Source organism: Heloderma suspectum, chromosome 3 (assembly GCF_057233095.1).
Source record: "Heloderma suspectum isolate Gila_16-S chromosome 3, 16-S_ref, whole genome shotgun sequence".
Lineage (NCBI taxonomy): Eukaryota > Metazoa > Chordata > Lepidosauria > Squamata > Helodermatidae > Heloderma > Heloderma suspectum.
The window spans coordinates 42,685,278-42,741,060 of NC_139460.1; the positions used below are offsets into that span (position 1 = coordinate 42,685,278).

At 45.6% G+C, this 55,783-nt stretch overlaps 1 protein-coding gene across 1 annotated transcript; it reads right to left on the reverse strand.

The window, feature by feature from the left end:
• Positions 1-1,944: 1,944 nt before the first annotated feature.
• Positions 1,945-34,626, reverse strand: UPK1B (uroplakin 1B). Its single transcript, XM_084841667.1, has 8 exons — positions 34,574-34,626; positions 21,058-21,145; positions 19,666-19,866; positions 12,966-13,040; positions 12,262-12,384; positions 8,653-8,832; positions 6,995-7,078; positions 1,945-3,640 (listed from the first exon to the last, which is right to left on the reverse strand). The coding sequence occupies exons 2-8, from the start codon at positions 21,124-21,126 to the stop codon at positions 3,590-3,592; spliced, it is 783 nt and encodes a 260-aa protein (XP_084697793.1). The 5' UTR covers positions 21,127-21,145; positions 34,574-34,626; the 3' UTR covers positions 1,945-3,589.
• Between the last annotated feature and the right edge of the window lie 21,157 nt (positions 34,627-55,783).

The following is a 55,783-nucleotide window of genomic DNA, read 5'->3' on the forward strand; positions in this document are numbered from 1 at the left end:
TTCCTGGAGGAGAAGGCTATCGGCCACTAGTTCTGATAGCAATATGCAGCCTCCAGCATCAGAGGCAGTATGCCTATGTACACCAGTTGTTGGGGAACAGGGGTGGGAGGGAGCTATTGCACTCATGGCCTCCTTGTGGGTTTCCCGTGGGCAGCTGTGTGAATAGAATGTGGGACTAGATGGACCCTTGGTCTGATCCAGCATGGCTCTTCTTTTTATGTTCTTAGGTGCCCATGAGCAGGATCGAAGTGATCACAGGCCTGCACTACATCAATTGAAATCTACATAGGTTTTATAAGAAAACATCCATATGCAGAAGTTAGTAAGAATCCAGTATCCTGCTCACTGATCCTTTATGGAAAATATGGATGAGCAACCCACGAGTGCTCCCATGGTGGAAAACATGACATCAGAACCAAGAGCTTAATGAGCACATCAGCTTGCCTGTGCCTGAAAGAACCAAGGGACGAGGGCTGATTGCTTACAAATGCGGCCCAGAAGCCACAGCTTGCCTCCATAGAGGGTTGCAGCAGTCTGATTCAGTGGTCTGAAACTTTGGCGGGTTTAAGTGCTGGCCATTTGTCTCTAAAACTGTCAAGGGCATCGTGAGCTTACATACAAAGGAGGAGCTTTGCAGATCTCTAGCTAAGCCTCTGTTGGCTGGGGAATGCTGGGCATTGTAGGACTTCTTTCTGTCTAAAGATGCATAGGATGGCACCCTTCATCTACTAGCTCCTACCTTTTACTGTATCTGCCACTCCAATATTGACCTACTTTGCACTAGAATCCTCCGTAACACAGCACACAGAGAGAAGAGGAAGCTTGTATGGCAATAAAAGGCTGGAATGAGAACTCCAAGAGCAGGAAAACTGGACTGAGCAGTACAGAACTCCTGGTAAGCCTGTCTGGTAGCATTTCGCCATCCGTCCATTCTTCAGCTATGTACGCAGAAAGGTAACCATTACAAACAGTAATTCTTGTTTCTCTGCTCTCTTTGGGGAAAGGGTGATGACTCTGCTTTTTAAAAAGCAGCGGTACTAAGCCTAGTAAATTACTTCCAGGAAGTAACCAATTGCCCCCACTTTAGATTAAGATGATTGGCAGTCCAATCCTAAACATTTATGCTCTTCTGTTTGCAATGCCAAAATAATACCCTCCACATAGATTTCAGTTAGAAACAGACCAAATGTTAGCAGGACACTGTGGGCAACACACACATTACAGAATAGACCCCACACAGAGGTCAGAATGGGAACTGATCCATGATTTTCATACTATGCAGACATGGCTGTTAGGAGGTAGCTAGAGGTTTTTCACTCCATGCTAAAATGGTAGCAAAGTAGTTCTTCAGCTGTGGTCCATGTCTAGTATTTTGGGTTGAGCACATGCCTTATATGTAGAAGGTCCCGGGTTCAATTCCTGGCATCTCCAATTACAAGATCAGATAGCAGTTGGTGGGAAAGACCTCTGCCTAAGACTCTGAAAAGCCACCCCCAGTTTGATTAGATGACCTTTTGTTCTCTTCCAGTTTGGTAATCTATATAGCCAAATGATTCTTCATTCCTGGAATGATCTGGGTGAAACATTTCAAAAAAACAAAAACAAAACCTGATCACTGCTATGGTACCAAATTCCACAGTGTCATGAAAGATATTCCAATAAAAAATGGAACTGTTGCAAAGTTGTCCAGATAACCTCCTAGTCAGAACCCCAGCAACATTACCACGGAGGACTAATAGCAAAATCCAGTTATGCAGAACCACCAGCCCATACTTAGCAGTTTAGTCAAAGACCACACCACCTGTTTAACTGGTTGAAGAAGTCTAGTACAGCCTTTTCCTCAGCAGTTAAGAAAACAGCTCATGATGTTGCTCAGAGATGAGAAGGCGGGGTTAAGAAAAAAGGGTTCATACATACCAAGGGAAAGTTATGAAGAGAGAGAGAGAAAGAAAAGAGGGGCTCTTTATTAAAAACGAAAATATCTTCCCAGTGTTTCCAGCAGTAGACTAGAGGTGCCCTCTAAACAGCCAAATCCTTGTTAAATCCCAAGTAATATAAATAGCTCCTTAGGTTTTCATGTACCACATGAGTCTTGCCCTAGACATAATATTCCATTTATAGTTAATGAATCTGCAAGTCAAATTTCTAGTAAGTGGGCAGGGTTGTGTCTTGATATATCAACTTTATCATGCTATACAAGGGATTGGGTTCTGGAGCTAGAGAATCCCACTGTGGAAGGATACTATTACTTTCACCATAAAAACTGAAGTCACGGATGTTTCTTTGGCATTATCTAGCCAGTTTGTCCTTGAAGGTTCCCCTCCAACTTAAAAACTTTTATTCATTCCAGTCCTTCAGCTTTAGAAAACCAGAAGTGCAACTAGACACTAGAATATACGATCAAAATTCTTGGGTCACATCTGAGACAACGCTCCAGTTGTCCTAAAGATTCACTTTTTAAACTCCACTTTATTATTATTAAAGACTTGAAGAAAAACAAAATATACAGGTACTCTGAAACAGAGCAGTGGTAAGTTCTTAGAGCTTAACATGTGGGAAAAACGGTTTTCATCTTAAAACACTTCTGTACAAGGAACACAACAGCACAAAAAAGGCACACAATTTGATGTATGGGCCAGTTTAAAAATATTCTTTGTATAACCAGTTGGCTAGCTGCCCTCATGTTCAATCAGCCTCCCGTCATGGGAGTTGTAGCCCAGCTTTGGATGGCACCAGGTAGGAAAAGGATGCATTACATTAAGGAGCATGAGCTTCTAGTGAATTCTAGTAACAGGATATATTTAAGTCACGAGGAGAAGAAAATGTTGAACATGACCATTCATTTAATAGATTTGCAAATACAGTTCTTCTATTGCTAAAAAACAGATCTCTCCTAAGCAGGTGATTTAGAAATATTACCATGGGCTGGCCAGACAAAGTACCACAGGAAAAGGTGTGTATTGTGTGTGCATACCAGTGACAAGGTGAAACAGGTAGCTATGCATACAGTGTCACACATGTAGTTCACTGATCACTGCAGCAAACAGACTAACCCAATTTAATATTCAAAGCCAAATTCAGTTCCTAGACAACGTTGTTTCTGGTCTTATGCATGTAAGCAGATGACTGGTCCATTAAAATAGTTCAGATATTGCAATGGAAATAAGAGCCGACACATGCTCACAAAGCAGAGGGAAATGATAATTTCAGTAATACTTGATGGAGTGTTACATCTTGAAACATACTTGCTCCAGACAAGTGACTTCAAATTGGTTGATGTATTTGGAGCCATTTCCTTCTCTATTACTACCTCTGGGCACAGCATATTCATCCAATGGTGTTTAACACACCAGCGTTTTCAGATCACAGAGCAGACTAAGGGAACAACATATTTCTCCCCTTGCAGGTATTATACCTGCTATGTTTGAGATGAGTGGAGGGAGAAAAGAGCACTGTGCAGATGAGAAGGAAGGATTAAGGAGAGATTTTCAGAACTTCGAGACAGGAAAATATTTTACACAGACATCACATTACCAAAATAAAAATAAAAATGACTCCAACAAGGGCAGGTTGACAGGACACTGCTTCTTTAATATTCAATTCTGCTCCAGTAGAACATGGTACAAAGAAGGACCCACGTCTGAAAGGGGAAAAAAGAGAAAGAGTTCAAAAATCTGTCATTGCTGCATCTTGCCCAGGTTTTCCACCTCAAAACTCCACCAACCAGAAGGGTAGCTTGACAGGTCACTGCTACAAACAACATAATTACCAGAGTGCAATTAACTCTGGGAGGTTTATACTAGGCTCAGCTCAAAGAGTCTCCATTTCCTACATGATGTTTTGCCATCATGGAGAAATACAAGTGAATGCCATTTTGCTAGAATTAAAAACTTATACAGATTTAACAACCAACCAAAACCAGGAAAATGTTCACAACCAGACTAAATTCACCACGGCTCACAAGTCTTTCTTCCAAAATCAAGGTGGATTTCAAAAAACCAGTTAACCTTAAATTTATCCCTCCATTATTTCCTTTTTAAAGTACTGTTTGTCTCTAAGGAGACAATTATTTGCTCCCTGGACCAGTTACTTGCAATTAGGAGAATTAGGCAGGTTCTGTCTAGTCTGCACCAAAAATAATCAGATTGAACTGGTTCTGAACACCCTCCAGATGTTTATGCAACATTATCTGGGTCCTGGACTGGTCCTATTGTGGGAGCAAGCCTCTCTTGAAGCCCACCTTCCCAAAATTTACCCAGATGTAGCAATAACCACAGGGAGAACTCACAGCAGGTTCCACAGTAAGACTTTCATTAGGTCTATAAGAACATCAGAAGAGCTGTGCTGGATCAGACCAAAGGTCCATGTAGTCCAGCATTCTGTTCACACAGTGTCTAAACAGCTGCCCACAGGAAACCCACAAGCAGAACATGAGTGCAACAGCACCCTCCTGCCCATGTTCCTCAGCAACTGGCTACATAGGCATACTGCCTCTGATACTGGAGGTAACATACAGCCATCAGGACCTGTAGCCATTGAAAGCCTTCTCCTCCAGGAATCTGTGCGAGTCTGTCCACTGTACAAGTAGATGTGAAAGCATCCAGGACCTTGAGACACCTAAGAAAATGCTGTTCCCATGGTTCTCAACATCCCATGGCAGCATCTAGAGCTGTTCCCATGGTTCTCAACATCCCATGGCATCATCTAGATAAAAAGTTAAGGGCCACCTTCCCTTGGAGGTGTCAAGGGCCACATTCCCTTGGAGGCTAATTGGTTGGGGTCACATGCCAGCAGTGGGTAGGACCACCAATCCTTTCTCTTTCTGCCACCCCATTTTCTCTCTCCCCCTCTTCCTCCCTCCCCAACAGGCTGGAGTGATACACTGACCTTATCAGAGGTGTGAACTGATCAGTTACAGAGGGCTTTTGAAATTAGCCCAAAGGCTGCAGGTTGCCCACCCCTAGCCAAGGGCCAAATGGAGCCCTACAGTGGTGCCCACCACGACCCCCCCCCATCTTATGGTACATTTGGGGAAGGGAAGGAGTGTTGGAGAGGGATTTGGTCCCCTTTTTAAACCTATCTGTGCCATCTGTTCAACGTGGCATCTGAGCCCATTCATTTTCAGCCCCCACCATATCTCTGCTTAGGTTACTTAGCAATTCAGTTCTGTAGTATATATGGACTCCTCAGAGTCAATAGCAGTTATCTCCACCACAAGAAGCATAACAGCAGCATATCAACAACCTTTTTCCAACAGTTAGGTCATCTTCCCAAAGGCCAAAACAAAAATGGGCCAGGGAATGTATATCAGATGAGATGCCCGCCCATCATCCCTTTCCTTCTAGAGCGAGGGTGGGGAGAAGAGAGTGTGGTGGGAGAAGGGAAGTGGAGGCAGAGTGCTTCCCTCTCTGTGCTTTGCCTTCCCACCATCAATTGTTCACAGTTCCCTACCCTGCAATGTAGTTGAGAGAGAAAGAGAGAGAGAGAGAGAGAGAGAGAGAGAATATCAAACTTGCCATGAAGTTTGGGGTTCAGTTTCCTGCCCAGCCCTGGCCTCCCCAATCCAATTGGCTCTCTGGAACACTTCAAGGTCTGTCATTTAGGTGATGTGTATATGCCATGTTTGTCTACATGCCTTTGATTAGTCGATAACCAGTCTTCCTGCTTTTATTCACATTCTTTTTGTTGTCTCCCTAGAGGTCATTTTGCATTTACACTGGTGCTTGTTGTACTGGTTTAGGCACTGTGCAGGCATTGCAAGTGTCCTGGAAGGACTGTCCAAACAAACTGAGTATTGCAAACAAGTTTCCCCAGATGCAAAAGGCTTATCTGACCTTAGCTGGCTCAAAAAACTAAGCTTATAAGACTGGTCCCAGAATGCTTGAGGAAAGAGTGTAGGTGTTCTTCTAGCAGCTATTCTCAACCAATCGGGCTATATTATTTGCCTAGGTTTTGCTAATATCCATGCAACATGAGTTATACACCACCAGTGTACAGAGTTATATAAGCAAAAAATTGGTCTCACCCAGAAGTAGCTTACAATCCAAACTTTAAAAAGTGGGAGGGGAAAAGGCAGGATTAACAAGAGATGAATGCACATAAAATACTGTTATAAGTACATTGCCTTTGTTTCAGTAGGAAATGAGGCTAAAGGGTTAACTTGCCTTCTCTGAGCTGTTGTGTCTGTGCAGGGCGGGGGTGGGGTGGGGTGGGGAATTATTCTGGTAATAGTCATTTATATAGAGCCAGCATGGTGTAGTGGCAGGAGGGTTGGACTGGGAGTCGGGAAATCCAGGTTCTAGTCCCCACTTGGCCATGGAAGCTCACTGGGTGACTTTGGGCCAGCCACAGACTCTCAGCCCTGCCCACCTCACAGGGTTGTTGTTGTGAGGATAAAATGGAGAGGAGGAGGATTATGTACACTGCCTTGGGTTCCTTAAGGAGGAAAAAAGGCAGGATATAAATGTAATAATAAATAATATAGATTAAGGTAGAATAGAGTCAAATAGCTAAACTAGAAACTGCAAGTCTAGTAACAAGGGAACATCATCATCTTTATGTACTTCAAACGTTGCCTTCAAAATAGTATGTAAGTGTAAACCCTTCACAGATTGTCACATCATCATGATCAGTATTACAACAAATATTTAGCTCCAAGCAGTTTAAACTTCCTTAAGAGGCTCTAAAGAAATGAAATATGAATATACAAAGACTTTGAAGCAAAAGGCAAACCCAGAAGCTAAAGCTTACTTAGCAAAAATAATCTGATGCTTGTCATATCAGTGCAGGAAGCTGCGGCTTTGAAAACATCCAAATGTCAAGAAACTTTATTTTTGAAAGGGAAAAAAGAGAGAAAGACTCATAAACAAACCATAGCCCCTGATTCTGTTCCATTCTAAACCAGAAGAATCCCAATCGGAAGGGGACAAACTAAAGCCCCCGAACCCCACCAGAAATCCAACATGTAAAAAATTAAGTCTTAATAGATACTCACAGTCCAGCAGAGAATGGCAAACCCAAACCAGGCAACACCCCAAGCATGTCTGTTCATTGGGCCAGCAATGGTTTCATAGCAGCCCTGAAGAATCAGAAAACAGGCGTAAGAATAAGAAAACAGGCAACCGGGTAACATAGTTCAAGACATCTCAAGCCTTCATTTGACTTTAAAGAGTTTGCCTGGTGACTCCCAAGTTAGTTAACCACTTCAAATATCCAGCCTTCTGGACTGGAACAAGAACTCAGGCAACCTAAAATCTGCAAAATGCTTTCAGCACCCACCTTGTCACTCACAACAACATAATGTATAGCCATCTGCACAGCATATCCCAGCTTCTGTATATACCAGGATGATCATCAAGGTTGAAGTGATGCAACTACCTATGCTGGACAGAAGCCTGTCTTTGATTCTTTCTTCAACCAGGAGAATGACTTGGTCACAAAATCAGAATCCGCTGATGTGGCAAGTTACCTGCTAGCCCCCAAACACCTGGCACTCAAGTGCTACTTCTCAAATATAAAGGGAGAAGTGAGACCTGTAACAAAATATTGCAGTGTGGTGTGCTCCAGTTCAAAGTTCAGACAGCCAACTATGTCTTCTGTCACCATACTCTATTCTATCCTCCTGATTTTCCATCTCCTTGCCCCCCAAACACTCAGCATTCTGTGGCCACTTGCATGTTTAGTCCTCATTGTTTTGGGCTCCCCTTCCCTTAGCCTTCCCCCCCAGATATATTGTACTTCTACAAACTTTGGGATTCCCCCAAACCTGCTATGGCACTTCCCTCTTGACAATGACTGGTTCACACATCATGATAAGCCACCATGGGTTCATAAACCTGCGGGGCTTTGCAGCGTGCAACGGCTGCCATTTTGAATCTGCAAGCCACAGTGCATGTGCACCATGGTTTGTCATGTCGGGTGAACCCGGGTAGTGTGGGTTATCTTGTTTAACCCTCAGATAACCCTAGAACAACCTTGCATAACCCACTCTGCCTGGGTTCACATGACACAACAAGCCGTGGCATGCCCATCGTGGCTTGTATATTCAAAATGGCAGCCAGCACACATTGCAAAGCCCCACGGGTTAATTAACCCATGGTGGCTTGTCATGATGTGCGAACAGGCTCAAAAAGTCTTGTGGCACTTTAAAAGGCTAACAAATTAGTTATGGCATGATCAGATGCAATCTGAGGAAGGGGAGTCTAGTCAACAAAAGATTATGCCATAATCAATTTGTTAGTCTTCAAGGTGCCACAAAACTGTGCGGGGGGTTGTTTTTTTTTAAACTCCACTAGTCTCAAATTTTTAAAAAAATTAATGAAGCAACATGGTTCTGATGATATCTTAGATCACATTGACTAGCACCCATGAAGAAGCCACCTGCCACTCTTCTCAGTTCCCTTTGTTGAGCTGGAATCACAGAAATTAATATTATGTTTCTGAACAATCTTTGTGTGGAGCACCATTTGTCTTTGAAGGAAAACCTAGTGGGGGAGCAGGAAGAGAAAGAGACAAGCAACCATTCCTGAGCTCAGGGCCTCAGCCTTTGACAACACTGTTAGGTTTCAGCAGGCCACTGAAACACTCCAGAGAGGAAGAATTTAGATAAGCATTTTAATTACTGCAAAAACAAGATCAAGAAGAAATTCTTACTGTGTTGTGGTAAAAGCCAGACACCCCCAATTTGCAACCATCCGAGTTAATTGGTATTCCTAGGGTATCCATGACACAGCACTGATTTGGCCAGGGAAAATCTGCATCGTTGTTCACGGTCCTAAAAATGGAGGTATACATCTGCCAGTCTGTTGGGCCATTCACACCACAGCATTTATCCTGAGTTTAGAAGGGGGAGAGGTTGTTTGTTAGGATTACAATGATTAAGCAGCTACTTGGTCATTTAACAAACTGGAAATTTGTTGTGAAGGAAAGAAATGTGATCCAATGTGGGACAGGCTTGCATGCAGTTATAGCTGGCATCTCCCATGTTCTACAAATAGTGAAACTACTAGAATATTGCTGGAATGGAGTAGTACTAGACAGAATGTGGAGATCACTTCAATGGGTGCTTTATATTAAGGTTGCCCCTGATAGGTGAATTTACAGGAAGTTACCACTTGGAATCATATTGCTGGAAACAAAATAAGTGTAATAGCCTGTTGCACTCAAGAAGCTTCCCAAGTCTTGGATCAAACCAAAACCATTCAAAATCCCATTTATTTCAGTGGGACTCACATGGAAGGTGATGGTTAAGGGAAGAGTGATAAACTGATGACCTAAACCAGGAGAAGCAACCTTATGCCCTCCAGATGTTTGGAGTACAACGCCAAGGCCACTGTCCTAGGGATGTCAGAGAATTCCGTGACGGATCTCGGTGAGGCCGAATGCCAGTGCATTCGGCCCCCCGAAATCCGTCGCGGAATGAAGCCCACGCCCCCCCAACCCACGAAAGGTGCGCAGGACGAAGTCCCCACCGCCCCCATCCATGAAAGGTGCGAGAAACGGAGCACTTACCTACTCCTGTCCGCGCTGCTTTGCGAATGGCGGCTGTCCTGTAGCCGCCATTCGCTTCCTCCTCTCAATAGCTGCAATAGGCTACGTAAATACTTACGTAGCCTATCACGGCTAACGCAGGGACGCCATTTGCGTCCCTGCGGAGGCTGTGATAGGCTACATAAATACTGCAGGGGGAAAAACCCCAGCAAACGCAAATGGCGGCAGCTACCGCCATTTGTGTACGCTGGGGTATTTCCCCCCCCTGCCGTGATAGGCTACATAAATACTTACGTAGCCTATCACGGCAGGGGGGGGAAACCCCAGCGTATGCAAATGGCGGTGGCTACCGCCATTTGCGTATGCTGGGGTTTTTCTCTCTGCCATGGTAGGCTAGGTAAATATTTACGTAGCCTATCACGGCTCAATACAGGGACACAAATGGCAGCAGCTACGACAGCCGCCATTTGCATCCCTGTAGGGCTGCCCAGCGGCCGGATGTCTGGCTGCAGGTGGCCGGTCAAGGATTCTGGGGTGAGGGACGGAGCGCCTCCCCCCCACCGCGGATGCCCCTGCGCGGAGCCAGGTAAGGGATTCGTACATCCCTACACTGTCCATGCTGGCTGGTAGGGATGTACGAAAGTTCCGCCACGGATCTCAGGGAGGCCGAATGCCAGCTCATTCGGCCCCCCAAAATTGGTGGCGGAACGGCCCGCCCCACCGCCCCCCCCCGGGACGGGACTTACCTGGGGCAAATCTTCCTGGCAGCGGCGGCTCCGGCGGTGGTTCGGCGGCGGCAGCCGGTCTTCCGACCTCCTGCCGCTGCCATTTCCAAGTTAAAAAACAACAACAACGCGATAGGCTACGTAAAGATTTACATAGCCTATCACGGCTAAATTTTAAAAAAACACCGTGATAGGCTACGTAAATGTTTATGTAGCCTATCACGGCTGATTAAAACAAAAACAAAAAAACGCGCGTACGCAAATGGCGGCGCCCATGGGCGCCGCCATTTGCGTTCCTTATTTTGGCACGTCTTAGCCTACGTAAACATTTATGTAGACTAAGACAGTGAAAATAAGGGGAATGCAAATAGCATAGTTCTCCTTATTTTCGCTGTCTTAGTCTACGTAAATGTTTACATAGACTAAGATGTGCCAAAATAAGGAACGCAAATGGCGGCGCCCATGGGCGCTGCCATTTGCGTACACGTGTTTGTTTTTGTTTTTTTTTAATTAGCCGTGATAGGCTACGTAAACATTTACGTAGCCTATCACAGCTGACTGCAGGGACACAAACGGTGGCGGCTACGGCTGCCGCCATTTGCATCCCTGCTAGCCAGCGGCCAGATGTCCGGCTGCTGGCGGAGCCGGCCGGCGGCTCCACAGAATCGCTGCGGAGCACAGCCGGCCGGCCAGGATTCCGGGGGGGGGGAGGAACGAAGCGCCTCCCCCCCCGGTGAGGATTCCGGGGGGAGGGACGGAATGCCTTCCCCCCAACCATCAGCATAATCCCCGAAAGGTAAGTGATTTTTGTACATCCCTACTGGCTGGGTCTTATGAGACCTGTAGTCCAAAACATCTGAAGGGCACCAGGTTGCCTACCCTTGACCTAGGTTATCCCCAACTATTCTATCAGGTTTATCTCATACGTGTATGGAAAGCCTTTGCTAGATCACATAGCTCTAAGCAAACTTCGAATCTTGCACAGCTCTAAGCAAAAGGATAAGTAGGGACAGCAATTCAAGATCTCAAGGAGACTTAATTAGAGGTGGAATTTCATGTTGCCTACTCCAAGCCATTTACAGCCCAATTCTAATCCTCTGAATGTTTATGTCCAAGCAAATTCCTGTGAGTTCAGTTGGGTTACGTGTGCTAATATTGCAGCTTCAGACTACTGCAGCTACTGCTGCTCTAAACAATGTCATGATCATTTCATATTACTACTGTACCAATGTTCATGTATATATCTGAACAGAGTCAGAGTATATACAAACATTACTCACCTAACATAAGGGTAAAAGCCATCACTATAAAGACGATGAATGTAAGCATGGAAGTGAAGATATTTGAGAGTCGACAGTATTGAAAGATGTGGCTATGCTGCCCATTCTCAAAAAAGGGGGCTATGTCAAACCTCTTTCAGCCCAAATTCAATTTCAGATAAGCTGGGGGCTGCATTCCAGTGGTGGTAGTGGTGGGTTGAGGGTAAAAGGTGGTGGGGCAAAGGACAAAAAGGAGCAGGGCAAAATACCAGCATATTTTAGCTTAAAGCTCTTACAGCCAGTAATTTAAGCCTTAGGAGAGGCAATACAACCTTTTAGGAAGGGGGGAAAAAACTGTGCAAATGCCAGGAAACCACCAAATGATTGGCGGTTGGGAGAAAGGGGGTGGGGCCAGTGGAAGGAGGCATGGCCATCTAGGGAACCCCAGCAGGCTGGACTGAGACCCCAAACAGGCCTGAGGTTAAACACCTGAGATTTTTTTAAGTGGATGCCACAGCAGGCAACATAGAAGTAGGGATAAACAATTCACTAAACAGTCGACCAAAAGCCTTTCAAGGAGCCAAGACTTTTTGCAATTAAGTAGTCAAGAGCAATTTATTATTTAAATTCACCTAAAACAAGTTCCAGAAGGAACTTGTTCATTTCAAAGAGGAGACAGTGTACATGAAAGAGCACTATGGAATCTTGAAATATATAGTAAAGCAGTCTCAGTGCCAGAGAGAATTAGGGTCACTCCATAGCCCCACGCTAAATACAATCATAATTACCTGCAACATGAGACGATTCCATGTCCTAGAGACACCAGCAATCTTCCAGTTGTCGTCACTGTTTACTGGTTCTGGATCCTGGTATTTTTCCAGCATTTGTTTCAAGAAGAGATTGGGCGTGAGCTGCGTGGGAGTGAGAGAGAGGAGAAGAAATACAAGCGTTAAGCAGATTCCTTTCTGGAGAAGACTCTAGATAGGACAGAAGCCTACATTCCTGACACCATCCCGCACATGTTGATATGGTGTTTAAAATTAGTTATAGCTACATTCTTCCATCCAGTACAAAGTGGTAAATAATTTACACAAAACCCCATCAATACCCCTAGCCAAAGTTTGGCAGGAGACTACTTCATGGGGAAAGTACAAAGAAAATTGTGACTGGCTGGCCTTTCATGGCTTCTTCTGAGCAAGGGACTGCCCAACCCTTTGTTTGCAAGTGACCAACATCCTAAAGTGATAACTCCAAGTTTCTTTGGTCTACAAAACCTATTGATTCCCTTGTTGACTGGCAAGAAGCTTTCCTTTTGATTGGGATATAACAAAAAATCCAAACCCTGCAAATATCCCAGTCAGCCATCATCTTCATTTCTGATTAAAGCCTTGAGCCCTTTTCAGATCTGTGTCTTATATCCTTTCAACAGCAAAGCTGAAGCTGAGAACATGTGAGCGAAAAGACCAAGCAACAAGAATGACAGACTACTTACAAAGTCTCGATGCACGGCTGCTGTGATGCTAGAGGCAACTTCAAAGGCAAAGACAATCATCATCAGGATGATATACTAAAACAAAACAAAAGACACAGGCAGACTTAGCTCTCAGATTTGGATCCACAAGAAAAACAGAAACAAGTGACTCCTGAACAGTGGTCCAGCTAGGTAATTTTAGACCTGGATGTAATGGCCTTATGGAGGGATGCCCTTTAGATGCCCCTGTGTGTTAGTTTAATTATAAAGCAGACAACTAACATTGCTCTTCTCTTCACCTTGACATTCAAAGCTTTAAAACTCTTTCTACATTCCCGATATGTTATAGCAAAAAACCCGAACAGTTTGCCAACTCTGATTTTTTTTTTAAATGCCCCAAGCATGTGCAATTTTGCATTTTAAATTTACTTAAATCACAACACCATCATGACTACAGGAATAAAATGGAGCTGGCTTCTGCTACCCTGATGTACATAGGAATAGGCACCATTTTGTTATAGAAAAGGATAACATATCTTAAAAGTAAAACTAAAATGAGCATCTGTAGCCATGTACACCCCCAGCTGCCCCCTCCCTGAATAGAAAATGTTTTAAAAATAAGAAAGGATGCGGTGGCAAGCAGTGTCAACCATAGAGGTGCTCCAGCATGCCCATGCTGGTCCAGGTGCTAATGCCAGGCTGTTTGCCATTGAGCCCATCACCTGCCACTCTCTGGGTGGTCATTTGAGGATTTCTTGGCCTACGGGACCCTGGAGTTTGGTCCCGAGACCCAACCATAGCTGATAGCTGACTGCCTCAGTTCTCACAGAGCTACCTATGGTTGGAATAGCAGCATAATGGTAAAGCTCCCCATTACAAGCTTCTCTGTACAAGGCTCTTAATCCACTATATCTACTTTGGTTTCGTCTCAGAATTGAGATCCAAGCTCTACACAAACAGCTTTTCCTTTCCTCCATTTCTGCTACATAACCTCTAGGTGGCACTGTGCTGTAGAAGAATAACGCAATTACACAAGTAGGAAAATACATGTTCTTTTGCTTTCATAAATAATACTCCATTTATCCCGCTCTACCCCCCCCCCCCAAGTGCTCTTTAAAAACAGAAGTGAAACTGGAGGGTCACAACGTCATCTAAAGAACCAGTAAACAACCATGAGTAAGGAATGACGAGTACACAGTAAACGCTGCATGTAGAAAAGCTCCACATCTCCACTGCCTCCCAGCAGTCCAGTTACTGTTATCTCTTACTATAGACATCTTTTTAAAATTAATCTTTTATTGTGAATTTTTACAAAACAAAACAAACTGAAAACATTACAAAACCTAAAAAACAGAATGAAATAAAAATACAACAGCATGTTCAAAATCCTCAGTTCTGAACATTACACTATTCGGGGGGGGGGGGCGGGGCGGTCCTGCTGCTTTTACTGCCTCGGAATCTCCTTCGCTATTGGAAATACTTATTGAAGCTGATCAGATATATCAACCTATGATTCATGTTTATAAACATTTATTATCAATGAATAAATATGACACAAGTGTTTTACAGCAGGAATGGAACAGGGAATTGGAACGTCCTATTTTGCTTGATCAGTGGACTGCTGTTTTGGTGTCTGTATCGGACATTTCAATGGATCTTCGGTTACGCCTCATTCAGCAAGAGCTCTTGCTCCGGTTCTATTGGACGCCACAACGTCTTGTCAAATTCGGCTAATTGTTGGAGGTGTAATGCAGTCAATGCTTCTTTTATTCATATGTTTTGGAAATGCCCAATGGCTGCCTCCTTTTGGGAGGAAGTTATTGTACGGATAAGTTTTGTATTGGAAAGCTCTTTAATATTTACTGATGTAAATGTTCTTTTAAATTACTTAGCTGCTTCTTGGAACGTAACACATGGTTCAGCATAAATGGATTTTTCACACCCTTTTGGTTGCCAAAAGACTGATACTATGATATTGGAAGGATAAAAGCTCACTGCCTATAACACAATGGACTGAAGACTTAACAACACTAGCAACATTTGAAAGAGTGTTATATAGGCGTAACTTGCAAATGGACATATGCAGATATTTGGTCTGCTTACTATATACATCTTTCCTTAGTAATTCAATGTGTCTGATTAATAATACTCCTCAAAATGAAGAGGGTTCCAGACAACCCAACTACAACAAGTAACCATTTGACCACTGAGCTGTCTGCACAGCATCTTTTGCCTCACCATTCCCTTGAGGGTAGTATGAGCTGGCAATAATGTGTTCAGTACCATACTTCATCTGGAACTGCTTCAAGTCTGCAACTGTGAACTGAGGAGCATTGTGTGTCACAAGCTGTTTGGGAATTCTAAAGTGTACAAATGTGTTAACATGTCTATAAACACTCTTGACATGTACTCATCAAGTATAGTATTTCTACGTATCTCAGGAAATAGTCAACCAGCACCAAGTAATACCTAGGGGTGTATGGATTCCCCACCGTCTGTTCCGGTGGGGAATCCAGGGGCGGGGGAGGCAATCCGTTCCTCCCCCCCGGAATCCCTCAGAGCAGCTCTGCTCTGCGAGGATTCCGGAGGGGGGGCGGCTTGGGGGCCGCTTACCTTCCCTCCTGCCAGCCAGAGCCGTCTGCCTCCTCCCTGTCCCTGCCAATTGCCATGTCTTTTCTTTAAAAAAAAAAAAAGGCGATTGGCAGGTTGTGCCCATATACTTAGATGCAAATAGATTCATGAATCTTGCATCCAAGTCTGTGTGTCCATAGGCTTATTCGCAAGATTCACGGCTCTATTTTGCGTATAAGGCTATGGGCACATCCTGCTGATAGCCTTTTTTTTAAAAAAAAGAAAAGACATGGCAATCGGCAGGGACAGGGAGGAGGCGAATGGCTCTGGCTGGCAAGAAGCAGCCGAGTGCCGTTCTGCCTCCAGTCCTCCTGGAGCGTCCAGTTGTCCTGATCTGCGGTGGATTCCTGAGGCTGGATTCCAAAGAATCCGGCCTCATTTGCGGATTTATCTGATATCCCTAGTAATATCGTCCCATATATTCACATAGATTAGGTACTAGCCTCTTCTGGCCTATCTGGCAAATGTGTTATGATCCATGGCTTTTTGTGTTGTGTAGAAAAATTGAAAAATTCACAAGTGAAAAATTCACAAGTGAGCACTTTATGGTTTATGTCTTTTCTGATTTATTCATTTGTTTATTTTTAGGAGTCCAACATCTCCAAATACCCCCTCAACATGTTCAGAGGCAGGCAACCTGGCAACCTCCTTAGGCTTTAGATTACAACTCCCATCAGCCGCAGCCAGCATGGCCAATGGTAAGGGGTTATGGGAATTGTAGTCCAAAGCCTCTGTAAGGCACCAGGTTGCCTACCCCTGCTCTATTTTCTCTTACATCTTGGCACTTATACTGCAGGTGGTTATCAGCTTTTGATCCTCTAATCGCATAATCACCTTGACCCTTGTACAATTTTTCTACAGAGAATTGTGCCATACAGGTCAAATACCTCCAGGGCTGTTTAAAGTGGTGTCAGGGTCAGCAGGTTTCAGCATAGGAGGTGGATCAAGGTGAGAAGAGAACATGTTCATCCTGATATTACTGTCACATCAGTACCTGCATCAATTTGAAAGCCTATGGGCTTGCCACCGATGTATCATGGGAATCAATAGATCCCAGAAAAAGTAGATCTTGAACTGCCATCAGTTACTTCTCTTAGGGCTCAATCCTATAGAGATAGGCGGCCGCCTCTGAACTCAGAGGTGACTGCCTATCCAAAGCAGGGAAGGAGAAGCATGGAGGGGGGATCATTCCCTCCGTGCTTCTCCTGCCCAGCTTTTTCTGCTAGACAGCTGATTGCGGCTGTCTAGCCTCAGGAGCACGGAGCGGGGAAGGAGGCTGCTGTACGACACATTGGATGTGTTGTACAGGCAGCTACGCTATCCCCACCCCGAAACGTCCCCAGCCACATCCCTTTCCAGCCCCTCCACGCTCCTCTTGTGAGTGCGGAGGACGGGGCTGTTCCACACTTCCTCCGAGGCAGCGTGGAAATGGGGGGAGGCTGGTTTTCTGGGAACCTCCAAGGTCGGTTCCCAGAAAACAGCCTATCCTATGGCTGTCTAGCCGCTGTCTAGCAACCATAGGATTCTCCCTCCCAGTCTTAATACAGCAGACTGTTGCAAAGTGCTCCTTTGGCAGGGCAGCCCCACTTCGGCTGTGGTCTCTCTGACATCTTGTACATCTAAACTGAGAAATGCTTGAATTTGTCTGGGTTTTCCAGGGGGTTTCTGAGTATTACTGTCTATAGATCTCTCCTGTTAGGATTCTGTTTACTGGCAATCTCCTCCAGGGATCTTCCTGGTAGTTTCTCATCTCTGTTCGGAATTTTCACCATGTCAGAATGATCTGCCATTTCATTACAGTTAAATCTCTCTGCATTTGCAGTCCGAGAGTCCTCTGTCCAGGATATCCATCACTACTCTGTCTCTGATATGTTCTTCCTTTTTATACCACCCCCTCCAAATCACAGTTTTCTGTCATCTCATACCAGGCTCTCAAAGTCCACTGACTCCTCAGGTTTTGAGCTCTCTGGTGGAGACAGGCCCCCTCAGAAACTACATTACATTTAGGAATAAAAGGCTCGTCAGAGCTAGCCAGCTCTTCCGTGTAATCATTCTTATAAGTCTCCTCATAAGATTTGGTCAGCTCCCCTTTCCATAGCAAAGAACCTGCACTTCTCCAGTCTCCTTGCTGAACTTCACTGCTATGCAGAAATGAGCAAATCTTTCCTTCCAGTCTGGCCAGTCTGTCAAAGCTGAAACTTTCTGTGGCTGAAAACTCTGCTACAGAAAGCAATTCTTGTAAGGTTTAAGGCTTAGACTTCTGACACTATGTCAAGCTGTTTCAGAGAGGAGGCCAGATCAAATGTGTGTCTAGGAGAACCATCACCTTATTGCTAAGAATATTCTAGAACAGCAGCATAGCTGACAGCAACAGCACCACCTATGGTCGGAATAGCAGCATAACAGTTGAGCTCTCTCCATCATGACCTTTCTATAGCGCTACATCTGCAATGGTTCAATCACACCTGCAAGTCATCCTGTAATATAGCAGCAGTATTAAGTGATAACCATATATGCTTAAACAAGCCGTTCAATAACGCCCCCTTCCCCAAACATTTGTGGTAAACATTGGCAGAAGAATTCTATGATTTGTGGATCTCTTATACATGTCTGGCTTTGTATACTAAAATTTGAGAAAAATATCTTGCTAGAAATAAACCTCTCTTTCAGCTTTGGAGCAGGAAGTTGTAATAGTGTATTCCATGCTGTGGAAATCATTCCCACCCTGTACCCTGGTCTTCAAGAAAAACATCATTAAAAAAAGAAGCACTTCCTTATAAACACCCCATTCTTTGTGGGTAGTAGTAGCTAAAACCTCATTTAAAGGGAAGATGGTTCTTTATAGACTACACTACATTTTTAATCACAGTGAACTAGAAGATTTCCTCCCTCAAGCTAAAGACATGTGGTTATAATTCCTTCAGTGACATTCTTGTCTTACAACTGAATTTTGTGGGATGACAATGGAAAGATAGAGCACTATATATATATAGATATATAGATATATTTCGAATAAAATATTTCTCACTTTTTTTGCCAAACCTTTCACAATGATTGACAGCACACATATCTGTAACTGAAAAACAGTCCCTATTCTTTTGTGTTAGGACTGCAATAAGTTTCATTTGTTCAGAAAGTGCCAAGACTCACAGTTATTCTAGTTTCTGGAACTCTGCAAACATAGTAATTCCTTGACAGCCTAGTCATTGCTGCCTCCCACACAGTTATCACTGTTAAGGCCACTCCTTTGGGCAAAAAGCCAGGAATACACCAACACAGAGTTGGCTGGCAGATTCTGTAGATCATGAGAACACTGTACACTCTTAGGAGTGGGAGTGGGGAGGCTGTATTGCACATAGGAAGGTGCGTAATGCAGCTTCCACGTTCTCCTTCCCTCCCCACCACGGGACTGCCTCTTTTTCTCCATCTCCATGCTCCATTTATGAGCATGGAGATGTAGCCAGCGCAGAGAAAGCCATGCCAACTCCAAGGGGAAGGTGAAGGGGGCGGGGAGCATAGTTTCTGGGAACTGAAGTCAGAGCCCTGCCTCCGACCTCTGTTCCCAGAAACCGAAAAATCCTAATGCCCTCTAGACAGTGTCTAGTGGCCATAGGATTGCTCCTTTAGTTGCTATCTAACTTACCATTAGCGATGTCAGAGAAATCTGTTTGGGGGTGGAGTTCAATGAGTTGTCCTAGGTTCAACCCCCCAGACTTCGTTTCTGTTCTCACTGTGGCGCCCGACTTGATCTGCAATGAGTCAGGCCAGTTCACAGATTTTCTGGGTATTTTGCATGTTGTTTTCACAGGTTCTGCAATTTGCACACATTTCTGAGCAATCTGCACAAATTTGGCCAGAATTTGTGCAAATCACTCGGAAATTTGTGTGAATTGCTCAAAATTTTGTGCAAATTGCTCAGAAATTTGTGTAAATTACAGAATCCTCAAAAACAAATGTGCAAAAAAAGTTCCTGAAGTTCAGGGGAAAGCTTGCAGCTCAGCTTGCAGTCACAAATCCAGTCATACACACCACAGAACTTCATCAAGTCAAAAAAGAACCAGATTTCCCAGCAACAGACATCCCTACTTACCACCAGCAGCATTGTCCTGTTTGACTTCATGACACCAACAATACCAAGGACAGACAGACAAAAGAAACAGAAGCCAGTGAAGATCCCAATCCAGGCTGCGCCATAGATATCATCGTTATCGGTGGCTTCCAGCAATGGGTACAGTGAGTGCTGATCCGACACAAAGAATATGCACTCTGCCATGAGTGCAAGGCCGCAACACTAAGAACCAGAGAGACACATGACAGTCATCCCAAGCAATATCTAGGAATTTTGCTTGACCTTAAGGGCATTTCTACATGAGGCTTTTATCCCACACCTTTACTAGGGTTCCTGCTTCTAGATTCTTTACTGGATTAAGATCAGCTCCTTTACATTTTTTTTTTTTTTTTAGCATTTTTACCTTTCTCTGGCTTTCTATATGTTTCATTAAACAACTACCAGATGGTGCTGTAGTATAGTGCAACTGCGCAATTACACAAGACTCATATTCTGCCATTTCTAAATAATACCAGACTTTCCTTGTTAGGACCCCCCCCCCCCGCCCGCACTAATGGTTGCAAAGCACGGGAGAGGCCCTGGAGGATAACGACATCCTGTAAAGGACCTGTAAACTACTGTGAGTGAGCAATCACAAGTGCACAATAAAAGCCTAATGTAGAAAGGCTCCAAGACAAAAGCCGGAGCCCATACTGCATTTGTACTCACTCTTCTTCTATCTATTAAGGGTACTCTACATCAAATAATGCTTGTACAAATTTGTGACTGGATGCACCACAGATAACATTCCCTGACCTACTAGGAAATTACTTGTCCAAGTTAGTGCTCCATCCTTGTGTTTCTTTAAGCGAATGTTATATCTCATTAAACAGGTACTAGCCTCTTGCAATGCCCATTGCTTGTATTTGGATTAAGGGTCACATGATGCCTCTTATCCCAGCTATTCTTCCTCCATCCCATCCACCCCTTTTTAGAACAAGAAGTGCTGATTTTTTACATATCTATTCAGCACAGACATCTTGCTATTTTTCGGTTACTTTTTGGAGAGTGAAATGGGGGAGTTATTTCTCAGACACAATGGAGGCTCTTTCAGAATTTTATACCACCCCACCTGCATCCCCCGCAAAGTTAAAAATGTTAATTTTAAAAACACACACACATCCCAAATTGCATCTGTAATCCAGAGAGGAAGCAGTACATAGGTACTCCAAAGAGCGTATCTGGGGACCATGAAGCTGGATTGGTATATTCATCCACAGATTATACCAACTCCCAGTACACTTGAGGATACGTGTGATGACGGGATAATCTCGAGAGGCATGCATACCAAAATCAAGCCACCGAAAAGCACTGCTCAATGGAGCAAGGTCCTGAAGTAGCCATCCCTATGTTTCACAGTTCAAGTTTACTTACCCCCATGACAACATTCCCCAGGATTAGCAAGCCTTGGAAACATCGCACACCAGTATCACCTTTTGCCATCTTCAACTTGTCACACAACCTAGAAGAGAGTTACCAATTTTATCAGTACTGTAGTTTCTCTCAAGAGTACCAGGTCTCCATGCTGCCCTCTCACCTCTGCCATTGAAAGCAAGGATCAAGCACACCCAAACTTCTACCATATTTCAAGCTTGAGAGAGAGAAGCTCCAGAAATTACATCAGAACAAGCTATTTACACACACACACACACACACACACACACACACAGCATTTCTGTAAGCAGGGCTGTGCATTCTTTTGATTCCTGCCTATGGAAGATGGAAATGTTGTGTCATAGATAGTGCATGTATATACATTTGCAGAATCACTTTGAAAGGAGACCCAGAAATAAAAAGCTGGTAAAAGGTTAAAGCAAAGAGCTGGTAAAAGGTTAAAGCAGAGCAAATAGGAGTGTGCCCTTTATTGAGACCAAATGCTGCTAAAACATTATCTAGTATGACAAGCATATCTTCAGGTTAAACATACACATGGGCTCAACCAAAGCTGATATCAGTGTAAATCAAGACTAGGAGTAGAAAGTTTCATGAATCGTAAGAGCGTCCTTGATCATCCAAATGGCCTGCCACTGGAAAAGGAGAATAAAGTAGGCTGGGCAACTTGTGGCCCTTCTAGAAACCCCATCATCTCTTAATATGGGCTTTCTTGGCTAGGGCTGATGCAAGTTGTAGACCAAAATATCTGGAGGGCCACAAGTTGCCCACCCCTGGCATAAAACATCTGGCAGTATCAGGAGTTGGAATCACTAGAATGCCTTATAAATGTTATTGGAGCACCACAGAAAGCACTTATCAACGGGTTAATGCCACAGCACTCCTATAACATCTGCCTCCCATGCCACAGCCACCTCCCATGCCAGTTCCATGGGAAAGATACATGTGGTCCACATTCCCCATGCAGCGGTGGGCCTTTAAACATTATACTAGTGCTATGGGCTGAACACACAGACAACCACCTCCTACAGTGCTAGCATAATGCTTAAAATGACATTCAGTTCTTCCATTTCTCTGCCATTACCTTACGTCAGCCATGGCAAGTAATGGGGGTTCTTCCAAGACAGCCAAACTGAACAGGTCAAGTTGTTCCAAATGGGGACTGAGGACTCAATTTTAACTGAGGGACACTTAACATTTTCACGCGAATACAGCCATGACTCACCTACAAGGGTATATTTGTTTTGTAGGGGGGAATTAGCAACGCAAGGATTTGTTCCCCCAACTCCAGATCAGTACATGAGATCTCATCATAAGTGTGAACCTACACACACGTTAGTGTAACATGAAAAACTATCTTCATTTCTTACAGTGCCATTTGATTTTTGATATAGTTTGGGAATATATTATATACAGCTTCAATCCACAGTTGACACATTCACCTTCCCTCGGAATCCAGTTCCAAGATCACAAGGATCACTCACGTGTGCATCACACCACTGCTTTGAGGTCTACAGCTGTGGCATGTGTGAAGTTTTTCATCAGTTCTCACGCCCACCTCTGATCTGTGAGGCTCCTTCTACCTTGGGCTATGGCTTCTGCTGCATGGTTGAAAATGTCACCTTCCATTTCACAATGGATCGCCTGCAGCCAGCCTGACTCAACCTTTCTAGTGAGAAAGTCACACCCATGCCAGAAATCAGAACTATCCTGCAGCATCTGTGACAGAACAGGCACAAGGAGATAACATGAAGAGCCAGTTGCAGCTAGAACATGGGAGACCAGGAGACCAACATTCCAGTGGCATTTCTGAAAGTTCTGAGCCTCTCTGCCCTGCATTCCAGTCCCAGGAATTCTCTTCGGAATTCACACACCCTCTTCACAGGACTCACACTTGCACACATGGGCAAGAATAGTAGGCAGTAGAGGCTGGTGGCTCCGAGATCAGTGGTGCAGTCCACTCCAGGTTTCAGTCAGAACCGATCAGAATGCTAAAGGAGCTATCCAAGGTGCTTCCACACCTTGGACAGCTCCTTTAGAGTTCTGACTGTTTCTGACTGAAAGCTGGAGCAGATTCACCACCCCACTGATATAGGGACCGCTAGCTTCCACTGAAAGTAGGTGTACAAGACTCATAGATTTAATAAGCCCAAGACCCCCCCCCCCAGTTTCTGCTTTAATTCAGGCAGTTCCTCCACTGCTTTAGCCAGGACACACCAGGTTCTTCTACGAACTGGAATGATGCAGCGTGGGCCATGTCATGCCAGCATCATTTAGGGCAGCAGTGCTGAACCGCTTTCAGCCTGAGGGCTAAATTGAGTTTTGGGGAAGCTCTTGGGGGACACTTTCCAGTGGTGGGTTGGGCCAAAGAAAAAAGGGGGCAGGCAAAGGCAGAAGGGGTGGGAGCAAAAATATACGAAATACACCCGCATGAACTGTGGTGATGGAGGAAAATTCTGAGAGTGCCTTGGACTGCAAGAAGATCAAACCAGTCCATACTCCAGGAAATAACGCCAGACTGCTCACTTGAGGGAAGGATATTAAAGGCAAAACTGAAGTACTTTGGCCACATCATGAGAAGACAGGACACCCTGGAGAAGATGCTGATGCGAGGGAAAGTGGAAGGCAAAAGGAAGAGGGGCCGACCAAGGGCAAGGTGGATGGATGATATTCTGGAGGTGACGGGCTCGACCTTGGGGGAGCTGGGGGTGGCGACGGCCGACAGGAAGCTCAGGCGTGGGCTGGTCCATGAAGTCACGAAGAGTCGGAAGCGACTGAGCGAATAAACAACAACAAATTTCAACTGCCAGTAATTGAGCTTTAGGGGAGCTTTATTACTGAGCTTTATTACTGCCAGTAATTGAGCTTTAGGGGAGGCATTTCAACCTTTTAGAATGGGTAAAATACAAAAGCTAGGAAACCACCGAATAACTGGAGGTCAAGGGAAAGGAGTAGGGCCAGGGGAAGGAATAGTGGCCGCCTCAGAGGGCCAGACTTGGACCCCAGGCAGCTCAGGTTGGCCTGCGGGCCTGAGATTCAATGCCCCTGACCTTGGGGTTGCCACATTTTTCATGGCCAGAACCTCCCCACCTTTAACAGCTGAGCCCTGAGGCACAGGCCAAAACCAACAGGTGAAGCTTTTCCAGGGCAGATAGGAACGGGAAAAGCGGCCACTGTCCATTTCTGCCCATCTTGCTACTGTTAGATATGGAGCCTCTTACCATTAAGACAAATGGCAGCCCTGATGTCCCTTCTTGCAGCTCCCACCCACAGTGTGAACATCATCTTGCCTATTAAAAAGCTTGGCCCAACGTGGATGACACCAGAGAGGCACAGTGGGCTCGCAGATTTGTGTTAATGCAGACATGGCCTACTAAGATGGGGAGTGGGACAGGAGGAGCTTTGACAGCTCATTTCAGTGGTTTTAGCATAACAGCATCTAAACCGGTTTTTGACAAAGTATGTTAAGGCAGTCATTTTAGAAAGCCAGTTGAAGTTGGTTTCATGTCTACCAACAAAGCTCTCTCCTCCTTTTTAAAGAAGAGTGGACAAGGTATCCTAGTTTACAGAGAGCAGTCCTCCATTTTAGAGAGCTGGCAGAGGACGGTCCTCTATTTGAAGGTGCCCTCCGTTTGATGGGCTGTCTGGTCCAACTCTGGTTTAAAGTCAAAGAGCCATAAGGCGGGAGATCAGGGAAGGGCCTTGAAGTTGCCCATCCATACTTAACACCTGGACAGCAGACTGAGCTGCAGGCACAGAGGTCACCTGGTCAGTCTTCTCCACTGTGGTGAGATGTCCTGGATTTCTATTTAAATTATAGTTCTTATTTCTAAATTTGTGCCTATACATATAAATTTGCGTATGCAAATTGGTGTCTTCTTTGTTGGCAATGCGTGAGTGGCTGCCCTAACTCTGAAAAAACTTTTCCCCTGATAGGATTTATGCCATGGTCATGCAGCTGAAAAAATATCTATTACCAGCCCCATACCCTCAAACATCATTTCTCCCTGCTCCTCTATATGGACAGGGCACCTATTCTATAGTGAAGACTGCATCTGAGATTTTAAGTCTAATATGTTGTCGTCATCTCTTGCCTAAGAGAGAAGCTTCTCTTTGGTGCCACAATGTACAAACCGCTTGTGCTGTTCATGCCTGTACTTAAACTAGATCAATCTTACTGGCATCAATTGAACACCACTGGTTTAAACTCACTAGCATAACATTCGTGGATTAGAGCCCTAGATTATAGGCATTCCTAAATTAGGAGCACAATAACAGGAGTCTAGTCCCTTGTGTCTCCAAAACCAAATAGACTCATCCTAGCTCTTGCAGGGAACAGTGCTACTTCAGCCCCAAAATGTTTGTTAGGTAGATAGGTAAACAAATAGGTAAAGTTCTGTAGCAGTCCCTTTTCAACAGCCTTTCGGGAGTTTGGACTGAAAACTTGCAGTTGCACATGTTGAATGGAGAAGAGATGTTCTGCAGATCAAAAAGAGGCCATTTCAGGTCAGATTAGTCCTGGCCATAATTTGGTTGTTAGAATCCAGCCATTTGTTTGCCACCAACAAAAGCTTTGGAAGTCACCATCAAGCTGTGGGAGAGACCTTTTGAGGTGCGGAAGATGACGAAATATTGGGCATAAACACATTTTACTGCACAGCAAATTTAACTCCTGCATTTGCTTCTAGGAAGCCAAGGACCTGTGTGGCTAAAGGTAATTCATGAGACTGAATCTAATCTCTATGGAGGAAAAGTGCAGCCTATCATGGAGACAAACTAGGGCTTGATTAGCATTTGTGTGCAGGGTGGCTCCAGCTCCTTGTGTTCTTAGCTTACGTCTTTGGTCTTCAATAGGTGGGTCAGACCCTATAAGCAGGCTACACCAAAGGCACCACTGACTTGTTTATTTTTGAAAGAGAAGGAGAAAGGCCAAGTGAGAGAGAAAAGAACAGAGGATCATAGAATAGTAGGGTTGGAATGGGCCTACAAGACCATCGAGTCCAACCCCCTCCTCAATGCAGGAATCCAAGTCAAATGTCAAAGCATCCCTGACAGATGGCTGTCCAGCTTCATCTTGAATGCCTCCAGTGTGGGAGAGGTCATTGGTTCCATTGTCGTATTGCTCTAAGTCAGGAAGTTTTTCTTGATGTTCAGCTGGAATCTGGCTTCCTGTAACTTGACCCCATTATTCCATGTCCTGCACTCTGGGATGATGGAGAAGAGATCCTGGCCTTCCTCTCTGTGACAATCTTTCAAGTACTTGAAGAGAGCTATCATATCTCCCCTCAGTCTTTTCTTCTCGAGGCTAAACATGCCCTGTTCCTTCAGTCTCTCTTCATAGGGCTTTGTTTCCAGTCCCCTGATAATCTTTGTTGTCCTCCTCTGAACCCTCTCCAGTTTGTCTGCATCCTTCTTAAAGTGTGGTTCCCAGAAATAGACACAATACTCAAGATGAGGCCTAACCAGTGCTGAGTAGAGGGTAACTAGCACTCCACATGATTTGGAAGCTGTACTTCTATTAATGCAGCCCAAAATAGCATTTGTGAGGGGAGAGGCAGGCATATCCAGTAAAACGAAAATTGAAAGTGCGTTAGCTTGGGTTAAAGGCAGGCCTCAGGCTGGGTTCACTACCACAAGAGATAGTGCTGGCCACCAATTTGAATGGCTTTAAAGGGGGGTGGGTTAGACAAATTCCTGGAGGATAAGGCTATCAACGACCACTAGTCGTTGATAGCCTATATGCTACCTCCTATATGCTATATGCATCATCCTATATGATGCCTATATGCTACCTCCAGTATCAGAGGCAGTATGCCTATGTACACCAGTTGCTGGGGAACAGGGGTGGGAGGGTGCTGCTGCATTCATGTCCTGCTTGTGGGTTTCCTGTGGGCACTTGGTTGGCCACTGTGTGAACAGAATGCTGGATTAGGTGAAACCCTTGGTCTGATCCAGCATGGCTCTTATGTTTTTATGCTTAAAGGTTGGGTTAAATGCTGATCCCAGATCTGAATTGCTACTTGAATGTTTGTGTGACAAGAAACCAACACATTTTCTAGAACTTGAGTATATAGGGTTCAAGAAAATTAACCTCCCCCACCCCCCAAATAGAAGAAGACAAGACTGACCAACCATTCCTTTCATCACAGGAAAGAAAATGGAGGTCAACTAGGAATTTCCTGTCTGCAGTTCCATTCCCCCCATGCCAGGTCAAATGTAAAGTGGGAAAAAATGTTGTAAAGCTGGTTCTACAGCTCTGAAGCCACTTCCCCTGGTATGAGTTATAATATCGCACAGTTACTACATACCTAAATTGATACTGCTCAGAAACCATAACAAATACAAAATGTCATATTTCAGTGGTCTGAAAAATACCAGGTATAGAGACAGAAATAGTGTAAAAGTAATGTAATGGCAACTGTGTCGTGTGCCACGTGAGTGAGTCAGACATTACAGGAACGGGAAACAGCTCTAGTGTACTTTGGTCCCAAGTGGTCGCCTATACTGACAAACAACGTTAGTGCTAACGGTATCCATACTGGAACACAAAATGTTGTGAAGCAAAACTGGGAAATGGCATCATCTTTCCCTACCTGTTTAAAATCCAACTCTATCCCTGAAATAGGGAATATTTCTATATGGCCTACAAGAAGCCTAGCCAAGGCATAAGATAGTGTACTGGCATTGGAGAAGATTTTATATTTGAGAGCCATTCATATCATCATGCTAGTCTAACATCTTTGGTAGCGGTAACAAGTTATGTCTTTGCTCATAACCGAACAGGCTTAAAGGGATTGAATGGGAGCTGCAGTTTGGCTGTAACAATACCTCCTTCCCAGTCATGGACAATTGGGGCCCAGTTTCTTTGCTGTGGAAGGAAACAGGTTTGCTTTTAATAGCTACAAAACAATGAGAAATTCAACTGGTAACAGCTTTTCTTGTCATGGAGTTCATGGATGGCAAAAGCATGCTTTCCTGAGCTTCCCTCATCATCATATGGGTCAGTCAGAAGCCTTGGTCAGGAGAAGTGAGGCAACAAAAAATGTTTTGAAAAGGATTTCCAGAGGGGGAGCCATGTTAGTCTGTCAAAAAACAACAGAGCTTTATGGCACCTTGGGGAGAAATCTTATGCGCCCTAGACAGCAGCCGGGGGTGGGGGTGGAGGCAATAGGATACTTTGGATTCCCAGATCCGAGGTCAGAGAGACTGCTCTAACCTCGAAGCCAAGAATCTGCGCTCCCTGCCCTCTCCCCATTGCAGCCGGCACAAAACAAACTGTGCCAGCTGCCTGTCCAAGGTTGGAAAAGCAACCTCAGAGAGGGGGTGAAGGGGGTGTTCCGGTGGGCGGGGAAGAGGCTGGAGAGGACAGGATACAAGCTATCCTGAGGCCTCCCCTACCTCCTTCCCTCCCTCTCTGAAATGCACCAGTTAGACAGGCAACCCCCATCCCCATCTAGCTAAAATGCAGAGCAGGAGGAGCAGGGAGGCAAAGACTGCCTCTACAATACCGCATTTGGATGATCTGAGTTTGGAGGCTTATGATCATCAAGGGCGAAAGTCATAGGATTGTGCCCTTAAAGGCGAAAACAAATGTTCTGCATTCTTTACAGTACACAATTTTGGGGGCTTTGGGAGCCAATTTCAACCTCCCAGGAGCTGCACCCCCACTGCTGTGCTCTGCCAAAATTCGGCAGTGGCAGCAAAACAAGGTCTTAAAGTTGCATTTGGCCTTTAAAGCAAGATTTGGCCTTTTTTAGGCCACTGTTGTGGTTTGCCGATGAAATTCAGCAGCAAACCACCAATTGTTTTGCAACTGCTGTGAATTCAGCAGCAGCGGGGGCTGCCTGAGGCCCACGGGGCATATAGAGTCATGGAATCATAGAATGGTAGGGTTGGAAGGGGCCTATAAGATCATCGAGTCCAACCCCCTGTTCAATGCAGGAATCCAAGTCAAAGCATCCTTGACAGATTGCTGTCCAGCTTCACCCTGAATGCCTCCAGTATAGGAGAGCCCACCACCTCCCTAGGTAATTGGTTCCATTGTCATATTGCTCTAGTAGTTAGGAAGCTTTTCCTATAAGGGCAAAGGGTATTATTTTTTTAAGTCATGCTACATATGTTAATCAGCTCACCACTGCAGTAATGCCTGTACTATCACCCAGCGTTTTGTGATTGACAACCGTTAAGGTAATCATCACTGTCTGTACTTTTTGCATTTCAGTTCCTGCTGACAACACCATTTATATCTCTCCGCCCCCCCCCACCCCCTAGCCTGTGTATAAACATCTGTCAATTTGAAGTTAAACCTTCATACATCTCATGAAGTGGACAGTGTCCATGAAAGCTTATGCCAGAATAAATCTGTTAAATCTTTAAGGTGCCACAAGACTCTGTTGTTTTTAAAAAGGTGCTTTCTCATGAGTTACGGTTGGGCAGGGAAAGAAAGTCTTCTATGCTGGCTAAAATTGGTACTGGGTTGCATTTCAAAACCACAACTTTACAGAGGCTCCAGGAGAATTGTTGCTGATCCTAAGCATGTTTACTCAGAAGTTGCACTGAAGAATAGGGACTTGCAGCAAAATATTAAACCCAGATTGGATCTCAGTCTTTAATTTTAAAATGCTTGATTTTGTATATCCTTCCCCCTAAACAAGTGACGTCTACACAGTTACCCTTAAGACTCTTGGGATCAGACAATATTTACCTTCATGCCACAGAAGCCGAAAATGTCCCTGCTCAGACCTGTTCATTAGCAAGTTGAACAGGCTTCTTCTTTCCCTTCCCCCTGAAGCAATCGCTCAGACTTAATCTCATATTCACATACGTATTTATTGTCCCCCCAAAACACAGGACACGCTTGCAGGGCCAGAGTTCTCATCTGCTCTTGGCTATTTGCCCAGCGTTGACTTAGAATGCAAAAGAAATCCATACACACATTATGCAAGTAATTGATATGAAATAAACGGTAAAATGAAGGTACAACAAAACACCATGTGAACAGCGTAGCCACAGACCATATATTTTTTGTAAATTTTGGACAGGTAGTTGTTGTTTTTCCCTGCAGCAAGCAAACACAACAAAGAATCCTGTGGCATCTTGATAGCTTAAATATACTGGCTGCGTTCACATGTCAAAATAAGCCAAAATTACTAGTTTCATAAGCCAGGATGTGAACAAGCAGTGTGCCCTTGGGTGCAGTTCCTTTCCTGACACTTTGACCCTCCCCACACGTGAATAGCAAAACAAGCTGAGATTCGGCACTTAAACATAGCTTCCTGTGGTGGGTGAATCAGGAACCATCATTATCTGCTTGCAAACAAGCCAGGATTAGAAGCCAGCTTTGAGCCAGCATTTAAAACTGATGTATGAATCTTGATTTGTTTGTGGACACTTAACCATAGCTCCCAGTTCACATGTCACACAAAGGAACGATTAAATGCTGAATCTCTGCTTTTTAACTCAGAGTTACATACTGTTCATACACATCACCGCTTATTAAGCTAGGATTTTTGGCTTCACGTAATGTATTTGGGTCCAGCTGTCATGGACCAAACCCCATAAAATTTGCATAATTTCACAGTATTGTGTGAAGCCCAAAGTCTAGTGAAATATACTTGCCTTTCAAAGTGACACAGGAGGCTCTTTCTTTCTTTCTTTCTTTCTTTCTTTCCTTCCTTCCTTCCTTCCTTCCTTCTTTCTGCAATCCCCTGCCATTTTCAGAGGGAATAACTATTTTCCAAATAGATGCCACTTAGATGCCAATCCTAAGGCAAGCCAAATACCTCTCTGCCTATGAGATAATATACATACCACTTTATGCCAAGTAGGATCAATGCTCCAAAGTATTGTCAGCTGCCTGTCTCAAAGCCAAGTTAACATTCCTTTACGGAGGTTTTTCCTAGCCCACCTACTATTTGTGGTGCAGACCCAGGCTTTTATGGAGCAACTGCCCTATAAGAGGAACAGTCAAATAGATCCAGTCATATTAATTCAAAGCTTCAACCTCTTATTTCATCTCTTAGCATTTTTTCCAAGCATTATCATTTGGGGATTCATCTTATCTGGGAGTCTATAGCAAATCAAGACCACACAACTTCTGCTGACTATCCCCAAAGATGGGTTGCTTGATGCAATAGGTTACTACATATCTTTGGGGACAGACAGTAGAAGGACCATCTCTTCACCTGTGAACTAGCCCGATCATTTAGATAATCTTCTGAGAGTCATGGCAAGTAGGGACTAGAACCTGGGTCTCCCAACCCTCTAACCACTATACCACACAAGCTCTTGCTGGTTCTGCACTCATTTTTACCTTGGATTATTATCAGCAAAGGGGTAAAGTCAACTAGGAGGCAGATGGGACAACACTGTCAGTATGCGTAATGAAAATGAAGCCCAAAGTCTAGTGGAATATACTTGCCTGTATATGTAGCCTAGGAGGTGAGGTAAGGTAAGGTTTATACAAATACAAGGCAAGTCTTCAAGCCTTTTGTAGCCTGTGCCTCTCCCTTTCTTGCCCCCACCCTGCTGTAGTTTAGAGACTGCATAGCAGCCTTCCCCAACCTCCAGATGTGTTGGACTACAACCTCCATCATTGGCCACACCGGATGTGGATGATGGGAGCTGTAGTCCAATATATTTGGAAAGCGCCTGGTTGGGCAAGGCTGTCCAATGGGAAGGAGATTGTCCTTTTCATGTCATGCCATGGACATTGTGGATACCAAACAAGAATTCCAGGTTTATCACAAGTTAGAAGAGTTGATAGAATGGGGCTGGTGATGAGGGGAAGTTCATGTAGTTTACATATTTGTTAATGAAGAATTTGATCAAAACACAGCTCTTTGGTCATCCCCTGGTCTCTGCAAGTCCTGAAGATGCTTCTATGGTGCAATCTTCTACATGTTTACTTAGAAGGATATTTCACTGTATTCCGTGGCACTTGGAGAGCAACCCTACCCATGTTTATACAGAAAAAAAGTCCTACAGCCCCAGCATTCTCCAGCCAGCATGGCTGGCTAGGGAATGGTAGGAGCTGTAGGACGTTATTCTGTCTAAACATGGATAGGGTTGCACCCTTAGAAGACATTCCATTGTATTCAGTGGCACTGACTTCCATGTAAGTATGTATGTATGTATAGGATTGCAGCCTTATGGATGGGGTATGTTCAGCTATTCCCTTTCCTATCCAGTCTCATAGTCAGGGAGCTAGCCACCACCCATACCCATATTAATACTTCACACCCCCAGCTCAGGGAATCCGCCAAAGCTTTCACCCCAGGAGTGTTAGAACAAGAGTAGTGCTTGCTAATCACTTTTAAGGGCAGGGTGTTAACACCAGATGCTACAATATATACCCATTGAGAGGCATATGAGCATAAGCCAATAAACACAACCTTTCCCAAAGTTGGCAAGGCATTCTGTCATCCTGCATTGACATTACACATCCATGTAGTAACATGCCCTGAACCTACTTCATTTTGCTAGAACCACACCTCTGTTTCTCCAGTGAACCCCACACAGCTTTCTAACTATTTCCCATCTGGCAGTAGAAAATGCCTCGCCCCAAGGCTCCATGTGTCTGGAGTGCTGTACCTATATCTTGCAAAATGGGAGATATTCAACCATTCTGTCAGATCATATCTATATAGTTAGAGAACAGCCTCAAAGTATACTAAGAAACTTAAAATCATTCTGCATAGTTGTTTTTGCAGCTTTCCTTAACCGTGTGCCCTCCAAATGTGTTGGACTACAACTCCCATTATGGTCATGCTGGCTGTGGATTATAGGAATTGTTGTCCAACACATCTGGATGGTACCAGGTTAAGGAAGTCTTTTTTTTAACTCTGTCATTGTAGACCTTTTACTGCATAAGCAATGGGAATTTGGTACATGTACTCTGAAAAGCATGAAAAGTGCCATCATACAGACAGACAGACAGACAGACAAGTATGGCCTTACAACAGCATTAACAGTGTAGGCAACACAGTATTTAGCCTGTTAGCTTATCCACCAGCTATAGTTTTGACAGTTTTATTGTTGAGAAGTGATTCTACTTCTTCTTCAGTGGGAATCATAATGAGATTTGGTCATTATTTGCTATAATTACCCAACTATGTATTTTTGGCCCACAGAGGCATACTGCAAACATGGCTTGAGGTACGTCACAGGCCACAAACATTGGGTCAGGTCCAGACATACCCATACTTTGAGAAGACCCATTGAAATAATTGCATTCAAATTAGTCAACTTAAATCTCATCAATGTTAATGGATCTTCTCTAAGTATGACTAAGTCTGGATTCAACCCAGTGCCTTGAAGGAGAGGTTCTTTCCATTTTTAGTGTGAATATACACCTGAAATGTTAATACCTGCAACATAATTGTAGGAGTTAGCAACCCTGTGCAATGTTCAGCCCCTTTTAATAGGTGCAGAAGTTATGGAAGGGCTGATGTCAAGAGTAGGAATGGTTGGGTACCTGCCGAGGGCCCACACTCCAGCAGGTGCCCACTAACATGAGCCCCCTGGAGTTGCTCCTCCTATTCACCACTACAACCTTTTTGTTCACTTGCCTCTCACTGCTCACTGGCTCTCTGCCAGTCAAGCAAACAAGCGATAGAAATGAGAACGACGAGAAAGAGCAATAGCAGCTAGTGACAATGGTGATAAGAAGCTAGACTCACTGAGGGAGGGGGGCTTTAAGGTGTCTTGTCCAAGGGTCCTCCAAACCCTGGAGCCAGCACTGAATCAAGGTTCTGAAAATGTCTTTGCCCATCCTCCAGACACACATCACACCTATTGACACACACTATGCTGTTATATAACATGAAAACAGAAGCACTGAACAAGCATGTAGTGGAATATCGATACTCACATTTGGGGGGGGGGAATAGAAACGTTATGAAATAGAAATCAACACTTTGGGGTGGGGTGTATGGTGGGGGCAAAGCTGTGACACAAAACACTTTGCTAGCCTGCATTGCAAGAAGAGTGAACTAGGCAGAAAACTAGGCAGAAAGGTCATGTGCACTGCTTTTTTCTTATTAAGTTTACTGAACCAGGAGAAACTCATCCTTTTATCTTGTGTTTGCTCACAGAAGAGGAGAAGCAATATAAATTCTCCAAAAGATCATTTTCTTTTCTCATAACTTGTATCATAGTTAAGCAGCGATGTCTGGTGCTATTGTTGTTACTGGTGTCATCCTTTGTTTCCTCTAGGGAACAGATCAAAAGCGTAAAGCTGCGATCATGCACATAGATGAAATTCTATGGAATCTAAGGAATTTAACTATACATAGGACTGCAACTTAGTAAGCATTATCAGAGAGAAACAGCTTACAGAGGGCTTTTGTTTTAATCTAATAGTCACTAGTCTATCAACAGAAGAAGAAGAAGAAGAAGAAGAAGAAGAAGAAGAAGAAGAAGAAGAAGAAGAAGAAGAAGAAGACATTAGAATTCAAAACAGAATAGTAACTCAGAGGCCTAGAAAACCTTTACTCACTTTCCACTCTCCTTCCTCCACTGCTGGAACCCAAACACACATACACGGTACTCAGAAAATTTCCCCTCAACCATGCTTTAAAAGAGCCCTAGGCACCTAAGAGCAATGGTGTATGATTGGTGGGAGGGCATATCACATGGCATGGCCCTCCATCTGGCCCAACCTGTTCTTCAGTTGTGATAGGAGGACTGGTGGGTGTCTCTGGCTACAACATTCTCTGATTATATTGGAATGTTGCTGTACACATAGTACCCATTCACCAAACTCAGTGGTGTTTCTATTATTACATCCTGTCAAACTTGGACAGGTGACTCATCTATATGTGCTCTTTCAAAGCAAATAGGCAAATAAATAAAAATAAGGATACACAAATGGCTGTTACTGTTGCTACAAAGCACATGCCAAGAAAACAGTCCACCCTGGAAGAGAGGAAAAAATAGAATTTAAAGAAGCATTTTGCCTGAGAGCAAGAAGAACATAAAGTAATAGTGTTCATTATTTCTTCTCCCTGCCCCCTCCAAATCTTTCTCCCAGGTTTTTTACATTAAAAATTCAATTGACATCAACTCTGTGGGCAGCCCAATACTATTCAGAGATGTTTGGGCTGTAAACCCTTCAGATAGGCAATATCCTTTTCTCTCCGTAGTTGCACTGAGACCAATTGAGCCCAACAGAAATATTTGCCGCTGGGGTTCCAAAGTGTCTTCAAGGCAGAGGTCATGAGGAAATGAAAGCCTGATAATACTTATTAGTTAATAGCCGTTCAGTGATGGAAATCTGGAAACAGGCTGTTCTGGGCAGGGCTCTTAAGCCAATAACCAGCGCATGGCAGTCAGTCAGAAATTCAGCATGTGCAGTTTCAGCCCTATAGCAATAGATGTTGTGTGTCAGGGGGCCAGAGGCAGCAAGGAATAATTGCAGAACTACCAGAATATACATAGATAGACGGATCTGTTTAAAGTTACTTACTGTGCAGTCCTATGCATCTTTAGTCAGAAGTAAGTTCCACTCTTTTCAGTGGGCTTACTCCCCAGTAAGTGGGTGGGATCTAGACTTGGTCACACTCAGAGTGTGTATAGGATTGCAGCCTTGCTGGCTGGGGAATGCTGGGAGTTGTAGGCCTTTTCTCTGTCTAAACATGTTAGGGATGTCAGAGAATTCCACCACAGATCTCGGTGAGGCCGAATGCCAGTGCATTCGGCCCCCGAACTCCGTGGCGGAATGGCCTGCCACCCCCCCGCGGATCCCCACCGGGACGAGACTTACCTGGGGTGGATCTTCCGGGCGGCGGCGGCTCTGGCGGCGGCCGGTCTTCCGGCCGGCTGCCACCACCGCCATTTCCAGGCATGTATATAAAAAAAAAAAGACGTGATAGGCTACGTAAAGATTTACGTAGCCTATCATGGCTAGGTTTAAAAAAAAAAGAAAAAAGACGTGATAGGCTACGTAAATCCTTACATAGCCTATCATGGTTGGGTGGGTTTAAAAAAAAAAAAAACGTGTACACAAATGGCGGTGGCTACGGCCGCTACCATTTGCGTTCCTTCTTTTTACCGTCTTAATCTACGTAAATATTTATGTAGACTATGATGGCGAAAATAAAGGGGAACACAAATAGCGTAGCGGGTGCTATTTGCGTCCCCTTCTGATTTGTCGTTTTAGCCTACGTAAAGATTTACGTAGGCTAAAACGGTGAATCAAAAAGGGACGCAAATAGCGCCCGCTACACTATTTGTGTGCCCCTTTATTTTCACCGTCATAGTCTACGTAAATATTTACATAGATTAAGAGGGCCAAAAAGAAGGAACGCAAATGGCGGCGGCCGTAGCCACCGCCATTTGCGTACGCGGTTTTTGTTTGTTTGTTTTTTGTTTTACCCAGAGCCTCCGTGGCTGGAAATCCGGCTGCGGACAGCTCTGGCCTGGCCAGGGCTGGCCGGCTGCTCCGCCTCCCCCCCCCGGCCAGGATTCTGGGGGGAGGGACGGAACGCCTCCCCCCCCACCATCAACATAATCCGCGAAAGGTAAGTCACTTTCGTACATCTCTAACATGCATAGGATTTCACCCTATGCATGTTTAGACAGGGGGTTGGACTCCATGGTCTTATAGGCCCCTTCCAACCCTACTATTCTATGATTCTAATTGTATTACTTCTTAGTGAGCAATAGAATACTGCCTGCATGACTTTTCTCATATCTCCATGAGTCTTCAGCTCTTTTACTTACTTTAAAGTGGATATTTCCCTTTTATTTTGCTGCAGGGTCGAGAAAAAACAAAACAACCACTAAGTTACAGTGTAAAGTGAATGGGGAGGAGGAGTCAGTCCTTCTTCCTTCTAATCTCTCAACATAAGGAGATGAGAATATATCCTATCCTGTCATCACTCCTTCTAATAATGAACTTATGTGGTGGGTGCAGACAGGTTTGGAGTAGGGATGGCAGAGAATTCCACCATGGATCTCGGTGAGGCCGAATGCCAGTGCATTCGGCCCCCCGAACTCTGTGGCGGAACGGCCTGCCCCCCTGCCCCCCCGTGGATCCCCCCCGGGATGAGACTCACCTGGGGCAGATCTTCTGGGCGGTGGCGGCGGCTGTCTTCTGACCGGCTGCTGCTGACGCCATTTCCACTCTTGTAAAAAAAAAAAAAAAGACGTGATAGGCTACGTAAAGATTTACGTAGCCTATCATGGCTGTGTTTAAAAACAACAACAACCGCGTATGCAAATGGCGGTGACTACGGCCGCCGCCATTTGCGTTCCTTATTTTTGCCCATCTTAGTCTACGTAAATATTTACATAGACTATGACGGCGAAAATAAAGGGGAACGCAAATAGCGTAGCGGGCGCTATTTGCGTCCCTTTTTGATTCCCCATTTTAGCCTATGTAAATATTTACGTAGGCTAAAACAGCGAATCAAAAAGGGACGCAAATAGCGCCCACTACGCTATTTGCATTACTCTTTATTTTCACCGTCATAGTCTACGTAAATATTTACGTAGATTAAGAGGGCAAAAATAAGGAATGCAAATGGCGGCTGTAGCCGCCGCCATTTGCATACACGGTTTTTGTTTTTTGTTTTTTTTACCCAGAGCCCTCCGCGGCCGGAAATCTGGCTGCGGATGGCTCTGGCCTGGCTGGGCCTGGCTGGCTGCTCCGCAGAGCTGCTGCGGAGCACAGCTGGCCATGGAGGATTCCGGGGGGGAGGAACGGAGCGCCTCCCCCCCATCGAGGTTTCCAGGGGGAGGGATGGAACGCCCCCCCTCCCCCCACCATCAACATAATCCGCGAAAGGTAAGTGACTTTTGTACATCCCTAGTTTGGAGCCAAAATAAGGCCACTGAAAACAAGAGAGAAGTATCAGCATGCTTAGGAGACCCCCCGGAAATTTGTAGAACTTTTTTAAAAAATTAAAAATAACTTTAAAAAATACACTCACACCCCTAAGGTGGCAGCACCAACACCCACACCCACCACAAGTAGCGATATGAGAACTGAGCATACTCAGTAACCATGGAATGTAGAGTGACAAGTGGAAAACAAAAATAGGTATGGGATTGTAGGGAGGGGGGAGAGGAGGACTGGAATGCCCTATTGGGAGAGAATAGAGCTCTGAACAGGAGCATTCCTTGATGCACTAACACATCGACCGGGTTCGCACAATCACAGAGGTGGCTTATTTCCCCTCCCCGACCCATGCATGCCGGTTACAAGCCACCTAACTAGCAAAATTACCCTTTCTGAGTTGTCATGATATCTGAACCCATTGAGGGTGAGCGGCTGGGGTGGTTTACAAACCACCCTGAAACCCATGGACTGTTCAAGGGTTTAAAGGGGGGTTGTAAACCACCCTAGCCACCCACCCTCACTGCGTTCAGAAGCCATGACAACCTGCTCCTGGTGAGGATAACTATGCTAATTAGGCAGTTAATAAGTAAATAAGCCACCATGGCTTATTTTCCCTCCATGATCATGAGAACCTGGCCATTGTCCTGGTTTGCAAAACATGACAAGGGTGGGTTGTCACCCTTGTTTGTTTCAGGGTGGCTTGCCATGATGTCCGAACCCAGCACAGTTTTTTCAGCATGGTTTGTTAACCACACACAGGCCACCCTGAAAACCCATGGCTTGTTGTTAGGTTGTTCAGGGTGGCTTGTTTTCAGGGTTCTCGTGACATCCAAAACCAGCAAAGCGGCTTACCCATCACAGCAGGACTATAGGCAAGTTGTGCTGCAAAGGCCCATGGGAAACATGCTGGGATCAAGTGGGAGAACAAAGGGAGAAACAAACCATGGCAGGGGCCTGATCATCTGCTGGCAGCAGCATGGCTTAGCAAGTAATTAACCAACCCACTAGGGCTTGTTTTCAGCGTAGCTTATCATGACGTATGAACCAGCCCTAGTTGGAGGTCTCACTTGCTCCCTCTAAAAACAAGTTTGGGTGGTTGAGTGCCTATCTGTTTGGAAGTGAAACAGGGTCACCCCAAAATAAGATAGTGGTTTCTGTATACTCAGGGAACTCTTTGACAGATACAGAATGATAAACATTTGTAACTTAATTTTTTAAAAAATCCCCCCTCCCCCAAACAGCCTGACAAGTTTGTGAGAGCCTCCAGCAGGATATATAGAACATTGAGGTGACACTTGATGGGGGGCAGGGGGAACTGCAGGAAATGAGATGGGCATACGCAGCAGGAATTGGCCTGCTTAAGCCCCTAATGGTTTAGGGTAGGTAACCTGGATGGGGGAATTAAGGGGGGGGTACACGCCATGAGGTTAAGAAACCACCCTCCCTGCATTATACAGGAAATGTTTCAGGAGGAAGGAAAGGAAAAAAAGACCCTTTTTCTCTTTCCCACCCTGCAGAACTGCCACCTTTAACGCTATAAATGCTCAAAAGAAGTAGAAGAGGGAACCAAGTTCCTTTCCCACCATTTCCCCTCCCTTGAAACTCTTCATCCCACATAGTTCTGAACAGGGCTAGAAAGCGAGCCTTCAAGGCTAGTTAGAGAATCCTGAAGAGGAGAACCTTTTCTAGAGGGTGAGGATACCCTGCAACATTTTGTTACAGGTCTCACTTGTTCTATTGTGCTGTCTAGCCATGTGATAAACAAGGTTTCCTTACCCATTCAGCTTTATTTTGTCCCCAAAACTCTGGGCACCATGTAGGAAAAGCCTGCTTTTCAATAATCACCTTGTCTCACCCTCAATCAACACAAAGTGCAAACAGCAGGTCTACAAACGTCCATCCTGCAAAGACAGAGGATCTAAAGTAGGTGCTTTCTCTATGCCATAAATGAAATGCTTCCCCCGCTAATTTGTCAATCCAAGCTGTTTTTAAGGACACAAGGCACCCCAGGGCAATTGGCAACCCAAGCAGGAAGTCACCCAAAAGTTGTTCTCTCAGTAAAGTCTGCTCCAGTTATTTGAAATTAAGGTTGCCCAGAGTCTTTAAGTAATTCTGGTTATGAGACTTCAAATGGGAGAGCTTACATCCAAACTCCCCCTGTCCCCGAACCCTGCCACTTAAAACATCTGTGACCCCATTTCAAGTTGGATCCAGCCCTCTCTGAGCTAGGCCTGACTTGAAATGGTCAGGGCCCCACCCTACCCCTGCAAGAAACAAAAGTGTTAGCACATGAAAGGGAGAGAAAGTAGCAGGTGCTGAAAAGGGATCACCTATAAAGGAGCAAGAAAGGGCTCTACAAGGCATCTCTTTAGCTAGAAGTGACACATGAGAGTCATTTCCTGTTGGGGATCATGGGGACTGTAGTTAGAAGAATTAAGTGGGGTTGCTGAGAGAAGTGGAGAGCCACACTTCAACCACCTGGACTTTTCAAGCATGCCTATTGAATACTCAAAAAGGGGCACATTGAGGGGGCTTGCCTATCACTACCTTAAGCACAAGGGTGTTGAACGTCTGAGGGCCAAATTCCATTTTGGAGAAGCTCTTGGGGGCTGTATTTTACTGGTGGGTGGGGGTGAAGGCAAGGGGGGGGGGCAGGGCCAAAATAACAGCATATTGTTGCTTGAAGGTCTTCCTGCCAGTAATTAAGCCTTAAGAGAGGCATTTTGACCTTTTAGCATGGGGAACAAACTGTAGAAAAGCTGGGAAGCTGCCTGATCGGTGGTTGGGTGAAAGGGGGCGGGGCCAGGGGAAGCCATCTGGAGAAACTTAGGCGGCTGGATTGGGACCCCAAGCAGGCCAAATTTGGACCACAGGCCTGACGTTCTGCACCTCTGCTTTAGCAGCTCTATGAGAGGCAGAATTTCAACAGGTGCAGCCTTTCCCAATATAGCAATCCTGTGAGGGGAGGGGGTTGGTGATTGAATCTCGTAGTTTAAAAGCCAGTGCCAAAAGTGCCTTCAATACATTTTCTTTCTCACCTCCTCCTCCAATACGTCCAGCAGCAAATCTCTGCCAAAAGTCACACTGACTACACTTTGGAGATGTCTAACAAGCATGCAGCAAACTCAAGACTGAGTCCACATCTTTATATTATTGTTTGGGGAAAACGTTTTTAAAAACAGTCAACTGTCTCCAGTAAGAATAAAAAAGAGGGTTTTTAATGGGCAGTTAGGTGTTGATTCATTCTTCTGGTACAGTTATAGGAAGTGTGAGGTGAACATGCGGCAGATCTTTTTTCCCCTGGAGCAGCTCAAGACATTGATAGAACCCTGACCCCAAACTGTCAAAGAACCAACAAGGTGACACTATCAAAAGGAAGAAACAGAATGTGGGCACGTAATTTCCTCCCTCTAAGCATCTTTATTTAAGAGATGAGTCATGTGATCATTTTAAGGTGGTGAACAGTCAGCACCAATAGACTTTGCGTTCTGTTTGGGTGTGTTGAAGCAATCTTGTGAGTCCTCCTAATTATAATCTCAGCACACGTCAAAGCATTTATAAAAAGTAATTTCAGTTTAGTCATGCTGTCAGGGCAGGACTTCGGGGCAGAGGTCTGGGACCCTCCTCAGCAGAAGAGTAGGAGGATCCCCAAACGCAGCAGGGCTGGCTTACTACATTTTGAAGTAAGTGAAGCGATGCACATTATTGCCAACTAAAGAGCTCCCCTGTGCCCTGTAAGCCCATTAAGTTCAGAGTCTAAAACGGCACCACTGCTTCAATTTGCTTTGCGAAAATCCGCAAACATACATGCACGGAGCGAGGGAGAGAGAGAAAATCAGTTTCTATTTCAATTTGTTTTAAGATTTTAAAAAATGTCCTCCGAATTAACGCTGGCCTTAGGGCCACTTTACATGGATGTCATTTAGGAATGCCAACTGGCCTGCTCCTGTGCTTTAACACAGGGGTGCAGAAGCTCCAGCCCATGGGGCCATCCAGTCCAGCCCGTGCAGCCCGTTGAGACTCCTCCACATGGAGGGCTTAGGCTCTAAGCCCCACCCCCTGGAAGAATGCCACAGGAGGATATCCCTTTGCTGCTATCTCCAATCGGACATCAAAGATAATGGGGGGAATTCCCCTGCTAGCACACACCAACAGTGGAACCCCAACTGTTATTGCCGATTGCAGCTTGGGAATGAGGGGGGGGGGAGTGCTGGAACTTGCCCATGCTGGGGAAAACAGCTGCTTTCCCCATGCATGGGCAAGTCCCCCTCTCTTTCATGTGCTCCAGCTCCTTCCTGCAAGGGGGTAAGGGGAATGAAGCGGCTGAGCCCCCTTTGCTCCTCCATCCGAGAAGCAAAGGAGACTCAGCTGATTTTTCTTCACACACTCCGTCTCCTTCCCCTGGGGTAGAGCTGAGCGAGTCTCTGTTGCTCCCCATTGGAGGAGTGACAGGAGCTAGTCCAGCTCTGCTTCACTGCACAGGGGGCTTCCCTAACTAGGAAAGCCCACACACAGCAAAGCCTGGTCCCTGGCCCAGGGTTTAAATGATGTCGGGGGGGGGGTGGCCACTCCCAACTGGCATCACACAGCCCACGAAGAGCTGGGTAGGGGGGTCATCCAGCGCTCCACTCAAAAGTAGTTCTGCATAGGGATGTACGAAAGTCACTTACCTTTTCGCAGCTTGGCTTTGCGGTGGGGGGGAGGCGCTTTGCTTTCCCCCCCAAAGTTCAGGCGAAGGGGGGGAGGCTTCCCGCCTCGCTCGGCCGAAATTCAGGCCGGGGGGGAGGCTTCCCGCCTCGCCCGGCCGAAATTCAGGCTGGGGAGAAGCGCCCCGTCTCCCCGGCCGTGAAACAAAAAGTAAAAAAAAAAAAAAAAGACCCCGTGATAGGCTACGTGACGATTTACGTAGCCTATCACGGCTAGATTTCCAAAGTCAGCCGTGATAGGCTACGCAAATCGTCACGTAGCCTATCATGGGTGACTCTGAAAAAAAAAAAAAAAGTGTGTACGCAAATGGCGGCGGCCCATGGGCGCCGCCATTTGCGTTCCTTATTTTGGCACGTCTAGTCTACGTAAAGATTTACGTAGACTACGGCGAAAATAAGGGCAACGCAAATAGCGTGCCCTTATTTTCGCCATAGTCTACGTAAATCTTTACGTAGACTAGACGTGCCAAAATAAGGAACGCAAATGGCGGCGCCCATGGGCCGCCGCCATTTGCGTACGCGCTTTTTTTCTTTTTTCAAAGTCACCCGTGATAGGCTAGGTGACGATTAACGTAGCCTATCACGGCTGACTTTGGAAATCTAGCCGTGATAGGCTACGTAAATCATTACGTAGCCTATCACAGGTGTTTGTTTGTTTTTTTTACTTTTTTTTTTGCAATGGCGGCGGCAGCCGGTCGGGAGACCAGCCGCCGCCCCCGCCCGCGCTGAACCGCCGCTGAACCGCCACCGGGACCCGCCGCCCAGAGGGACATTCGCTGAAGGTAAGTCCCGTCCTGGGGGGGGGGCGGGGGGCCGGCGGAGAATTTCCCAACCAACTTCGGGGGGCCGAATGCGTCGGCGCTCGGCCTCCCGAAGATTCGGGGAGAAATTCTCCGCCATCCCTAAGTTCTGCACCCCTGCTTTAACTGCTGCTTGTTCTGCAGATATCAGTAGATGACACTTTCTATGGCCTGGTGAAAAGTATGATCTCCTACTCATGTCTACAGAGGAAGCTGTTGTTAAAGACAGAGAAGTTAAAGGCAGCCACCAGCATGATCACATCACTCCGGTGCTGAAGGAGTTGCACTGGCTACCAGTTGTTTTCTGGGTCAAATTCAACGTGTTGGTTTTGAACTTTAAAACCCTATATGGTTCCGGCCCAGCCTATTTCAAGGAGTGCTTCCAGCAACACCAGACAGGCCACTCAAAAAGATCAGCTTCAGATGGCCTTCTCTCTGTCTTATCAGCCAGGACAGCTAGGCTGGTGAGGACGAGGGGGAGGGCCTTCTCTGTGGTGGCCCCACTCTCTGGAACTCCCTCCCTAGGGAACTCTGCCATGCCCCCTCTTTAATGAGCTACTGACACGTGTTGAAAACTTGGTTGTTCAGGCAGGCTTTTAGGGTGGGTTAGGGTATTTTTAGACAATGTTTTAATGTGTAATTTTACTGTTTTAAATGGTACTGTTGTACATCACCCAGATGAACTTATCATAGAATCATAGAATCATAGAATAGTAGGGTTGGAAGGGGCCTACAAGGCCATCGAGTCCAACCCCCTGCTCAATGCAGGAATCCAAGTCAGAGCATCCCTGACAAATGGCTGTCCAGCCTCGTCTTAAAGGCCTCCAGTGTGGGAGAGCCCACCACCTCCCCAGGTAATTGGTTCCATTGCCGTATTGCTCTGACACTCAGGAAGTTTTTCCTGATGTTCAGCCGGAATCTGGCTTCCTGTAACTTGAGCCCATTATTCCGTGTCCTGCACTCTGGGATGATCAAGAAGAGATCCTGGCCTTCTTCTCTGTGACAACCTTTCAAGTACTTGAAGAGTGCTATCATATCTCCCCTCAGTCTTCTCTTCTCAAGGCTAAACATGCCCAGTTCTTTCAGTCTCTCTTCATAGCGCTTTGTTTCCAGTCCCCTGATCATCTTTGTTGCCCTCCTTTGAACCCTCTCCAGCTTGTCTGCATCCTTCTTAAAGTGTGGTGCCCAGAACTGGACACAGTACTCCAGATGAGGCCTAACCAGTGCTGAGTAGAGGGGAACTAGTACTTCCCGGGATTTGGAAGCGATGCTTCTATGAATGCAGCCCAAAATAGCATTTGCCTTTTTTGCAGCCACATCACATTGTTGGCTCATATTCAGCTTGTGATCGACGACAATTCCAAGATCCTTCTCGCTCGTAGTGTGGTTGAGCCACGTATCCCCCATCTTGTAACTGTGCATTTGGTTTCTTTTTCCTAGGTGCAGAACTTGGCATTTGTCCCTATTAAATGCCATTCTGTTGTTTTCTGCCCAGCACTCCAGTCTATCCAGATCACTTTGAATTTTGTTTCTGTCTTCCAAAGTATTAGCTATCCCTCCCAATTTTGTGTCATCTGCAAATTTGATCAGCATTCCCTGCACCTCCTCCTCCAAGTCATTAATAAAAATATTGAAGAGCACTGGGCCCAGGACTGAGCCCTGCGGTACCCCGCTCGTTACCTCTCCCCAGCTTGAGAAGGTCCCATTGATAAGCACTCTTTGAGTCCGATTCTGTAGCCAACTGTGGATCCACATGATCGTTGTTTCATCTAGCCCACTTCGAGCAAGTTTGCTCATCAGGATATCATGGGGCACTTTGTCGAAAGCTTTGCTGAAGTCGAGGTATATGATGTCTACAGCATTCCCACGGTCTACAAGGGAGGTGACTTGATCAAAAAATGAGATCAGATTTGTCTGGCAGGACTTGTTTTTGACAAATCCATGTTGGCTTCGAGTAATCACGGCATTGTTGTCAAGGTGCTTCCAGATGGATTGCTTTATGATCTGCTCCAGAATTTTCCCAGGGATTGATGTCAGACTGACTGGTCTGTAGTTCCCAGGTTCCTCCTTTTTACCCTTTTTGAAGATAGGGACAACGTTAGCCCTCCTCCAGTCATCTGGCACTTCCCCGGTCCTCCATGATTTCTCAAAGAGAATAGACAGCGGTTCTGAGAGTTCTTCTGCCAGTTCCTTTATTACTCTAGGATGCAGTTCATCTGGCCCTGGAGATTTGAACTCATTCAAAGTAATGAGGTGTTCCTTGACCATATGCCTGTCGATCTCAAGCTGCAATCCTGCCCCTTCAGCCTGTACTTCGCCTTTGCCAGGGGGGTCATAGACCCTCTTTTGGGAGAAGACTGAGCCAAAGTAGGAATTGAGCACCTCTGCCTTTTCTTTGTCATCTGTTATCATTTTGCCATCCTTATTTAATAGCTGAACAACCATTTCTTTCCTCTGCCTTTTACTATGCACGTAGCTGAAGAAAGCCTTTTTGTTGTTTTTAGCATCCCTCGCTAACCTCACCTCGTTCTCCGCTTTAGCCTTCCTGACGCCATCCCTGCAATTCTGTGCTACCTGCCTGTACTCTTCCTTTGTTACTTGGCCTTCTTTCCACTTCTTATATGTGTCCTTTTTTGTTTTCAGGTCATCCCTAAGCTTTTTGTGAAGCCACATTGGCTTCTTCTGTTGTCTTCCACCTTTTCTTCTTGTTGGAATTGTTTGTGATTGTGCCTTGAGAATTTCCTTTTTTAAAAGTTCCCACCCATCTTGGACTCCTTTTCTCGCTAGCATTGTTTGCCATGGGACCTTACTGATCATTGTTCTGAGTTTATTAAAATCAGCTTTCCTAAAATCCAGGGTACGCATTTGAGTACACTCGGCTTTTGCTTCCCTTAGAACCAAGAACTCAAGTACAACATGGTCGCTTTCCCCCAGAGTTCCTGTAACTGCTACTTTATCCACTAAGTCATCTCTGTTGGTTAGGATCAAGTCAAGGATAGCCGATCCTCTAGTTCCTTCCTCTACTTTCTGTAGGAGGAAGTTATCCGCCACACAAGTCAGGAATTTCCTGGAGGGGCCATGTTTTGCAGAATTTGTCTCCCAACAAATATCGGGGAAATTGAAGTCCCCCATTACTACTACATCATGCTTCCTTAAAACATTGGCTATTTGCTTTTCAAAAGTTTCATCCTTGGCTTCTCCTTGATTGGGTGGCCGGTAGTAGACTCCGACCACCAGGTTCCTTTTATTCTTTGCTCCATTTATTTCAACCCAGATGCTCTCGATGGGGCTACCAAGCTCCTCCTCCTGTATTTCTGTGCAGAGATATGTATTTTTCACATACAGTGCAACCCCGCCTCCCTTTCTGTTCCTCCTGTTCTTTTTGAACAAGTTATATCCTTCAACTGCTGTATTCCAGTCATGAGAGTCATCCCACCAAGTCTCAGTTATACCTATCAAGTCATAATTTCCCTCCTGTATTAAGAGTTCAAGTTCATTCTGTTTGTTTCCCATACTCTGGGCATTAGTATATAGACATCGAAGACCATGTGCTTCATAGTCTGGCTTTCTTCCTACATGTGTCTGAAGACTATTATTGGGCGCTATCAGCGCTGTTCTCTCCATTGCAGTGCATGCGCCTACGTCCATTGTTACCCCCAACATTACATCTCCCTTCCCCGTAGGATTCAGTTTAAAGCCCTCCTGATGAAGTTCTTCATGCTGTGTCCAAACACATTCTTCCCAGCCTTTGTGAGGTGCAACCCATCCCTAGCCAACAGCCCATCTTCCAGGAAGTATAGCCCGTGGTCCCAGAATCCAAATCTCTCTCGTCGGCACCACCTTCGTAGCCAGTCATTCACCCGGAGTATTTTTCGTTCCCTTTCTATCCCTCTTCTAACTACTGGAAGGATGGATGAGAAAACTATCTGGGCCCCAAAGTTCTTGAGTTTCCTTCCCAAAGCTTCAAAGTCTGACGTGATCTCTTCGTAGCTCCGCTTGGCGGTATCATTTGTTCCCACATGGATGAGAAGAAAGGGATACCTGTCAGTGGGCTTTATGAGTGCAGGCAACCTTTCAGTCACGTCTCTAATCTGTCCTCCCGGGAGACAACATACCTGGCGAGTCCACGGGTCTTCGCGACATACTTGGGTCTCGATCCCACGCAGCAAGGAGTCTCCCACTACTACCACTCTTCTCTTCTTCTTCTTGTAGGCCTGGGTTTCATCACCTCTGTTTGACTGACCTTTAGCCTCTTGCTCACTCTCATGCAGGTTCCCCTGTGATTCTTCCTCTGCAGGCTGTCCTCCAGTCTCATCTGCAAGTACCTGGAATCGGTTCCACAGCTCCACCGCTTCCACTGGTGCAGAGTGGCGTCTAGTTCTTCTTCTCCTAACTGTCACCGTTTTCCAAGGAGTATCCTCTACTCCATTTTTCTTCTCCTCAGCATTTCCCACTTCTGCCTCATCTTGCTGTTGCTCTTCAAGCTTCTGGTCTGCCCTTTGCTGCTGTAGTTCCCCCATTCTGTCCAAGAACTCTTCGTGTTCTCTTATTCCCCGGAGGGTTGACAGTCGCCGCTCCAGTCCACTTACTTTTTCCTCCAGCAGCGTGATCAACTTGCACTTGTTGCAGGTGTAGGCCATGTTGTTCTCAGGCAAGAAAACAAACATTGCACACACCTTGCAGGTCACCACCACTGGAGAGTCTTGTCCTTCCATAGCCCCTTTTCCCTTTTTGTGTCTAGCTTTGTGATTGTTCTAGACTAGCCTGTGCCTGCTCCTCTACTCAGTAGAGGTTAAAAGCAGAGTCCCACTGGTGTGGAAGTGTGTGTTACAAGACAAATAAATGGGAAAAAGTTAGTTAAAAAAAAAAAATGTTAGGGGCCTCCCCCTTGACCTCCCCTGCCGAACTCCCCTGGCCAACTCCTGTTTGCTCCCCCTGTCCACTCACTCTGTTCGCTCGCTCTCTGGGAGCTTGCCTGCTTCTGTAGTCCCTGGACCAGCTGGAGCAGCTTGCTCTGCTCTGCTTTGCTCAGCTGGGAGGCGGGAAACAGACTGAAGCTTCCCGCCCAGTCAGCTGCTGGGAGTACTCAGGCCACACCCCTCCAATTCAGTTGGAGCTCTCAGAAGCTCCTGGTGAGCTCACAGCCAGTCAGAAGGATAAAGGGCAGCGCCCTGGGCTTCCTGCAACCCACTTACCTCTTAGCCTCTGTCTCCTTTGTCTCCTTTGTCTCTTCAACCACTGCAACTCCCCTGGCCAACTCCTGTTTGCTCCCCCTGTTCGCTCGCTCTGTTCGCTCGCTCTCTGGGAGCTTGCCTGCTTCTGTAGTCCCTGGACCAGCTGGAGCAGCTTGCTCTGCTCTGCTTTGCTCAGCTGGGAGGCGGGAAACAGACTGAAGCTTCCCGCCCAGTCAGCTGCTGGGAGTACTCAGGCCACACCCCTCCAATTCAGTTGGAGCTCTCAGAAGCTCCTGGTGAGCTCACAGCCAGTTAGAAGGATAAAGGGCAGCGCCCTGGGCTTCCTGCAACCCACTTACCTCTTAGCCTCTGTCTCCTTTGTCTCCTTTGTCTCTTCAACCACTGCAACTCCCCTGGCCAACTCCTGTTTGCTCCCCCTGTTCGCTCGCTCTGTTCGCTCGCTCTCTGGGAGCTTGCCTGCTTCTGTAGTCCCTGGACCAGCTGGAGCAGCTTGCTCTGCTCTGCTCTGCTCAGCTGGGAGGCGGGAAACAGACTTGAGGACACTCTGGGAGAAAGCAGAGGACAGGAAGGCCTGGCATGCCTGGTCCATGGGGTCACGAAGAGTTGGACACGACTTAACGACTGAACAACAACAAAATTACCCAGAATGGCCAGGTGACTGGCCAGATGGGCAATTAAGAAATTAAATAAATAAATAAATAAGTTGATAATAGCACTGTGCCAATTTTTTTGATCTATTTATTTTTGACTATTTGTTGCAGGGGATGGGGTGTGAAAAGAAATTGAACCTGAAAATTGTGGAAAGGGGTGAGAGTTTTGGAGAAATTTCTCTGGGTCCAGGGCTTCAGTGCTTACCTTACTGTAAGCATTCTTTCTTTTAGCATCCCCCCCCCCTTCTGTCCTTGCAGCCTTTCTGGCTGCTTCAGGTCCTTTGAAAGCCGCCTGGAGGACTTAGCTGGGACTCCCTCCCTTGGGACTTCCCTGTGCTGCCGCCTATGGAGTCCCTGAAAGCTGAGAGGGGCATTTTTGGTATTGCTTTGTTGTTATTAAAAATCCTTTTAACCAGAAGGAGGAGAAGAACTCCTTGCTCAGCTTTCGGGCACTCAGCAGGTAGCCATGCTGGAAAGCCCCAAGGGAGGAAGTCCTGGCTAAGTTCTCCAGGGGGTTTTCCAAGAAGCTCAAGCAGCCGGAGAAGCTGCCAGGACAGAACGGGAGGAAAATGGAAAAGAAAGAGCACATACAAACCCTTCAGCCACCTCCTTACAGTGAAGTAAGCACTTAAGCCCTGCACCCAGATAAATTTTTCTGAAATATTCCAATGAAAGAGGTAGTAAAATGACTGCCTCTTTCGCTGGGAAATGAAGAGGTTACGACAGGGCAGGTGGGGTTTCGGCACAGCACTAGGTGACAAAACAGCTGGCAACCTTGACATCGCTTTTGTGCAGGAAAACTGCATGTAGAGCATATGAGCATGTACACACTCATCCATGTCTATATAGGATTTTCTTATATAGAACTGATATCTGTAGGGTCGCCAACTTTTGTCTGGCAGGGCCCCTGCGCTTAACAAGCAGAAATTGAGCAGAAATTCCATCGCTGCGTCTGGATACTCTGTAAAGTTTTACATGCTGAATGAATGTCTGTTCTCCACTCAGAAGCTCCATGTTTGCCATGTAAAGTGAATTTGGCTCTGATGCTAAACTAAGGTTGCTTCCAGACTAGAGTCCACCAGCACCACTTTTCTGCAATCAGCTAGGAGCACCATTAAAACGGAGGATCCACACAAGCACTTAATATTGCCCTATATTATTCAGCAAAGCCCTTCACCCATAGCCAAGATCCTCCTGTAACGTTTACTCAAAATAAATCCCATTCACAAAAGTTTCTCAGAAATGTTAATTAAAAAAAAATCCTCCTTATAGGATCAACCCCTTTTGTTGCTCCCCAACGAGAGCAGGTGGGGGACTAACCTATTAATTGCCACTTGAATAGCATCTCGAAGGCTTTGATTACCAATTTGCTCTCACTTATATATTTTTTTCCAATAGCAAAATTGTGGTGTTCGGTTATCAACGCCTGCCTGGAGCCTGTTCAACAGGCAACACTTCCTCTCTCGTAATACTAGAACCTGTGGTCATCCAATGAAGATAAAAGATGGGAGATTCAGGATGGATAAAAGGAAGGACTTCTTCACACAGCGCATAGTTAGACTATGGAATTCCCTACCACAAGATGTAGTGATGGCCACCAACCTGGATGGCCAAGCTGCATTAGACAAATACATGGAGGATAAGGCTATCAATAGCCACTAGTCTTGATGGCTTTGCTACCCCCAGTATTGGAGGCAGTATGCTACTGTATACCAGTTGCTGGGGAACCTGAACAGGAGGAGGCTATTGCACTCATGTCCTGCTTGTGAGCTTTCCACAGGCATCTGGGTGGCCCCTGTTGGACTAGATAGGCCCTTGGTCTGATCCAATATGGCCCTTCTTATGTTCTTATGGCCTGGGTTCAAATCCAGCCATGAAATTCACTGGGTGACCGTGAGCCATTCACTACTTTTGAGATCCGTTAGCATGTAGTGGCGAAAATGTTGCCCTAGAACTGGGTTCAAATCTTCACAGCCCATGAAACTCACAGTCATCATCTCTCAGGCAAACTTACCTGATAGGCTTGTGGGGAAGATAAAATGGGCGTAGGGAAGAGTCATCTTGCTCTGAACTCCTTGGGGGAAAGGTAGGATCCAATTGTGCTAAATAATAGACCTTTGATCTGATCAAGTAGGTTTCTTCTTATGTTCTTAACACTTCACCTGATATATCTGACTGTTTTCACAACTTTTTCCCCCACCAAGGAGAAAGTCCTGGCTTTTTAGGACCAGACAAGACCATTTCCATTATTTAGTTTCTAAGGGAGCAATCCTATAGCTGCTAAACGGCAGCCAGACGGACATAGGATATGTTGTTTTCTGGGAACCGACCTCCAAGCCTGAGCTCCGAGGTCGGTTCCTGGAGAACCAATTTCCCCCCACTTCCGCGCTGCCTCAGAGGCAGCGCAGGACAGCCCCATCCTCCATGCTCGCTAGAGGAGTACGGAGCAGCCAAAAAGGGGCGTTCCAGGGCGGGGAGGGCAGAAATGCCTTTACGACACATGTGCCATACAGCAGCCTCCTCCCCCGCTCTGCCCTCCTGCGGCTAGACAGCCACAATCGGCTGTCTAGCTGAAAAAGCAGGCAGAGAAGTGCGGAAGGAATGACCCCTCTGTGCTTCTCCTGTCCTGCTTTGGATAGCGGTCCCCTATCTGGATAGGATTGATCCCTAAGTGCAGGTGAAGGCAAGGGTGGGGAGAGTCCTGTACTGTGATGAACTTGAAGCAGCAATGATGAAGCTACGACTCACTCCTTAGTAACCCCATTGGTTTTAAGTGAATGAATCACGACATTGTGGTTTTAGGATTCCAGCCACAAAAAAAGAGGCATCCTAGCTGATGCTGAGCATTTGTTGCTGGTATAATGACATTCAAGTGATTGCAGACACGTTTCAGAATTAATCCCCTCCTCAAACAGAGGAGGGTGTGGAGGATGGAATGGAATTTGCTCTTTGGCTGCATGTATTGTTTGGCAAGGCATCGCTTTCTGCCAAACTAGCTTAACAAGCAAACGGTGCGACGAACGGAGAAGACTCAGCAAACAGAGCAGCACAGCAATTATATTTCTTATTTCTGTTTTAGAAAGAGCTTCACATACTCACACAGATGTGTGCCATATTGTCCTATATGTGTCTACTCAAAAGTAGGTCCCATTGAGTTTACTCCCATGTAAAGTGCAATCCTTAAGGTGCAATCCTATGCATGTTTCGACAGAAAAAAAAAGTCCTACAACCTCCAGCATGCCCCAGCCATACTGGCTGGGGCATGCTGGAAGTTTTTAGGACTTTTTTCTGTCGAAACATGCATAGGATTGTGCCCTTAGTTTACTTTATGGATGTCTGATAGAGTAGATTGTTAAGCGGCGAAAACGTAAGCCAAATAAACCAGCCACGGGAAGCTGTCTTAAATGGGGTCGGACTATTTGGCCATCTAATACGGGCGGGATAGCTAATACTTTGGAAGACAGAAACAAAATTCAACGAGATCTGGATAGACTGGAGCGCTGGGCAGAAAACAAAAGAATGACATTTAATAAGGATAAATGCCAAGTTCTGCACCTAGGAAAAAGAAACCAAATGCACAGTTACAAGATGGGGGATATGTGGCTCAACAACACTACAAGTGAGAAGGATCTTGGAATTGTTGTCGATCACAAGCTGAATATTTGCCAACAATGTGATATGGCTGCAAAAAAGACCAATGCTATTTTGGGCTGCATTAATAGAAGCATAGCTTCCAAATCCCAGGAAGTAGTAGTTCCCCTCTACACAGCACTGGTTAGGCCTCATCTTGAGTACTGTGTCCAGTTCTGGGCACCACACTTTAAGAAGGACGCAGACAAACTGGAGAGGATTCAGAGGAGGGCAACAAGGATGATCAGAGGACTGGAAACAAAGCCCTATGAAGAGAGACTGAAAGAACTGGGCATGTTTAGCCTTGAGAAGAGAAGACTGAGGGGAGATATGATAGCACTCTTCAAGTACTTGAAAGGTTGTCACAGAGAGGAAAGACAGGATCTCTTCTTGGTCATCCCAGAGTGCAGGACACAGAATAATGGGCTCAAGTGACAGGAAGCCAGATTCCGGCTGAACATCAGAAAAAACTTCCAGACTGTTAGAGCAATATGACAATGGAACCAATTACCTAGGGAGCTGGTGGGCTCTCCCACACTGGAGGCGTTCAAGACGAGGCTGGACAGCCATCTGCCAGGGATGCTCTGACTTGGATTCCTGCACTGAGCAGGGGGTTGGACTCGATGGCCTTGTAGGCCCCTTCCAACCCTACTATTCTTTGATTCTATGATTCTATGATCTACTAACTTTGACTGGCAACAGGTCTCAGGCAGAGATGCCACTGCATCCTTTTTAAACTGGAGATGTCAGGGACTGAACCTGCGATTTCCTATATGCAAACCATATGCTCTACCATTAATCTATGGTCCTTTTCCAACCACTTAGATTAGGGTAGGCAACCAGTGTGCCCCCAGACAACTTTCTTCGTGTCTGCTGAGGTGTCCTCCCCTCCTCCCTCTCTTTAATCAAGACTTTTTGGAGTTCACTTCAAAGCAAAGTGAGGGCCTCCAGCTGCTGCCATCTTCATTTCCCATGAGTACCTCTGGGCCACACTTGGGCCCAGAGGATTTCCTCTGCAGCACCCCCAGCCACCAAGAAAATGAAGGGGAAAGGAAAAAGGGGTTCTTCTTGTCACTTCTGTCTGGTAAGCAGAAGAAATAGGGGGGATGAGTTGGCTGTTGTTGTTCATTCGGTCAGTTGCTTCTTACTCTTCATGACTGCATGGACCAGCCCACGCCAGAGCTTCCTGTTGGCCGTCGCCACCCCCAGCTCCCCCAAGGTCGAGTCCGTCACCTCCTGAATATCATCCATCCATCTTGCCCTTGGTTGGCCTCTCTTCCTTTTGCCTTCCATTTTCCCTAGCATCAGTATCTTCTCCAGGGTATCCCATCCTGTCTTCTCATTATGTGGCCGAAGTACTTCAGTTTTGCCTTTAGTATCATTCCCTCAAGTGAGCAGTCTGGTGTTATTTCCTGGAGTATGGACTGGTTTGATCTTCTTGCAGTCCAAGGCACTCTCAGAATTTTCCTCCAGCACCACAGTTCAAAAGCATCTATCTTCCTTCGCTCAGCCTTCCTTATGGTCCAGCTCTCTTAGCCATAGGTTACTACGGGGAATACCACTGCTTTAACTATGCGGACCTTTGAGTTGGCTGGGGGAGAGAAAAAGAATTTGCTTCTATGAAATAAGCTTCTGTTGGCACTGAAAACTATAGGCTCAAAGGCGCTCTTTAGTGTGTTGGGACTCAGACCCCCACCTCTGCCTTGTACTCAGTCGTTTGGGCAGGTTACTTGTCCTTTGTGACTAGCCATGCCTCCCATGGCAGCCATTTTGTGGTGGTACCCAGGACAGTTCTCAATTTGCCAGATGTGCCCATGGGTGCAAAAAGGTTGCCTACCCCTCAGTAGTGCAGCTAAGTGATATATATTAGACTGTGGACTGAATGGTCTTATGGGTGGTCTTATGTCCTCTTTAGACAGCCATGTGTACTACTGCAGTTGTGAGGAACACAACTAACATTTCTCTTCACATGTACCCCTACCATTCCATGCTTTATAACTGCTTCTGTGTTCCTGATACTTTAGAACAATACCAACAACAAACTGATTGCCAATCCTGATTTTTTTTTAAGCACCTTGGATATCTAATTTAGATTTCTGACTGGTTCTGACTGAAACGCAGAGCAGATTCACTGCCCTATGATATTGGAACCACCAACCTCCACTGTTCCCCACCCCCCTGCAAACACTTCTTTCAAATGATTGCATGTAAGCTGCTCTGAGAGTCTTTTTGGCTGAAGAGCAGGATAAAAATACTTTAAATACATAAAGAAAGAATCTAAATAAATGGCTGTTTTCTGTATTCACATCATTTTTTAAACCATACCCACAAAAAAAAAACCCTCAAGGAAAAGATTTAAGCATCTGAGCATCACATAGGGTTTGAGAGAGACACACCCTTGCCGACTGTTTTGCAACAATCACTGAATTTTGTGTGAGGTTATGTGGACTCCACCCACCAAAGACAAGTTTGCTTTATAAGGATCAGTGAAAGGTGTGGTCAAAAGCCCTTTCTCTTGACAAGGATTGTTGACATTTATTCAGGTGCTTCCTACCTCCAAGGTTTTGTTAGCATAATCCAGGGTTGAGGTGAGTACTGTAGTTGCCTCTGGAGAAGACATTGTATCAGACACTTCCCACACAACAATCAGATTGCGCAACTGTATTATATTCATTATGTCAGCCTTCCCCAACCTCCACATTGGGTGACCTCCAGATGTGTTGGACTACGACACCTATAATTCCCAGCCAGCATGGCCAATGGTCATACATGCTGGGACTTGTAGTCAAAACATCTGGAGGGAATATGGTTGGGAAAGGCTGCATTATGTTCCATTACCCCTTCTAATTGTGCCATACGTGGCTCCATACTGACCAGCGAGTTG

Coding starts and splice junctions, on each gene's coding strand:
- UPK1B (XM_084841667.1), bottom strand. CDS start 21,126: ATGGCAAAAGGTGATACTGGTGTGCGATGTTTCCAAGGCTTGCTAATC. Junction 8,833..12,261: donor GGAATCGTCTCATGTTGCAG/GTAATTATGATT, acceptor TTCTAAACTCAG/GATAAATGCTGTGGTGTGAA. Junction 3,641..6,994: donor TTGCCATTCTCTGCTGGACT/GTGAGTATCTAT, acceptor TTCCCCTTTCAG/ACGTGGGTCCTTCTTTGTAC.